The sequence below is a fragment of the Camellia sinensis genome, chromosome 11 (assembly GCF_055761805.1).
Source record: "Camellia sinensis isolate YWXY chromosome 11, ASM5576180v1, whole genome shotgun sequence".
Taxonomy (NCBI): Eukaryota; Viridiplantae; Streptophyta; class Magnoliopsida; order Ericales; family Theaceae; genus Camellia; species Camellia sinensis.
The window spans coordinates 132,664,565-132,736,653 of NC_138971.1; the positions used below are offsets into that span (position 1 = coordinate 132,664,565).

Genomic DNA, 72,089 nt, shown 5'->3' on the forward strand with positions numbered 1-72,089 from the left:
CAAACTAACATCAAACATCCCATTGGAATTTCTTTCCTTTCTTCAGAAGACCAAATAGTGGTTCACAAGTCAACGTTAATTTTGAAATAAACCATCTTATGAATTGCACTTTACCCAGAAAGCCTCGCATCTCCTTTTCAGTCCTTGGTGGTGGCATTTCTAGGATGGCCTTGATTTTGGAACGATCTAACTCGATGCCCCTCTGTGTGATCAAGAAACCCAGCATTTTTCCTGTTATTACGCCAAAAGTGCACTTCTGTGGATTTAGCCTCAACCAATATTCTCTGATCCATTGGAAGAATTTTTTCAAGGCAGTGTAGTGGCCCTTTCTTTCCTTGGACTTAACAATCATGTCGTCCACTTACACCTCAACCTCGTTGTGGATCATATCATGTAGAATTGTAGTTGCAGCCCGTTGATAGGTGGCCCCAGCATTCTTCAATCCAAACGGCACCACCCTGTAGCAGTAGGTTTTCTACGGCATGGTGAAGACAGTCTTCTCTCTGTCCTCAAGTGCCATCAAAATCTGGTTATACCCGAAAAATCCATCCATGACGGAGAGCAACGCATGGCCAGCAATGAAGTCTACTAACTCATCGATATGCGGTAGAGGAAAGTCGTCCTTTGGAGTAGCTTTGTTCAGATCTTTGAAATCGACACACGCCCGAATTCTGTCATTTTTCTTCAGCACTGGAACAATGTTGGCCAACCAAGTTGGATACTCAGATACTATCAAAAACCCTAAGTCTATCTGCTTGGTGACCTCTTCATTAATCTTCAAAGCCCAAGCCGGGTGTATTCTCCAAACTTCTGCTTGACTAGTCGTACCTCGGGGTCAAGAGGGATCCTATGCTGTATAATCTCAAGATTGATTTCAGGCATTTCTTCGTAGGACCATGCAAAAATATCTTTGAAATCTTTTATTAAAGCGACTAAGCCCTCATGTTCCTCCGAAGACAACGTGGACCCGATCTGGACCAAACGCGGATCCTTCTTAGTATCCACATTAATTGGAATGATTTCATCAACAAGGGGTTTTACAAACCTCTCCTCATCTCGATCAATCAAATGTTTCAAAACCAGAGGAATTCCTTCCTTATTGTTTTCACTAAAATTTTGAAAGTCATGATCAATGCAATATACAAGTGGCACAGAGAAGTACTCAAAACCTGCAGTGGCATTCTCATTCACAAAGTCCAGTCCATCCAGTTCCTCGGTTACAACTGACTCAAAAGAATATAAAAAAGACGACCTGGACAAAACTACAGCATCCGAGTTATCAACCCTAGGAATACCGGACTCCGACTCAGAGGAACTGGAATCTGATTTCGACTCCACAGACTCTCTGGAATCAGATTCCGGCTCACTACCTAACTCAGAACTACTGGACATGAAGCCCTCCTCCAGCTGCCAAGTGAGGGACGGTGCGTCAGATGCATCCAAGATAACACCGAAAGGGTCCACACCTGATTGGTCTCCGATCATGGAAACGGTTAGGTCATCTCCTGAGCTCTCCGGGTTGATCTGAGGATCCGAAAAGAGACATGCCAGTGCTGCTTCTATCTCAAGTTCACTGCTGTTGGACTCACTTTATGTGCTCTGTTCACCCTCAGCAGTTAATTTAGTTTGTTCCTCTGTGGCTTCACCCTCTTGTAACTATAAGTCGAAGAAAATCTCAAAGCCGGGAAGACGCCGCTTCTCGGAGTTCAACCATGGCTCAGGAAAGTAGCAAAATCGAAAGTCTTCCCCCTTCCAGACAAAGCGGTCGTTCAGAGTTCCCTGAATTGGCTTATGCACAAGCTCATAGTGCTTCTTATTTTGTTTTGCTCTGGCTCTTTAGGCCATTTCTTTCCCTTTCCTCGCCCAGTCCTCTTCGGTGGGCATATAGCCCAAGCCAAAGGCATGAGGGTTATATGGCACGTCAACCAATGCAGCGACACCTTTCCAGTCACTTTTACCTAATCCCATTCTAGGCATGTGCTGCAACTTATTCATGAAGTACACAGATTGGGCACTGACATAGAAGCCCTCATCGACAGCCAGGATATTCTGCACTACCCAGGCCTCAGCTAAGGTAAACCCTGAAATGAAAACATCCTCCTCGCTGTGCACAATCTCCAACACAGGTGTAGTAACCTCCAGCAGAGGATGTATAGAAGAATTCCTAAAGACTATGGCCACCCCTTTCCTATGGGGGTACTTCAACATTTGGTGGAGGGTGGAAGAGACAGCTCTTACTTGGTGTAGCCAGGGTCGCCCAAGCAATAAGTTGAAAGTGGTTGGAATGTCCAGGACATGAAACTCAATATCCTGTTACACGCATCCAACCTACACTTTGATCTGCACTATTCCCATCGCCTCTTTGCTTGTGTTGTCATAAGCCCGGATCACCTAGGTTGTAGGCACAAAATCGGCCGGTTTCAGGCCAACAGCATAAGCTATGCGGCATGGACAGACATTAATTGTTGACCCGATGTCGACTAGTACAACTGGCACCTACTTTTCCCAGCACTCTACAGATGTGTATAGAGGCTTGTTGTGTGCAGAGCCTTCTGGCGGTAATTCCTTATCGAAAAAGGTCAAAGTTGGTGCAACGCCTCCTAGGAAGACTAATCCCACCAGTTGTTCCGGGGTGGTGTCGATGGACAACTTTGCTTTATCCATCGCCGATAGTACAGCTTGTTTGTGCACGCGTGAAGCCATAAGCAACCCCCAGATAAATATGTCTGCTTGAATCTTCTTCAACTGCTTCAGCATAGCCTCTTCCTCTAACTGTTTTTCCCTCTGTTTCCTTACCTCTGTGTCCTTCCCGGATGCCTCGGGTTGGTCCAAATGCGAGGGTTTGAAATATCGGCCACTTTTTGTCATGTAGTCGACTTCTTCCACATACCCGGTATTGTCAGGAATACCTTCACCTCAATCTTCATCAATGTGGGCAAGACGCGAATTATCATCTTCCCACCACATTCCTCCAGTAACAAACAAGCAATTGTCCGGTTCCAGTCTAAGCGTTCCCTTAGAAAAAAATTCCCCACGGGGAGTTGAACTATTCCAGCTTTCTAATCACTTTCACTCATTTCCTGCCCAAATCGCTCCAGCTTGGCTTATTGCTTTGTATGTACAACACTAACCATGCCCAGTTCCTGAGCCATTTGTTTTGCACTGGTGTTCTTCGGCAGTTTACCCTTTCTATCAGCTATTCCGACCATTGCTACGGTTTCTACTTTTTGTTGTTCTAGCTTCGGTTGAACTCCCTCATCTACATCGAGCTCATCACTTAAATTATCAGTTGACCCATTTAGATCAAACCAGTTAATGTGCACGTCCCCTTGATCATGTTCATCAAAGAACTGCAAATTGTCCATATCCTCCTCCAGGTCGGCTAGATCATCTAATCCCTGGCTTAGTCCATCTTCTCGGACTACACTGACCTCCATCTCAATCGGTAGTACTACTTCTGGTTTTGCTTGATTGATTGGCAGAACATAGCAGCTCGGGTTGTACACCCCATCAAATGAGTCCTCAAAGCCCTCGGGCAACGGACTGGAATTTTCCACCAAGGCTGATCTCCCTTCATCTTCCACTGTCACCGCCATGGGTTCAGTTTTGATTGTTGACATGTTCATCATGCACGAGTTTGTGCTCTCAGGAATGAACAATGCCGACTTAGGTAGGTGGGAGAGAGTGATGTATGTACTAGGGTCGTAAAGGACGGCCAGTGTATGAATGAGATTTATTTGTCGGGGTGGAGGGGCTTGATTATGTGGTGAGAGAGGATTTGTAGTGAAGTTGGGTTTTTCAGGAGGTGTTATCACCTTATTGTCAATGAGATCTTGAATCTCATAACGTAATCTAAAACACTGATCAGTATCATGACCAAGCTGTTGGTGGAAAGCATAATATTTGGCCTGGTTATGTTCGGAGGGAGAGGATCAAGCAGTGGGCGTTGTTCTAACGGCTTAAGATGTCCCTTTTTGATCAGGACCCCTAGGGCTTTGGATAAGGACATATAAAGTAGGGTGAAGACCCTTTGGCCTCGGGCCTGATGGCTTGAGGTTTGTGAAGTTGTGTTGGATGTACTGGCAAAAGGGTTGGCAGTCTTGGGTGTGGTGGTGACCATGCTCACATCCGAAGGTCGCGCAGAGGTGCCACCAGTCGTGGCTGCATTGAAGCTGCGTGTAAAGGACCTTTTGGGCTGTTCCTTCTCATGGTCTATCAAACCCTGCTTCATTGCATCCTCAATTTGCACCCCTATTTCGTGGAACTCTGTGAAAGTAGACAAAAGCAAGACTATCATCTTCTGTAACAATCTTCCGTAACAATCTTCCTTGCAAGTTACGGACCACCATTTTGATCTGGTCTTTTTCAGATGGCCGGATAGTCATCATAGAGGCCTTGACCCTCCGTCAAGTCACAAAGTCTGAGAAACCTTCATTTGGCTCTTGACGGGTCGTTTCGAGATCACAAGTAGTGACCTCGATCTGGGTATTGTAGGAGTATTCTGCTATGAAGGCCTCGGCCATTTCCTTCCAGTTTCTCTTCACAGAGTCTTCAAGCTTGGCATACTAGATGGTCGCTATACCCGACAGGGTCCGGCCAAAAGAGTGACAACTTCTGTAGTCTGGTGAGACCCATTGGTTGTAAGATGTCAGAGAATAACCGTAGATGGACCATAAGATCCTCGAAACTATCAAACCGGTTTATATGCGGCATTTTGAATCTATTTGGCAAAGTCACCACCGAATCAATATTGTTGTCCTCAATATCAGGAATTGAATTTACGCCTTGTGCCCGTTTGAAGATTTTTTCGAGTTTGCTGACCTTTAATGCTGTAGGGCCAATCTCGAATTCAAACGGCGCCTCCGTCAGGCAAACTGGTGCCTTGGAAGTTTGGGATGGGATCGAATCAGCCTGAATGCCTGCATTTTCTTGGACATTGATTGTGACCCTGGGTGCTGGAATTCCTGTTGGGGGTGCATAGGATGCAGAGGCTACTGCCGATTGTGGTTGCTATTGCTGAAGCCTATCTATCACTTCTGTATAGCGGGCTGTGACTTCAGCTTGTCGAGCAACATCTAGTTGCATGTTCTCAATGGTCTGCTGGAGTTGGCGAAGCATATCTTCTATGTTAACTGGAGGACTTTGAACTACCGAAACTGGCGAATACTCTATATCTGGAGTAAAAGTAGATGATTGGACCTGACTGGGCACATGCTAAGCAAAAGGTGATTGCTGGATTGGTGAATTCTGTCTAATCCTCCTCCGTCTGGTAACCGGAGGGAGTGAAACAAGTACTGGCTGTCCCCTGACTAGATCCTCAGATCTGCAAATCCTTCTAACTCAGGTCCAAAGTGCTTGGGGGGTAACAGAATCGTCTAAAGCAATGGTGAAAGACTACCTTGAAAAAAGAAAATAAAGCAAAAAGAAACAAAAATCAGAAATCGCACAGCACCTTGGCTCAGACAGAAACAACACGCAGTTGCAATCATAAGCTAGAGAACTGTACTCAACACTGATTTCTGCCCCAAAACAGATACCCAGACTTGCAACTAATACATACATTCCTGCAGAGTTTCACTCTAAAAGAACATATCAAGCAAGTGAGAGCCAAAACACCCCTATGATGGGGTAGGGTTACCCTGTCCTAATTTCGTCAGGAGCTAGGGGTTCACTATGCAAAACAAACGGTTTCACACAATTCCAGTGTTCGGGTTACCAAACTGTCCTAGTTTGGAACAGTCTCTATGGTTTCCAATATGCAACTAGGTCGATTGGTCAAAAAGGGTACCTCAGCAAGACTACCTAATATACCTCTCACACGTAACACCGAGAAGTGAAAGGAGGATCAAATGGTACAGCGGTAGTCCACATCCAAAGGTATTGTTCCCATCGTGGCAGAGCCCGCAACTGGTCAGCCTTTTGGCAAGCTTTTCCAAGCAAGCCTCCGGCAAACTGCTTAGGAATAGCAGATGGCAAACACAGTGACTTAGGCACACCGATGCAAATGCAAATGCAAATACAAAGAAACACATAATTGTAGATAAAACAACATATCATGAGTTCAAGTCAAATTCTCTAATTCCCCAGCAGAGTCGCCAGAAACTGTGGACTCGCCTTTTTTCGCGCCCTACCTTTCAGAAAGGTTTGAAATGAAGGCCTCACAGTTTTGACTCTCGTGGTTCTGAGTCTAATCTCACAAGTGCAATGTGAAACTGATAAACGCCAAAGAGTCCAAATCCGGCACATCATTTTGGAAAATTGATTTTAAATCAAATAATGCCAAAATTGGACTGCTTTGCCAGATACAAAGTCGCCACCTAAATATTTTATTTTGGAGAAATTTAGGAAACCCTGACTCGTGCCAAAGACCACGTGTCTGTCATCACCAAAGTTGCCTCAACTCGGGAACTTAGGTACGAGAGGGGAAGGTCATGAATTGAGCACCCCCGCTCGCCCGATCAAAAGATCGGCCCCTACTAATCATGATATGTTCTTTTATAAACATAATGTGCTCTTATTCAGGTTATTAAGCTAGCTTTACTATGTGACGCATATAAGCAAGTACAGACTAGTTGCAAGACTTTGAACAATTTAATTCATGTTTGTTTGCGAAAATGGTTTGAATTTGCCACCTCGAGTGGGCTTAAAGATGCGATTTTGCCACCAAACATAGTGGGCTTAAAACATGATTTGCCACTCAACAAAGTGGGCTTAAAATGTATGTTGTTGAATTGTTCCAATTCAAACAATAAGCCTTCATCCACGGACATTCAAGCAGTTTAGCATTTAAGCACATAGCCTCATGGTAAGCATGCTAATCATGGCAATATGGCAATCACACTCATGCAAGTATGCTAAAGCATAAAAACTCACCGAGTACTCCAAGCCAAAACAGAAACTAGTTAGAAAGATGCATGGTCCTAACTATGCTAAGATGCCTAATGCAACACATGTAAAGAATGCAATTAATAGGCTCGGCTACTAATATGGCATAAGAATTGATTTGAACAACATGCGATTAAACACGTATTCAAAGAAGATATTAAAATAACAATGCAGTTTGAATGATGCGTCGAGCCTCGGTGCATGCAATACAAATGAATGGATGCAAGCATGCGATATGCCAATTAAAACATGTCCCTAATCTAACCATCAAAAGTAGGTAAATAAAATTAAGAAAGGCATAGGGTTGGAAAACATACACACACGCACGCATACTTATTACAACATTATACCCTCGCGAATGAGGGTCCGCATGAATAAGCTAACCAACTAGCTATGCTAATTAAGCTAACTAATTATTACAAACCGAATTAATTAACTACTTCTAGCTAATTAATTATTGCAAACTGAAAACCAATAACTAGTTAAACTAACTAATTATTGAAAACACTTAATTAGCTACAATTAATTAATTACAACACATGCTTGATCTAATGCTAATTAAACTAACTAGCTAATCCCAGGAAACGAGGAATGCATGCATGCTAGATCTTTCACCTGAAAAAGACACTGCTTTGCTGCTGCAAGCCTCTGTTTGCACATATGATCACCGAAAATTGTGACAACATCCAGAACACCTCTGCTCCACCTCAGGAACACACTGTACAAAAATCACTGATGGCCGACAAGGGGCCGGTCGGCTACCATTGGTGGCCGGTCGGCCACTGATGGTGGCTGTTAGCCACTGCTGATTCATACCTCCATGCTGCAACAGAGAGCAAAACAGTGTATTCTCATAGGTTATCTGTATTGTTTACCCTCCTTATCATCACACAAGCTCAAAGGAGAGAAACACTTGGCCCTCAAACCATCAATCAAGCAATTTCCATGCATGATGCTAAGGGACCAAGTTCGTACAAGTTCAATAAATACACAAACCAAGACCAAAAAGACCACCACCCTATCATGCATGATCAAGGGCAACGGTGACCTAGGAAAATGACACATTTCATCATCTTGAGTATGAAATGTTCCATTTTCCTTGTGTTCAAATTAACGTCCGATTTGAATATATGCAATGCAACACAAAGAATGCTTATCTTGCACACTTTTACTTGCCAATTTTGTTTACTCATTTTAATTACCAAACCATTCTTTAGTCAATTAGTCTGTTGGTGAGTGTCTTCTAAAGCAAAAGAAGTGTCAACCAACGGGTAGTTTAAAGCATGAGGGAAGCTTCATGCCGTTGGTAATGAACCCTCAAAAGAGGATTAAACCATTAAGCATGAGCCTCAACCTCAAGCTTAAACAACCCTAAGGTTGAAACAACCCTCAAAACAAATGAAAAAGTGAAGAAATGAGAGGTTGTAGAGATAGTATGTGCTGAAATTGAGCGATAAAAGCACTAAAAACATGCAACCAACTCACACCAATGAAGGTTAAAGCCTTAAAACGCGAAACTAGTGAAGGAATTAACACTATAACTATGCAAAACAAGACTCAAACAAGCTAAACAGCCCAAAACATAGCTAAAATAGGTTATTTCAGAAGCAAAAACATGCCGGACTTGAGCTAAGTTAAGCTAGAAAAACATGCTAACATGTGAAGCTAACTAGGCTTGCAAACAAAACATGAGGAGGGGAGGCTAACCCTTCCAATTTTGGACTTTAAAACAAGTTTTTGGCCACTGAAAATACTCTGAAATTTAGTGGTTAAAAGTCCCAAAAAAGTTGGTTTGAAAGTGATGAATGAAGAGCACAGAAGCTATACAAGTAAAGAAGCAAGAAGAGTGAACCACCCTTAACTAAAAAAAGCTCAAACCACCACTTTTAAGTTACTAAAAATAGAGCTTCTTATGGCTCAAAACCAGCCTCAAATCAGTTTAAAAAGATGAGAAAACAAGTATGCTAAACAAGTGAACAAAGCAAGTAAACTACCTTTTGAAGTAAAGAGCAACTCTAGGCACAAATCCAAACTAAAACCACTTGCAAGAGCTCAAAACAAGTCTCAAGGAACCTCAGCTCAAAAAGAAGTAACTTTGATCAAGGTAGTGTATGTGAAAGTGTAGAGAAAACTAACTACAAAGCACAAAATTGTAAAAGAGAGAGAGAGAGAGAGAAAGAAATCTAGAGAAAAATGGAGAATTTTGCTCCAAAATTGCTAACCTCCCAAAATGGGGGAGGAACCCCCATATGTATAGAAAAATACTCTTTGAGCTTAGAAACATCTCACCATACACACGTAGGGAGATGCAGCTCATTGTGCCAACAACTGGCACAGTTGTCAACAAATATCTGAAAAAAAGACATTGGTGGCCGGCCAGCCATACCTCTAGCTGACATCCATCATCTATGGCTGACAGCCTACGGTGGTGGCCAACGGGTCACCAAAAGTTCCAGGCAAGAAAAACCAAGGTTTTGGTCCAAAACAAGGCACAAAACAGATAAGGTTTCAAGGCTCAAAGGCCTCCACCGAGCACTTCGAGCACTCAAAATGAAGCATACAATCATAATCATCGATTGCACAGGCGATGACGCCCGATTCTTGAGGACGGTGAAAAATGGGGTGTCTACAGTTGCCCCTCTTTGACAGAACTCGAAAGTCATAAAATGATAGGAGTGAATATCAGAGCCCAGAGATGACCCATTTTTGACAAGGTCGAAAACTTGGACAAACAAACAAGCAAGACAAAAGCGGGTGAGCCCGCAGGCTGCCTACGTATCCCTTTGCAAAGAATCAAACCAGCATAGTTCTAGGGCAAAATACAAGTGATATGCATGATGCAAGAACATAACTTATGATCATGCAATGAGGCTGTAACGAAATATTTGAATGCAAATGCAATACAAGCAAACCGAAATAAGGTACAACAATCTCAATCATAAGAAGGAGTAGGCAAACACGCCACGCGTGGGAATTACAGAAGGAGCATTCACATCGGCCTTCAAGGAAAGTCAGGCGAGGAGAGTCAGTAAGAGGAGAGTCTCAGAAGATACCTCGTACCAAAGGAACTTATGTCAAAGAACATTGGCACATTCAGGAGAAGGAACTTTGCTTTGATACAGTAAATGAAGAGAAGTCCAAAAGGACACATAACGACACTGGGAGTAGTGTACTAAAGAGATTGAAATCTGTTGATAGCCAAGCCCCTGGTCAGAGTAAGGAGGATTTATAGGACTACCTCCAGAGGAAGAAGCAGAACGCCGAGGTCACATCACCCATCAAGCCGAGAACACCGTTCTCAGTAGAGCTGGATAAGTTTGAAGCCCCCAAAAGGTTCCATATGCCGAGGTTCCAGATATATGACGGTAAGTCAAATTTGAACTTTCACGTCAGCTTATACTTGAATTCAATGGCACTGTATATCGGGAATGAATTGTTGCTCTGCAAGGTGTTCCCCTCATCCTTTAGGAAAATCGCATCAAATTGGTTTCACAAGTTGCCAAAAGGAACTGTGAAGAGTTGGAAAAGCTTGGCCGAGATGTTTATGGCCAGGTTTGTTACAAACAAATTGTAGCCGTTAAGGGTAAATTCCCTGATGGCTCTAAAAATTGGCGAGGGTGAAAGCGTTAGGACTTATGCCAAAAGGTATTATGAGGTGTTCAACCGAATACCAGGATGTAACTAGGAGTTGGCGGTCGTGTCTTTTAAGAACAGTTTGGAGGATGACTGCATGCTTCGAAAGTCACTAGCAAAGACTTTTCCAAAGAGTATGGAGGACCTCATGGCAAGGATCAAAAAATATGCCAGAGCAGAAGAGGATACACCAGGAGCAAAGGCACCAAAGCAGGAAAAGAGAAACGGCTCGCCAAAGCGAGGCCGATGTAATACTGGATTTAATAGACAAGAAACAGGACTAAGGGCTGCACAGGCAGTCACCACTGTGTTCCGGGTCCCGGTTTATAAAGTTCTAGAAAGGATTAGGAACCAGCCGTATTACAGAGTGCCGGAGAGGATCCCTGGTGAATTTATGGGGAGAAGTCTAGGGAAGCACTGTGCTTACCACAATGAAGATGGACACCTGACGGAGGGTTGTAGAGCCCTAAAGGCACATTTGGAAGATCTGGTCAGACAAGGTCACTTAAGGGACCTAGTAAATGAGGCCAGAACGAGGGAAGAGCAGGCAAGACTGTCTCAGGCACCGGCAACACCACCTCCACCAGCACCACAACAATAAACAGATGGACCTCGAGTGATCAATATGATTCACTCGAGGGCCAATGAGAACGAGGTACGTGGGGACACTTAGAGGGTGAAGCACTTACAGCATGTGTATCAGGTCCAACAAAAAAGGCCTAGGACAGACGAGTGCTAGGGACCAATGGTGTCCTTTACTGAAACAGACCCAGATATAATGCAGCATCCACACAACGATGCTCTGATAGCAACCCTCAAGATTGGAGAATGCCAGGTAAGGCGCATTCTAATTGACTAGGGCAGCTCTTATGACATCATGTATGTCAAATGTTACAAAGAGCTCGGTCTTCACCAAGATGATTTGGAACAGTCCAACAACCTAATGGTCGGGTTTAATGGAACTCCGACCTGGCGCCTGGGAGCAATAAATTTGGAGGTGCAGGCAGGTACCAAGAAGGTAAGTATAGAGTTCACAGTAATTGATACCTCCTCTCCTTATAATGTTATCTTGGAAAGGCCATGGTTGCACGTAATAAGAGTTGTTCCCTCAACACTGCACCAGCTGTTGCGGTTCCCAATGAAGCATGGAATTGAGGAGGTCAGAGGGGATCAGGTGAGGCAAAGAATTATTTCATGGCAGCAATGAAATCCACCAGCAACATGCGAGAGACAGAAATAGTAGAAATTGAGGATGAGGACATGGAGGTCCTGGATGACGTCAGCAAAGAGCCGGCCAACAAAAACGATGAGGCCTTGAAGAAAATTCTGGTCCAATAAGGAGATGAAAACATTTTTTCTTTTTCTGCTCAAGCTTGGCCGAGGAGGAGGAGAAGGAGTTAGAGTCATTCTTGTGAGAAAACATAAAGGTGTTTGCCTGGACGCCCTATGAGATGTCTAGCATTGACCCCGAGGTCACATGCCATATGCTCAATGTAGACAGGTTGGCTAAACCTGTTATCCAACGAGCAAGGAGGCCGACGTTGATGCATGTTGAGGTGGCTGAGGTGGAAGTGGACAAACTGTTGGAAGCCAAAGCCATTCACGAGGTGAACTACCCTACTTGGTTATCTAACACTATGGTGATGAAAAAGAAGAATGGGAAGTGGAGGGTCTGTGTGGACTTCACCAGCCTGAATAAGGCTTGTCCCAAAGATAGTTTCCCACTGCCTAAGATTGACCAGTTAGTAGATATCACTTCAGGGTGTGTAAGGATGAGCTTCTTGGATGCTTACAATGGATACCACCAGATAGCGATGTACCCCTCTAATGAGGAGAATACTGCATTTATCACCCCAAAAGGGTTGTATTACTATAGAGTGACGCCTTTCGGGTTGAAAAACACAGGAGTAACCTACCAGAGGTTGGTGAACAAGATATTCAGATATCTGATTGGCAAAACAGTGGAAGTGTATATTGATCATATGGTCGTGAAGACCAAAGAACTTGAGAATCACCTAGCCGACTTAAAGGCAGTTTTTGACATCCTAAGGACATATCGACTTTCACTCAATGCTTCAAAATATGCATTTGGAGTCAGGTTTGGTAAGTTCCTAGGATATGTGGTTGCCAGAAAGGGCATCGAAGCAAGCCCGGATCAAATCAAAGCCATCATTGACTTGAAAAGCCCGACATCGGCTAAACAAGTACAGATGTTGACTGAAAGGGCCGCAGCCTTGAACAGGTTTATAAGCAGAAGGTCGGATAAGTGTAAACCATTTTTTAGCTTGTTAAAGAAGGCTACAGATTTTTTATGAACGGAAGGATGCGAAGTCGCCTTGGCTGACTTGAAAAAGTACCTGACAACAGCTCCAGTTCTTTCAAATCCAGTACCTGAGGAGGAACTGTTCTTATACTCGGCAGTTTTAGGGCACGCAGTGAATGTAGTGGTAATCATATAAGAGAAGAGAGAACAAATGGCAGTCACTTGGGACAGTATCCAGTATCAAGTCGCCTTGGATCTTGTCGGACAACTGTCCCAAGTGACTGGGCAAAGGAAGTTTCTGCTGGTAGCAACCGATTACTTCATGAAGTGGGTAGAGGTTGAACCCCTTGCAAAGATTCGAGAAATTTATGTGAAGAACTTCATATAGAAGAACATCATCACCAGGCTTAGGATCCCGAGGAAAATAATAGCAGATAATGATACACAATTTGATACTAAGCTAATCAAAAACATTTGTGCAAAGTACAAAATCAAGAACTACTATTCCACTCCAAGTTTCTCTCAGAGCAATGGTTAGGTAGAGGCATCCAATAAAACTATCTTGGATGGGATCAAGAATAGGCTAGAAGCAACAAAAGGGAAGTGGGTGGAAGAATTACCCAATGTGCTTTGGGCATATCAGACTACACCGAGAAGATCAACTGGAGAGTTTCCTTTTGCCATGGCTTATGGCACTGAAGCAGTCATCCCACTGGAAGTCGGTATCCCTGGGATCAAAACGCAAGGAGTCGAGAATTGGACTAATAAAGCAATCCTGGCCCGAGATCTGGACCTACTGGAGAAGAAAAATGAGAGAGCAACAATTTGGCTGGGGGCATACCAGCAATAACTTGTTAGGGCTTACGACAAGAAGGTCAACCCAAGAGAGTTTAAGGTTGGGGACCTCGTCCTAAGAAAGGTCATCGGCAACAAGAAGGATCCCAGGGAGGGAAAACTTGGCCCAAATTGGGAGGGGCCTTATAGAATTATCTAGGTCGTCGGCAATAGGGCATACTGGCTTAAAGACAGTGATGGCAAAGAGTTGCCAAGACCTTGGAACACTTGCAACTTAAAGTTCTTTTATCATTAGTCTTTTTTCTTTCAAAAGTTTATGTCATAATTTTATTTGCCGAAGCTATAATAAAATGCTAGTTTGATTTTAATGATTTTGATAATTGTGGGATAGAACTAACTAATCTTATGACAATGTTTCCGAATGAAACATAACGAGTAAGTTAGGCTTATTATATGACATAGTTGAATTATACTTGTATATAATAGAGTTGAACTAAGTTGGCGATGTTTCTAAACGAAACATGATGAATAACTTAAACTTATTATATGGCAGAGTTGAATTATACTTGCATATAATAGAGTTGAACTAAGTTGGCGTTGTTTCTAAACGAAACATGACGAATAACTTAGACTTATTATATGACAGAGTTGAATTATACTTGCATATAATAGAGTTGAACTAAGTTGGCAATATTTCTAAAGGAAACATGATGAATAACTTAGACTTATTATATGGCAGAGTTGAATTATACTTGCATATAATAGAGTTGAACTAAGTTGGCAATGTTTTTGAATGAAACATAACGAATAACTTAGACTTATTATATGACAAAGTTGAATTATACTTGCATATAATAGAGTTGAACTAAGTTGGCGATGTTTCTGAATGAAACATGACGAATAACTTAGACTCATTATATGGCAAAGTTGAATTATACTTGCATATAATGGAGTTGAACTAAGTTGAATTAACCTGGACTTGCCATATCGGCAGAATCAAACTTAGAATGAAACTAAGTTCAGTAACAGAGAAACCAAGGTTGAAACACCTCAGAAAGTCTTTGTTTGAATATGATTTCAGCGAAAGACCATAGACACATGCTTAATGTGAACTTAAATGGAACTTAGGTTCACATTAGGGGGGCAGGGAGCAGGAATGATAAATAAACTTAAGAGCTTGGGACTTGTTGAAATTTTCAATAAAATTTACAAGTTAAAATGGACTTAACCCTTGTTGAAAATTTAGAGAAATTTACAAGTTGGAGTTAGCCGAGGTAATTATGAATAAAGTATACGAGATACATATTACCCGAGGTGACCAACCACGTTGTCCAAGCTTGGAAAGGGTGAAGTCTTAATAGAAGATAGCATATGGAGGTAAAAAAAACTAAATAACACTTGTAAAAATATTTTGATATTTTTAAAGTGTTAGTTGAGGTATTCCAATGGTTGGCCGAGGAAAACAGTCAAGGTTTATATCCGAGGTATTATATCCCGGAGTTATATACAGTTAAGGTATACTTTGAGGAAATACAAAAATATTCTAAGTATGGAAGCATGAAAGGCATGAAAGAAAGCAGTAAACATGTATAGAAGAAAAGAAGGCATACATTCAACACTTGGAAGAAAATATAAGACTTGCATTCGGAAAAAGACAACTTGTTCAAGTACATAAGCTAGCACATTAGCCCAATAAAGCAAATACTGTTCAAAACAAAGGAAAAAGTACAAACAAAAAAAAGATTCTAAACAAACTGTTCTGCATCGGCGGTTGGTTATGTTTCGGCCTTAACAGACAGCTAGGAAAGCTTCTCGGTGGCCTTCTCGGCCTCGATCTCAGCGTCAATCTCTAGAAGAGTCTTGTCAAGGCTTTTCTCGGCGTTTTCAACCTCAGCGTCAGGCGTGTTCTTGGGGACCTCATCCTCGTCGTCCTGAGTCAAGTCTAGGACTTGCTCATTCAAAGTTGGGGACTTGGCCTCAACAACTTCAGTCTCCTCAACCTTGTCGACCTCAACTTCTTCATCCCCCTCAGCCTCATCCTCAAATTGGCTTGGGGCGGGAGGGAATGGCATGACAAGTCGGCTCTCGTTCTAAAGGGGCGAGTCGTCAGGGACAACCAACTCTTTCAAAACAACCATCCAACCAAGGTTGTAACCCTTGTTGCATGCCTATTTGACTTGCTTTTTATATTCGCCACGGACGTCGGCTGCCCCTTTAACATAGGCCTTCTCATCTGTCTCCTTGATCTCGGCTGCCTTGGTGGCAATCACCGCCTGCAGTTCTGTTTGGGCTTAGGCCTCCTTTTCTTTGGCTTCTTTTGCCTCGGCCTGAGAAACCTCGGCAACATTTTCCGCAGTCTCAGCGCAATCTTTAGCTTTCTTCAGGGCCAACTCAGTAGCCTTAGCCTGATCCAGAAGACCTCAGATACGAGCCTCGGCTTTATTTAGTGAAGTAAGGAGTTTAGCTGCCTCCTTTGTTTTTTGGGTCAGTTCTTTCTTGAACTCATCAGTCTTGACTGCAAGGGAATGACCCTGCTGGACAGCCTGTAAGAATACGAAGAAAATTCATTAAGTATGAAAACAGGAGTTGAAATTAAACTAAAAGTTACAAGTGTTGGCACTTACCAAGACACAATATTGCATCATCATCGCATAGTTTTCATATTCGGAAAGCTCGGCCATCAGATTGATGTCGGCTGGGAGCATAACGACGGTGGAAATGGCGGCATCGACTTCCAGACTGTCAAACATGCTATCTTTGGCTAGAAAAAGTCGGTCTCCGACCGTGACAGATGGAGTCCAGAGAGCATTGGCGCAGAAACCAGAGGGATCAGAAGACCCGCCGAACCTCGGCTTTTTGGATTGCGGTGGGTCAAACACCTCAGCCTCGGTAGGCCTCTTCCTGGCAGACGCAGACTTCTCTGTTTTAGCTAATTTTGAAATTAGCACTGTGTTCTCTGATTCCACCTCGGTGGCGCTAGGATTGGCCTTAGCCTTTTTGACCTTTTTTGCCTTGGATTTTGGCTAAGGTTGGGAAGGAGAGGAGGAATGGACCGACACCACATTGGGAATGTCGGCAAGCAAGTCATTTGGGATGATTTTTTCATAGCCCATTTCGTCGGCGGTGGAAGCAACTGTTACTCTGGTGCTGAAGTGTATTACCGGAAGAGCGATTGGGGGATTTGTTAGTTCGTAGGCCGATATCTCTGAATCTCGGCGTTTGCGGCTGCGAGTTCTGCCGGCAAGAGCAGAAATTGGAATTCGGCATTGGCATCGGCGTTGGCGCTGGGATGGAGGAATTAGTTGAGGGGCAGAAGTGGATGGCTGCTCAACTGGGTCAGAAGTAGAGGCCTAATCTGGCCTTGGAGATGAAGCTGTTAGAGGAGTTGAAGCAGATGGAGGAGTCATAGTACGCTTGGGAACGTCGGTCAGGGCCGACTTGTATGTGGGGATATAGTTGAGTAACAGGGGAGCTTTACAGAGGTCAATAGGCAGGCCCAGCAGCCTCTTCAAGTCTTTGCTGGGAAAGAAAGATTGACGGAAGTCCTTCGATGGTTGGGGAAGAGCTGCAAAAGGTAGAAACCAGACATTAGAACAAATAAAGAGAATAAAGTGGTAAAGTTTCAAACAGAGAAGTTGACACTTAGTTCTTACCCTCATCCTCTTTAAACACTGATCGGCGCAGAGGGAAGCGATGAAGATCATCATCTAAAGCAAATTCCCAGTTACCCGAGACAATTAGGTAATCATCTCCAGTACCCTTGTTGGAGTCTGGGAGGTCGGCTATGATTTTATAGGCTGTGGATCTCGGTTTGAGGTAGTAAATGTAGTCTTTTTCAGACTTTAGGCCACACATGGTATAACAAAATTGGATGTCGGTTAGTGTTATCCTAGCATTTTCTCGGCGAGCTAGAGCAATTATACAATTAATGACCCTATAGGAGTTAATGGCCAGCTGCATAGGGTTGAGTTTGTAGTAGTGGAGGATTTCCCTAAATAGGATGTCTAAGGGAAGCCGAAGTCCACACTCAATAAATGCTACCACAAGAAAGGGCATGGAGTCCCCAACTGGCATGATAGAGTCTTCCTCTCCAGCCAACCTGATTTGAACGTCGACTGGAATGGAAAACTCTTGCCTAAAGTACTCCAGCTTGGTAGGCGTGTCAACTCTTCACCTAAACATTCCCATGATATCGGCTTAGGGTGGATTGGTGCAAAATTCAGAAAAGAATATTTGGTATGGGTTTGAAAACCTCGGCTAAACCCTAGACTGGCACCAGAGCTAGGATTTTGAAGATCTAAAGGGATCTTGTTTTAGTTTTCCTAAAGAACAGGGTTCTAAATCAAATCCCAAACCTAAGTCTATATGGAAACAAGAATCAAAGGCAAGAATCTGAAAACAAAGCAAGACAAGCAAGAAAAGAACATGATTCAGAATCAAGGAAGTAACAGAGATTCAAGAACACTGAGTAGGTGTGTACAAATGTGCGAAAGTCAAAAGCAGTGACAAATTGTGAATGCAACAAATATATGAACAGTGACACAGAGATAGATTGAACAGCACAAATCGCAAACAAACATATTTGGCATTCTGAATGATGAAAAAAATAGAGTACACCTATACAAATACAAGTCTCACAACAATAGATGTGACGTGAAGCATATAAAAGGAAAGAAATCATTAAAAGATAGAAATTTAGGACTTACCAAATCGGGCGCCGAAAATGAGGATGCCGAAGTAAGGTTCGCCGGAGTCAGACGGACGTGAAAGTTTCGCCGAAAGTGCGGAATGGAGCACGGTTGCAGAAAGCTTTGAATGAATGAAAATAGAGGTTTTCATAGAGAGAGAGAACTTGAGACAAAGAGGGAAATCAAAGTTGTGAAGTGATAAGACGAAGAGAGAGAAAGAGGGTTTTCATTAAAAACTACAAAGGCGGCAAAAGGAAATGAATACGCATTGGATGACATGTCTGTCAGGCGGCATGCGCAAAAACGACGTGACTTGATGGCGCGTGTCAAGTACGAACCAATGAGAGAATGACGCATGGCAGAAACGATTGAGAAAACCATGCGTGACAGCTCATGCGCAGATAAAACTCTTGGAGTTCTTAATTTAATGAAGCAAAAACCTCAGCTATAGGAACGATCTCAATTAGAGAACTTGAGGAACTTGGCTCTCAGTTTTTGGTTCTTGGACATTGATAAAGATGGTTACTTGAATCCTAGGAAATTGAAACCGATGAGTCATGATCTCGGTCGCCCAGATGAATGGATTGTTAGCTGACGTGCTGTATGGATAGGCGATGTAGGTTTTGTTGCCTCAGATTGCCAAGGTAATAGAACCTATGGGGCAGTTGTGGGGAAGTATTTTGTGAATGACAGCACGTGGCTAAGGTGGCACTGGAGTGTCAGCCGAGATGCCACGTGACATGGCCATGTTGCAGAGATGAACTCTGCAAGGCTGAGATTATTTACGAAGATATCAGAATCTGAGATATTTGGATAAGGAACAAAAGTCCTAGAACAAGGGAGGGTCTTAGTTAGGATATGGATAAAGCTTAAAGAGAGTTTATCCTTATCTAGCCGAGAGTCCAAGATGAGCATTGAGCCTGAGTCCACTAAAGCAAGGCTTCTAAAGGGATCAGGTCACTGCTGGTTATAAAAGCGGGGCATCTTCATGGGTCTAAAGTAAGTTCTTTCTGGTGAGTTTAAGCACAATTTGTTATCTTTGAGAGATAATTATTTACTGACTTTAGCGTCGGAGCGCCCTTGGGTGGACAAACTTGTAGCTCAATTTTCTTCGCGCCCCATTTCGGAGAGCTCGAATTGGTCCTACAATTCAGACTCCTGTCATGGTTCTAAATCTAATCTCACAAAGTGCAATGTGAGATTGATAAACACCAAAGAATCCAATCTGGCAAATCATTTTGAAAAATAGATTTTGAATCAAATAATGCCAAAACTGGATTACTTTGCCAGATTACACAGTCGCCACCTAAATATTTTATTTTGGGGAAATTTAGGAAACCTTGACTCATGCCAAAGGCCACGTGTCCGTCATCACCAAAGTTGCATCGGCTCGGGGAACTTGGGTACGAGAAGGGAAGGTCCTGAAATGAGCACCCCCGCTCGCCCAATCAAAGATCGGCATCTATTAAGCATGATATGTTATTTTATAAACCTCATGTGTTCTTATCCGGTTATTAGCTAACTTTACTATGTGACGCACACACAATAAAATATAGACTAAGTCGCAAGACTTGGAACAAATCAACTCATGTTTGTTTTCGAAAATGATTTGAAATTGCCACCCTCAGGTGGGCTAAAACGCGGATTTGCCACCAAACATGGTGGGCTTAAAAACATGATTTGCCACTTCGCAAAGTGGGCTTAAAACTCTTATTCGTTGAATTGTCCCAATTCAAACAATCAAGCCTTCATCCACAGGCATTCATGCAGTTTAGCAAATAAGCACATAGCCTCATGGCAAGAATGTGAAACATGGCATTATGGCAAACACACTCATGCAAGTATGCTAAAGCAAAAAACTCACCAAGTATTCCAAGCCAAAACAAAAACTAGTTAGAAACAATGCATGATCCTAACTATGTAAAATGCCTAATGCAACACATGCGATATGAGATTAATAGGCTCGGCTACCTAATCATGGCATATGATATAATTTGATAACATGCTTTGAAATACGTATTCAAATAAGTATTAAAATATGATGCAATTTGAATGATGCGTCGAACCTCGGTGCATGCAAGACAAATGAATGGATGCAAACATACGAGCATAAGGTATGCTAATTGAAAATGTCCCTAATCTAACCATCAAAAGCGGGTAAATAAAAGGGAGAAAGACGTGGGGTTGGAAAACATGCACACACGGACGCACACTTATTACAACCTTGCACCCTCTCGAAGGAGGGTCCAAATTAGTAAGCTAAGCTACACTAAGCTAAGCTAATTAAGCTAATCTAATTAAACTAATTAGACTAATTATTACAAAACAAAATAAAGAAATGGCTAAACTAAGCTACTTAATTATTACAACACTTAACTAATTAGCAACTAGTTAATTAAATTACAAATTCATGCTAACTAAACATGCAAAGCACTAAACTACACTGCCTCAGCTTTGCTTTGGAAGGTAGAAGATGCGTGCACTCGGTTTTTGCCCCAAAAAGCCTTCCAATTTGCTCTTGAGAGGCCCTGTTTGCAGGGTTGACTACACTCCAGAACTTTCTGCTCCACCTTACCAAACCAATGCTGAGGACTGCACCAATGGCCTGCCGGCCATGAATGCTTGCTGCTGACCAAAAATGTGCCATGCCGGCCAAGGATGAAGCACTGCCGGCCATCAGTGAGCCACTGTCGGCCACTGGTGTGCTGAATCACCACATTGCAACAATGCACAAACAGAGGAAAATTGAGGGTTTTCCAAGGATATGTTTGTACTGTGTCCCTCCTTATTATATCAAAACATCAAAGGAGTGACACTCTTGGATCCAAAACCACCAATCAAGCATTTCCAATGCATGATGACCAAAGATCCGAGTTGTACACTTTTAATAAATGCACAAAAACAAGACTCTAGACCACTACCTTGTCATGAATGATCAAAGGCAATGGAGACAATGGAGATTGGCTCATTTCATCACTTTGAGTATGAAATGCTCTGTGGGAATTGAATTTTAAAAGAGGCATACTTTAACAGACAGGTATTGCCCGGCTCTGTCCAGAACCATCAGGATGCCGAATATAAAGGGTAGATGGGCCGAATAGGTACTGAGCTATGGAGCCGAGTAAATATGAACATAATGAGCGAAAAATGGACCTGGCCCCGAGGCCCAGAGAACGAGTATAAATAAAGGAATAGCAGATTGAGAAAGGTATGTGATAATTGTGGTATTTAACTTAGAATACAAGTAATCTAGAACGAGAGACTGACTTGTCCGTCGGAGTGCTAATTCCAGCACCCCCGACCGGAGTGTTTACTTCCTTTCAGGTGCCTATCGGTGGATCACGAGAGTCCCCCAAGATCAGAAGAGTATTTCCTAAAACCACTTTCCCACATGCTCCAATCTGCCTTGTGTTCAATATAACGTTTGATTGAACACATGCGATGCAAACACAACATGCTTATCTTGTTCATGTTTTACTTGTCATGTTTTATTTACTCATTTTATATTACCAAATCATTCTTTAACAAGTTAGTCCAAAGTGAGTGTCCTCTAATGAGAGAGGGGTCAACCAAGGGATGACTTAAAACATGAGAGAGATCATGCCGTTGGTTAGTAGAAACCCTCAAAAGAGGATTAAAACCATTAAGTATAAGTCTCAATCTCAAGTTTAAACACAACCCCAAGGCTAACCAACCCTCAAAGCAAACGAAAAAGTGAAGAAATAAGGGAGGTTGCAGATATTTTAGTACTGAAATGACATGCAACATGATACTACAACATGCAAGCAACTCATGCACAACATGTTCAAAAGCCAAAACACCAAACTAGTGAAGAGAACTACACTATAGGTGTAGGCGCGCCCTTGGGCTTCATGCTATAGTTCAAACTCAGATGTCACGGTTCTTAATCTGATCTCACAATGTGCGATGTGAGATTGATAAATCACCAAAGAGTCCAAATCCGGCAAATCGTTTTTGAAAACTGATTTTTAAGAAAGATGTGTCAAACATGGACTGCTTTGCCAGATACAGAGTCGCTATCTAAATATTTCATTTTGGGGGAATTTAGGAAACCCTGACTCGTGCCTAAGGCCACATGTCCGTCATCACCAAAGTTGCCTCAGCTCGGGAACTTGGGTACGATTGGGGAAGGTCATTTAATGAGCACCCCCGCTCGCCCGATCAAAGATCGGCCTGTACTAAACATGATATCTTGTTTGAAAACACATGTGCTCATATTCTAATTAATTAGCTAGAATTACTATGTGATGCGCACAGCAAAACAAGTATAGACTAGATCGCCTAATTTGGAACCAAGCCTCGCGTATCCGTTTGTTTGGAAAATGGTTTGAAGTTTGCTACTCGTAAGTAGGCTAAAATGCGGATTTCAATGAATTGTCCAAATTCAAGTAATCCAACCTTCACCCACAGGCATTCAGACAGTTATAGCAAATAAGCAGTTAGCCTCATAGCAAACATGCTAACATGGCAACATTAACACACATGCAGTATGCTAAAGCGTAAACACTCACATTGTACTCCGAGCCAAAACAAAGAACTAGTTAGAAATCAATGCATGATCCTAGTTCATGTTAAAATGGCTAATGCAACACATGCAAAAAATGCAATTAAGATAGGCTTGGTTATGCTAAGAATGTCATGTGAAATGCAACTTTGATACATGTATTCAAATAGAATTGAAATACAATGCAGTTAGTATGATGCGCCGAGCCCGGTGCATGCAATACAGATGAATAGATACACGCATGCGAACATAAGATATGCTAAATGAAATATGCCCTAAAACTAACCATCGTAAGTGGTTAAGTAAAAGGGAGAAAGAAATGGGGATTGGAAGACATGCATCGCACACACGCACGCTTATTACAACAATGTGCCCTCTCAAAGGAGGGACCGAATAAGAAGCTAACTAGCTAATCTAAGCTAATTAAACTAATTATTACAGAACGAATTGAATAGCTAACGCATTAACTAATAAAGTACAAACCAAAGCGTAAACTAGCTATCTAAGCATGGCAGCTAAAGAAAGCAGTAAAGCAGGAGGTTCTTGGAGGGAGAAGACTGGATGCATGCTCGGTCGCCTCATTCGGAAATCCAATGCAATGCCCCGATTTGCCTCTATTTTCATTTGTTTTCAGAAACCTACACCAAGCTCCAAAAAGATGAAAATCCACCTTGGGAATCCAGTGGGAGGGTGGCCGACCACTTTTGGTCCCTACAAACACCTGCCGACCACTTTTTGTTGTTGAAAACCAAGAAAAGTGGTCAGCCAGCTACTTTTTCTGGCTGGCCAACCAGTTGCTGCTGCCAGACTCCAATTTTCTGCAACAGAGAGCAAGAAAGGGCATGGCAATGTATTTGCAAGATATGTATGCACAACCACCCTCCCTATCATGTTATGAACTCAAGGGGGTGTGGTTCTCGAGCCTCGGGCCACCAATCGCGCATTTCCATGCATGATGGCCGAGAGGCGAAGTTGCATAATTCAATATGAAAATGAATGCACAAGTAAACGCATAAGGCCTAGAACTCTATCATGTATGATCAAGAGCGTCGGCGACCGGGAATAAAGGCACGTTTCATCACTTGTAGTATGAAACGCCCCTCATTTCTCGTGTTTGGACTAACATTTATTCCAAACACAATGCAAGCAAGCATGGCATACATAATGCGAACAAACTACATGGCATACTCAATACAAGGCATTCGTAAGGTTCTAAGCATAATGTAATGCATGCATGCACAATGCAATGCAACAAGGGCAACTTATGTAATATACTGAGCATGGCATGCTCAATGTAGTATACATGGTATACTCAATGCAATATACAATACGGCATACTCAATGCAATGAGGCAACATAGCATGCACAATGCAATGTAGGATGGCATACTCAATGCAATGAAACAATATGGCATACTCAATGCAATATACATGGCATAATCAATGGACTTAAACCAAAAAGGGGTAGACCTCGGTCATGCCCAAATCAGTGGCCATTGGTGATGAAATGAAGGCACATAAAGCAAGGCATGCATGCACAATGCATTGGCCATCAAAGAGGCCAAAGAGCACAACTCTCAAGAGTGCTCGATGAGTGACAAAAGTGGAAGTGTAACAACACTAAGTGCACTGAAATGATACCAAATCATTCAAACAACATAAGTAAAGCATGCTAGGGTCCTAAGGCACGAAAGCTAGCAAAGAGCAACTCAAAGGAGGCATGCAATACATGGCACAAATGCATGAACTAAGCATGGACAGAGCTCAAGTAGGTCAAAACAAGGACCTAAACATGCTGAGATGAGGGCTCGAAGGCCTAGGCATGCAAGCATGCAAGCCAAGGCCATAACAAGGCCATAATGCATAACACTTAAAGACATTCAAAGCATGAATGAAATGGGAACCAAAGCATGCTATAAGCTCTGAAATGTCATGTTAGATGATGCCAAATCATGTACACAACACAAATGAAGCATGCAATGGTGCTCAAAGCTTGAGGCAAGCAAGAGCATTTGTACTACAAGTATACAAAACATGAAGCATGTGACCAAGGCGACCCAAAACAGTCCTATTACATGTTAGAATGAGTCTAAAACATGCATGGAAGTAGGCCAAAATATGCTAGCATGAAGAGCATGAAGCATGGTGAATGCAAGGCAAATAAGGTGGATTACACTACACCTATTAAGATCAAGCATGGAATGACTTAAGAAACAAAAATCAGAGTTATATCATGGCATAATAATCCCAAATAAACACTAAAATGAGAGCGCGCAAGCAAAGGCATGAAGGCATACGCAATGGTTCATGTTAAGGCATAAAGGAGGAAACCCTCCAACGCATTGAATAAATGACAAATGTGAATGCATGGACATGAAACATGGACTGAAATCACATAATAAATGATGCCAAATCATTCAAATAGTCCAAGTAAAGCATGCTAGTGGGCTTGGTGTACAAAGCTAACAAGCTAGATTGAACTATAGCTATACAAAGCAAGGCATGCATGGTTAAAACAACCAAAATCAGGGCTAAAGCATGCTAAAACATGGACAAAATCTTCATGAACTTAAGCCAAAAGCACGCTAGAATGACATGTCACAGCATGATGCATGTTAGGCTATTTCATGGAAATGCACTACAAGTGCATGGAGCATGCAAAGGCTAACCAAAACAAACCTAAACAGAGGTATGACATGGTAAAACAAGCCCAAGAACATGCTGAAATGGACACAACATAAGCTAGAAATACATGCTACTTCATGAAGCATACAAAGCTAATGTGTGTGATTTACACTACAAGTGCATTAGGCATGCAAGAGCCAACCCAACCAAACCAACCCAAAAAAGATCTAAGGCATGTTAAAATGACACCAAAAACCTACTGAGATGGCCCCAAAACAAGCTAGAAACACATGCTCAAACATGAGGCATACAAGACTAGATTGGGTGATTTACACTACAAGTGCATTAACCATGCATGGAGTGACCAATACAAGTAAAAAAAGTGGTATGCCTCAACAAAATAACCACAAATACATGCTAAGAACAAGCTAACACAAGCTTAGTAAAGGTGCTCAAACATGAGGCATATTAAGGCATGTATTGAAGATGTAAGGAGAGGGAATGGCCCTCTCCTTCTTAGGACCTTAAAACACCATCCCCACCACTAAAATCCCTCTAGATTTCAGTGGTGAGAAGGCCAATACAAGGTGGTCCCGAAGCTCACAAAAAAGGCTAAAAAATAAGGCCAAACAAGGCCTAAGAGGGGATAAACAATCCCAAACACAAAAGTGATCTTAAAAAAACTTTGTAAGCGTGCAAAAACAGAACTTTTATCAATTATGAGCTAAGCTTAAAACAGCATGCAAGATAGGCTAAAATCTTAAGCGAGAAAGGGGAATTTAAAGGTCAAAAGCTCACCCTTGAAGACCCTCTTTATAATTGCAACTCCAGCAGGTAGCTCAAGACAACCCAAGAACACCAAAAACAACCCCTTGGCACCTCAGTAGCAAAAGGATGTTTTTTGAGTGTGTGTTTGTGTGTTAAACTAAGACAAATCTACACTTTTGAAGCACAAAAATGAAGAACCAAGCAAGATAGATACAAAACTATATGTATCTCTCTAAGGGCCATTTTCTGAACCTAGAGGAGGGAGGAGGAGCCTCCCTCTTATAGAAGAGGAAAGCCAAAGCTTCTTGGAGAAGCTAAGCTTGAATGCCATCCCTCCATGCACGTGTATGGATGATGGCTCAAATGCTCTCCAGCTGTGCCAGATGTCCTAATAATATCTCCAAAAAGGTGTCAAAAAGCAGTCGACCACTTAAAGTGGTCAGCCTGCTAGTAAAAGTGGTCGGCCGACCACTTTAGGTGGTCAACCAGAGCAAAAACTGGTCGGCCATAGGTGGGAGAGGTCAACACACTAAATGCAAGGTGGTGGTGTGGTGGTCGATCAGAAAAGATGGTCCAAAGACTAAGAAAGCCAGTTATCTGACAAAAAAACTAGCTGGAAAAAGGAAAAGTGGTCGGTCAGGAGAAATACTAGTCTCCCACCCTTGTACCACCTTCCAAACAAGGAAAGCAAGGTTTGTACCAAAAACAAACCAAAGCGGATGCAAGACGAGAAATCGAGGGGCAAAGCACACGGCTAAAAGCCCCGAAAACTAGCTGACAAGCACCAGAAGTGGTATGCAACCACAAAAGTGGTCTCCCGGCCCACAGTGTTCCTCTAGGCAGAGGCAACAAGGTGTGGTTCAAAAACCATGCAAAACGGAGAATGTTAAGCGGTCCCGAGACAAGGCGTGCAACCAAAGGCTCCAAAAATCGAAAACTAGTCTCCAAACAGGAAAAGTGGCCTACGACCACGAAAAGTAGTCTACGACCACAGAGAGATGGTCTACAAGACCACTCCCTCCCTCTGAGAAGGGTGTAGGAGAGGGTTCAAGAAAAGAGTTAGAAAATTCAAAGATCTTCGAAGATCCTTGAAGAACAACTTCGAATTCTCTAGAATATGATGAGAGGCTTAGATTCTTCAATAATCTCAACTTAGGAACACAACAACAAAGGAGATGATGGAGATAAGAGATTGGGTGAAGAAGAAGGCAAAATGGCTAGAGAATAGAATAATGGCAAGGCTCTCCCAGGGATCTCCCACTTTCACTCTCAAGGTTGATAATGGAGAAGGGAAATTAGTTCTTTCCCAAGAGTTAAAAATCTCCAAAATCCATCCCTTGTAAAGCTATGGGTGGGTGCTATTTATAGGCACCTCATGATGTAGGATGGAGCCCATGTGCAAGGCACATGGGGGATATTCTCTCTAACCACCTTGTCCGAGGAGGTGACCTCTCCGAGGAGGTGACTTCTCCGAGGATGAGAAAACCCCGAAGAGGAGATCAATCCCTCGGCGAACCCTTCTTCTTAGCCACACCTAACCAATGATCCCCAATCATCCCAAAGGGTCAGGGGTAGTCCCAGAGGACGTCCTGCCGCAAAATATTGTCGAGTCTCATGGACCCCCCGGGGTCGTGCCACCTCGACCCGAGTATAGGCTAGTTTAACCGAAGAGTGAATTTATCTCCACTCACCGTCCTCAGGATTGGGTCCTTTGTTCGGACTCCATTACGCCCATGGTTCTGGTACGTAGATCCCGGAAAGCTCCGAGCCCGCAAGTGTTCTGGGACTCATTAACGGAGCGACTTCTAGATTGCGTTTGAATCCGTTCGAAGCCAAGTGCTTCGGACCTCTAGGTTCGTGGATCCGAACCCTTTCGAGTCCGAGTGCCTCGGATCTCTAGGCTTGCTCAATACCTTTTCGAATCCGGGCCCGAGTAAGTCTCTAAGTTCGTGGATCCGAACCCTTTCGAGGCTTAAAGCGATTCAGCCCGTTTGATGGCAATAAATCTGGGCCCACCGATTCTTGGACTTGCAATAAATTCGGGCCCACCAATCTTGGGCTATTGGGCCTAAATAATTTAGTGGGCTCAAATTAGCCCCTCTTACATTTGCCCCTTGCGTGTATGAGAAATTGTAATTTTCTCGGACATGCATAATTTCACCTTGTCAACCATGCTTCGCATTATGTCTTCAGAAATATTTGGTCTTGACAAAGTCTAAGGATAAAGTTGAGGATTCACCGTAATTTACAGATAAAATCAACAAGTAATATTAAAATAATAAAAATAAATAAATAAATATCTTTTTTTTTTTTTTTTTTTTTGCGCCATGTTTGGCCAACATATACACCTTCATGCTTTTGATCTCACGAAGAAAAACAAATCAAAATCTGAATATTTAAAGATCCACTCACCAAAAGAATTAAATTTCTCTTTCCCGGAAATGGTCAAACCCATATATTTATTTTTTTCTTTTGGTCTTATCTTGTACCTTTGCTTGGGCCACACAGCTTTTCTTTATCATTTTGATTCAAATGCCTTTTGAAGCCAAATAAACCCATTAAAGAAAATTCTTGCTGAAAGTCCAACCTCAATTCCTTAATTCCTTTAATCAACTTACATAAATTCAATTTGGCAGATTCCCAGAATATTCGGAGATCTATTGTGTATATCTGAAGGACCACCAATCACAAGACCACCAATCAAGAGGCAAAGAGCTTGTGCTTATCCCCTTTTTTTTATTCTGAAATGTAACCAACCAGCAAAACTTTTACTTTTTTATTCTGAGAGGTCTAACATCCAAACCCATTTTCGTTTCTCACACTAAATTATTGAAGACCACTGTTTCTCCCTTTTTTGCAATTGGAAACCCATAAAATGCGTGGCACTTTCTATATATATAAATATATATATATATATATATATATATTTTGTGGAATATGTGAGGGACCACCGTAACCAAACTTTTTGCTCCAAAACAAACTTTATCTTCTCCAACAACCTGAGGGTCATCATATATATTTATATATACAGCCCTAGCGCTAGCATATTTGTAGCCATAATAATCAAACTTTTATGCTCCAAACAAAGGATAAAAGAAAACCTTGGCCCTATTCTCTTTCTGTCAAACTCTTTTTTCAGCCCATTATCTCTAACAAAGGAGACGAAGTCTGAATCTGTCTCTGAGTGCATTGCCAACCTGTCCCAGCCTCGGCTGCTGCAGATGTCGCGATCCAAGCTGCTACCGACCTCTCTTTGCTGCAACTTTGCCTCCGGCATCGGCTGCCCAGCACCACCCACACACGTCGCCCGCTCAACGCGTCGTGTGTGGTCTTGCTTAGCGCAGTCCCAGCGATACTTTTCAGAGCTTGGACCACACAGATTTCGGTTTTTCTCGCAAACCCACTGGTTCTAATGGTGATTAATCAATGCCGACCACGTCGCCGACTCAACGCGGCGTCGGTCTGCCTAATTCCTTTCTCACCCACTGTTCGTGCAAGCTACACGTGCCGCTGCCGACCCGTTCTGACTGCTTTGGTCCATTTTGGTGCATGCTTCGGTCTATTTCTTCCTTCCACAGTGCTTACTCTGCCCATTTCTTTTATTTCTTCTACACTGCTTCAGATGTAAACTGTTTTTTGCCAAAACCCTCTTCTCATTCTTCTTATATTTTTGGATCTATTTAACTGGCTCTGATTATATACATTGGCACTTTTATTGATGGACTGGATATAGATAAATCTTCAAAACTGGGCTGTTGAATTTCACTGTTGATTTTGCAAGATAAAGAAAAAAACCATGACATTGCACACCTCCTGATATTTATAACTTGAGCCCGTGGCTTGATAATTTTGATACAAGTAGAACTATTGAAAAATATTGAGCATTCACCGGTTGTCTCATGTGAATTTATTCATCGTCATCCTCATGAATATTGGAATAGTTACTGTTGAACTCTTGTTGCTGAATAATTGATTATTTGTAGAAAATAAGCCCTTGTGTGTTGCTTGTTGCTTTGACAGTCGAACTTGTGAGCTTGTCGTTACACATACTATTGTTGATGTTGTCCCATTATGATAATGCCTGAATCATGATCTGAAATTGATATGGTTTGTCTCATTTGTTGGCTTTGCTATTTCAGGCAAATGAATTCTTGATTGAAATCCACGACCTCGGGGCCCTTGGAACCCGCACTAATGAGAGCAAGGGCTGTTCCTCGGAAGTCCGAACAGAAGCAAGACTGTCCCTCGGGAGTTCGAAAGTAGCACACACCCTACTTTGGAAAGAAAGATTCCTCTGGAAGATAACCGAGTCTACCAAGCTTACACCAACAGAAGTAAAGACTGTCTCTCAGAAGTCCGAGCAGAAGTAAGGCTGTCCTTTAAAAGTCCGAGCAGAAACGAGGCTGTCCCTCGGAAGTCCGAGTGGATGTGCACTTCTACTTCGGCAGCTAATGGAAGCAAAGGCTATCCCTTGGGAGTTCGAGTAAGAGTCCACTCTACTTTGAAAAGAAAGATCCTCGGAGCTCGTATTGATGAAATCAAGGGCTGTTCTTCGGACCCGCACTAATAAGAGCATGAGTTGTCCCTCGGAAGGCTCTCCCTCAGAAGTCCTGTTCCAGCTCTGATCACTGTTGACTTCAACGGTTCCAACGCACACCACACACGTTCGCCCTCTCAACGCAACGTGTGTGGTTGCTGACTCTTCTGTGGTACCAGCGTTGCTTCCGGCTTCAATTTGTCCGATGCCAACCACGCACGTTCGCCCACTCAACGCAACGTGTGTGGTCCTGCCAAGCCTAGCCCAGTCTTGTTGATTACAGTCTGTAAAGCCTCTCTGATTTCAGCTTATATTTCCAACATCGGCCTCGGATATCACCCCTCTTAACTGTGGCTTTCTCTTCCTCTTGTATATACATATATTTTGTGGTAGTTTTGTATATACATATATCAGAACTTATGATTCCAATGACACACATTCTTCTTTTAACAGGTGAGAGACTGAAGCCGTGTGTACGTTGATTACTATTACAGGGCCAAATTCAATCTGCTATTGAAGCCGTGTGTACATTGTTGGTTTCAACCCGCTGCTACTTCATCGCCAATCACTGTTGGCTTCTCTCTGCTGGTACTCCGCCATTGGCTTCAACTACTCCAACGCAGACCACGTACGTTGCCCCACTCAACGTGACGTGTGTGGTTGCCGACTTCCTCTGCGACATCCCTGTTGTCTTCATCTTCAACCATCCAGTGCTGACCACGCCGTTACCCATTCAACGTAACGTGCGTGGTTGCTCACTCTGTTGACTTCGGATTGTCCAACACCACTCACACGCGTCGCCCTCTCAACGCGTCGTGTGTGGTTCGGACTAGCACGGTTCAGCTTCAGTTTCCACTATCATTCATCTCTTTCTTGATCATTGCTGCCTTAATTCTGCTTCCTCAAATCTGTGGGTAAGTATATATATATATATAAATATATTTACAACTTGGTACAAACTTTTTTTTTTTTTTAATTGCTTTCTTGCCCCTTTCGATAAAAATGTTTTATCTAGGACAATGCAATGAAATGATAAAATTTTTGTTGTTTGGCTATTTTGGCATTGTTTTCTCATTCTACTTGATAAAATATTTATTTCGAATGATATAATGGAAAGAACAATCATACGCACATGTTTATAAAAGCTGAAATATTCTCATTAGTTCTTCAACTTTCTTGACAAAAGTATAATAGATTCACTGCAAGTGATGGGATAAAACGTACACCATAGAGAAAACCAGCTTCTTCATAACGTAAGGGAAATACAACTTTTAGACAAAGTAAGAAAATGAATTTCAACATAGATGAGTCCAACTATGGGTAGTAATGCTTGATAAACTTTGCATTGAGCGGGCCAGTTCGGAAGCCATCTTCAACCCTTACAAGCTTGTAGTACCCGCTTGAGCTCGCCTGGACCACCTTGTAGGGCCCTTCCCATTTTGGAGAAAACTTGGGCAAAGGTTGTCCTCGCATGATTGGGTCTACAATCTTCCATACTAGATCACCTTCTTTGAACTTCCTTGGTACCACAGTTTGGTTATAGGCTCGGGCGATGGACTCATGATACCTTTCCATGACTTTTGCAGCTCTGTCATGCTTTTCCTCTAATGCTTCCAATCTGGTGCGAGGCTCCAATACCATACCCGAGGCGAGAGCCATTCGAGCAGATGGCGTTTCCAACTCTATAGGTAACACTGCCTCGGACCCATACACAAGGGAGTAAGGAGTTGCTTGAGTTGGCTTTCTCTTTGAAGTGTGATACGCCCATAGGGCTACTATCAACTGGTCGGGCCAAGTCCCCCCGAACTCATCCATCATCTTGCTCAGAATCCTTATCAGTGTCTTGTTTGTGACTTCCGCTTGCCCGTTCCCTTTTGGATAATAGGGTGTGGATTTGTGATGCTTCACTTGGTAAGTCTCTAGGAGGCTCTTCACATATTTGTTTATGAAGGGAGTGCCGTTATCCGAGAGGATGGTGTTTGGTACTCCAAACCAGCAAATGATATTCTCCTTGATGAAGTTCGCGACTGCAGGCCCCGTAGCGTTCTTCAGAGGAATTGCTTCGACCCACTTTGTACTCAATTCTGTGGCTGCGAGAATCCACTTGTACCCCTTAGAAGATGTGGAGATGGGCCCTATCAGATCAAAAGCCCAGGTATGGAACGGCCATGGCGTTCGGATACTATGTAGGTCTACGGCTGGAGCATGGATCAAATTTCCGTGTTTCTGACAAGTCTGGCACCTCTTCACGTGATGGGATGCATCTGACTCCATGGTCGGCCAGTAATACCCAAGGTGTATAAGCTGCTCGAACAGCCAAGCCCCTCCTTGATGTTCAATCTCGTGAGCTCTTCCGAGGACTAGATCTGACTCCTCCTTGGAGAGACACCTCAGGGGAGTGCCCTCAATACTTCTTCTGTAAAGCTTGTCCTGATCAAGAAAGTACCGCCTCGCTCTCCTCTTGAGGTGTGCAATGTCCCTCGGGCTCTCAGGCAGTGTTCCCTCTTTGAGATAGTCAATGTAGACTTGCCTCCAGTCAGGGGTATCAATTTCAAAGCAACTCTCATCCTCCCGGATGTATGACTGACACTTGGGGCATTCCTTCTGTAATTGATTCGAGTCCTTCTCCATCTCGGGCCAATAATAACCTTGTCTTTGGATTCTTCTGTATAGACTGATATCCCCATCCCCGCAAGACTTTTCATGGATCTGTTGTAGTCGGAAGCTCGCTTCTTGTTGGCCAACACACCGGGCTAGGAATCCGGTACCCCCTCGGAAGTAAAGTTCACCTTGAATAATTGTGAATTGGGCAAGCTTGGCCATAGTCAGTTTTCCAACTTTGCTTCTGAGTTGTTCGAGGACTTCACCTCTCCAGTCCTCCGGAAGGTCTTTGTCTTCGGGTATTATTGAAGGTTCTGTTCTCTTCTTGATAACAATTGTTTCCTCTTCCTCTGGAATGTCAACTCTTGCCCCTAATGTTGCGAGGGCATCTGAAAACTTGTTGTCGGAGCGAGGCACATGCTCTATTTCGACCTTCTGAAATTTGTCAAGAAGCCTTTGGACTGTTGTTCGATATGTGGCCAAGGCAGGCTCCTTTAAGACGAACTGTCCTGAAACTTGCTTCACTATCAGCTTTGAGTCCCCCCGGATCTGAATCTTCTTGATACTGTGCTTATCAGCTGCTATCAAGCCTAAAATAAGAGCCTCATACTCGGCTTCGTTATTCGAACAATGGAAATCCAGTTTATAAGACAAATATAACTTTTCCCCACTTTTGCTTATAAGGACTACCCCGGTTCCTCCTTTTCCTCCGGCTGCTGCTCCGTCAAAGCTCAATGTCCAAAAGCTTTCCTCGGAAGCCATAGCTGCATGCACCTCTCCTCTTAATTCTTCATTCACTGGTTCATAGTCACCACTTGGAAATTGAGCAAGGAGATCAGCTAAGGCTTGGCTTTTGATTGCCTTGGGAGCTACACATGTGATTTCGAATTCACCCAGTGCTAACAACCATCTTGCCACCTTCCCGGTTAGAGCAGGCTTGCTAAGGAGGTATCGGATTGGATCACTTCTAGTAACAATCTGAATCTGATGTGCTAAGAAGTAATGTCTGAGCTTTTGGGCAGTGAATACCAAAGCTAAACAATGTCTCTCTACCGGAGTATATCGAACTTCTGCTCCTCGAATCTTCCGGCTGATATAATACACCGGGCATTCTACTCCATCTACATCTTGGACCAATAATGCCCCTATGGACTTGGGGGTTGAAGTTAAGTACAACATTAGAGGCACCCCAGGCTGCGGGGCTATCATGGTCTGAGGCGAGGTCAAGGCCGCCTTGATTCTCTCGAAGGCCTTCTGGTGCTCCTGGTTCCACTCGAACTTGGCATCTCCTTTTAACAATGAACCGAAAGGGGCAGAGATCTCTGCAAGTGCTGGGATAAACCTCCGAATATAAGACACCTTCCCGAGGAACTTCTTTAACTCCTTCTGAGAATACGGGGGAGGCATTGCTCTGATAGATTCGACCTTGTCTTCATCTGCCTCGATACCATGCCTATGTACAAGAAACCCGAGGAACTTCCCGGCCGTCACCCCGAAAGCACATTTGAGAGGATTCATCCTCATTTTGAATTTCTGGCACCTCTTGAATACCTTCTCAAGGTCTCGGAGATGGTCTTCTTCTTTCTTGGATTTCACCACTAGATCATCAACATAATCTTCCACCTCATGATGGATCATGTCATGAAAGATTACAGTCATAGCCCTTTGGTAAGTTGCACCGGCATTCTTGAGTCTGAAAGGCATGACTGTATAGAAGAAGTTTCCGAGAGGTGTTCTAAAAGCAGTCTTTTCTGCGTCCTCTTCAGCCATCTTAATCTGATTGTATCCACTGAATCCATCCATGAATGAGAACATCTGGTGTCCCGAGGTAGTATCCACGAGGGTGTCGATGTGAGGAAGAGGGAATTCATCCTTCGGGCAAGATTTGTTCAAATCTCGAAAGTCTACACATACTCTGATTTGGCCATTCTTCTTCTTTACTGGCACGATGTTTGCTAACCACGTGGGGTACTGTATTGGCCGGATGAAACCAGCCTGTTGAAGTTTTTCAATCTCCTCCTTAATCTTCTCTTCGAGATCTGGATGATATTTTCGAGCAGCTTGCTTAATTGGCTTGGAGTTTGGAAACACATCAAGATAGTGGGAGACTAGGTCAGGATCTAGTCCGGGCATTTCCTTATATGACCAAGCAAACACATCTGAGTATCGGCCTATCAACTTTAACAACTGTTCCCGCTTCTCTGGGCTAAGGCTTGAAATTACGAATACCGGCCTCGGTGCATCTTGTCCATCACTCAGATCTATTTCAATAAGTTGTTCGGGCTGAGGCTTCGGCCCATCTTGCATACATTCTGGAGCCACTTCAGGCTTTATTACTATATCATTGTCAGGAGGCTCTTCATTTGACTCGGAGTCGGTGACTGAAGAAACCGACTCCCCACACCTTCATGAATAGTACACCATCTTGCCTCCTTCTCGAACTTTCATCACCTTCCGAGGAATAGGCGGACTTTCTGGTCTAGACATTGCCCGCTTACTTGACTCTGCCATCGGCTCCTTGTCATCTTTGATATCCTCCCAATGAGGAATTTTGACCCCTCGAGGCTTATAGGTGGTGGAAACTTCTTCGACAGCCAGTTCGGTGAAGTAGATGGCATCAGAATAATGAGCTTCATGGATCTCGAAAGGCCTTTCTGTAGCCTGAATTGTCACCGTCTTCTTTCCCCATTTAGCCTTAACACACTGATGATAACTTGATGGTACAGCCCCATATCTATGCATCCAGGTCCTCCCTAGAATGATGTGATAATTTTCCTCAGAATCGATAATATGGAACTTGGTGGCCGAGCGAATCTCTCCGACGGCTAAATCAACTGTTACGCATCCGATAGTAACTCTTCTTTCTCCACCGAAGCCAGTGATGACTATCGGCTGCTTCACAATGCGTTCTTCAGAGATTCCGGCCTTTTCTAGAGTAGCGCGAGTCATAATGTTGATAGAGGCTCCACTATCTAGAAAGGCCCTTTTGAACTCAACCCCGTTAATAAAAGCAGTCACATAAAGCGGGCGATTGTGAGAAAAAGGATACTTCCGATCAAACTCGGAGAAAGTAATGGCACTAGATTGCTCTTTTGCCTTCCTCGGGATAGATCCCTCAGTCGACATGCATTCCTCATGGTGTGCCTCGGCTATATTAATGATGGACTTGGTGATTTCTGTTCTTGCCTCCCTGGAAAGTCCAAGCTGGTCAAAGAACTGCTTGAACTTTACACAGTCTTGCAAGGTTTTGGCATAGTGATCCGGATCTTTTTCCACTCTTGGAGGCTCGTAGTTAACCATCTCCTCGGTCTCTTCAAAATAAGATGCCACATAAACATGGTGTTCTCCTCTTCTGTAGTACTCTGCTCCTCCTTCTGGATCAAAGGGATCTTCGCTATGAGTCATAAATGTTCTGCCCTCTGGATCGAGAGCACTTCCATAGTAAACTTGCTCACCCTCTGGCTCGAGGATGTCGTCCAGATAACAATCATCGTCATCAAGATTGGCGATAGCCTCGATCATCGGGCCTTCATAAGCTATCATAGCAACATTCTTGCCCTTGTCTCGGTGTTGAGGATATGGTTGTTCTCGGATGTCTTGAGTCCCTTGCTTTTTGAACCTCAACTCGTCTGCCTCGACTTTATCTCTGAAGATTTTCCTGAGAGTCCAACACTTCTCTGTCGGATGTTTCAATGTACGGTGGTAGACACAGAATTCAGGGCTCTCACGGTCCTTTTTTGATGGCATTTCTTCAACATAAGGCAATTTTAGCTCTCCGTCAGCCGCCCATTCCTTAACTAGAGCTTTCACTTCCTCGATTCCACATGGATAAGAAACATTCCCCTTTTCACCATTATATTGCTTTCTCTTTTGGCCTCTATGACCTCCTCCTTGTGAATTTCGGGTATCTGGGGCAGAGGCAGCAGCAACAATAGGTCCACGAGACGATTTGAAACTAGTCTTGTAACTGGCCTTAAATCCGGACTCCTGAGCCTGAGGAATGCTAATGTTCCGAGCTGCTTCCATTAATGCCGAGAAGGTGGGTAGCTTGTGATTAACTAGAAACATTTTGTACCTGTTCAATGCCCCTTCTAGACAGATTTGAACCAGATAACTCTCCTCAACTGCTTCATGACAATCTACGGCCTTGTCCTGAAACCTTTTGACATAGTCAAGGATGTCTTCACTTTCTTGTTGCTTCTCTTTACACAATGTAAGTGTGGTCACCTTCTCCGCCACTTGAAAGAACTTAGAGTGGAATTTGTTAACCATTTCCTCCCAACTTCGGACAGAGTTTGGGGCCAAATTAACATACCAACTATATGCTCGGTCGGTGAGGGACTTAGAGAATTCTCTCAGTCGGAGGACGTGGTTTGAACCATGAATACCCAGAGTCTCGATGAATCGCACAACATGTTCTCGGGCATTTCCTTGTTTGCCGTCGAACTTGATGAACTTCGGCACTGTATACCCCTCAGGGTATGGATAGCTCAGCATCTCAATGGGGTAAGGCAGCTTGATTTCTGGATCAGGCAAAGAGGGTAAGGTCCTCTTGCCCCGTTCGAGATTGAACATGGCCTGCACATCGGCGAGAGTGAGAAACTGCTGAGGGAGAGAGTTTGATGGTGGTATTCCCGGGACTTGGCTTATGGACCCGAAGACTGAACTAGGGGCGACTTGGCCATTCTGGTGCTGCGAATTCATCATTGGTGAGGACATTTGACGATATTGGCCATCAGCGCCTATAGACAAGCCAGTTGGTGACGGGACATTGAATTGAGGCCCGTAAAGTCCACCGTACGGCGCTGCTATACCGGGTTGTGCTTGCAGATTTGTTGTCGGCACCAAAGAAGGCCCGCTTGGTGCTTGGGTAACATTTACTGGTGGCGTAACAAGATTGGGCAGAGCTCCCTTTTGCGCCATCATGCTCCTTATGTTTTCCTGGACACCAACAGTCGCCGGAGCACCATTCATTACACCAGAAACTCCCCCAGTCACCATTGGATCTTGGCTTGGCACGCCATGGAGCCCGGGCATGGGCAAACTGCCGCCGCCCACTGTGGTTTGAGCATGTGTTACTGTGGCCGTGTTGCCATGAGCCATAGGCTGATTGGGGCCTACTTCTCCTTGGATTTGATTTTGCGCTCCGGCGGGAATAACTCCACCACCAGTTTGATTTCCGTTTGGCGCCGGTGCAAAGTTGGAACTCATCACCAACATGGTGTGAGTGAGATTCTGAAGAGTGGTAAGAATCTCTTGCTGAGTATTCTGAAGTCCTTGAATGGCTTCAAGCAAAAGTGGTTGATCTGGAGCAATGGTTCTGTCATCACCACCATTAGAGGATCCTTGTTGGTGAACTTCATCTTCTCCCGCCATCCTTGTTGGAGTTGTGTGGATTCTAGACCTCGTTGAGACCATTAACCAATCCGCCTCCCCAGCAGAGTCGCCAAAATGTAGGAGAGGGTTCAAGAAAAGAGTTAGAAAATTCAAAGATCTTCGAAGATCCTTGAAGAACAACTTCGAATTCTCTAGAATATGATGAGAGGCTTAGATTCTTCAATAATCTCAACTTAGGAACACAACAACAAAGGAGATGATGGAGATAAGAGATTGGGTGAAGAAGAAGGCAAAATGGCTAGAGAATAGAATAATGGCAAGGCTCTCCCAGGGATCTCCCACTTTCACTCTCAAGGTTGATAATGGAGAAGGGAAATTAGTTCTTTCCCAAGAGTTAAAAATCTCCAAAATCCATCCCTTGTAAAGCTATGGGTGGGTGCTATTTATAGGCACCTCATGATGTAGGATGGAGCCCATGTGCAAGGCACATGGGGGATATTCTCTCTAACCACCTTGTCCGAGGAGGTGACCTCTCCGAGGAGGTGACTTCTCCGAGGATGAGAAAACCCCGAAGAGGAGATCAATCCCTCGGCGAACCCTTCTTCTTAGCCACACCTAACCAATGATCCCCAATCATCCCAAAGGGTCAGGGGTAGTCCCAGAGGACGTCCTGCCGCAAAATATTGCCGAGTCTCATGGACCCCCCGGGGTCGTGCCACCTCGACCCGAGTATAGGCTAGTTTAACCGAAGAGTGAATTTATCTCCACTCACCGTCCTCAGGATTGGGTCCTTTGTTCGAACTCCATTACGCCCATGGTTCTGGTACGTAGATCCCGGAAAGCTCTGAGCCCGCAAGTGTTCTGGGACTCATTAACGGAGCGACTTCTAGATTGCGTTTGAATCCGTTCGAAGCCAAGTGCTTCGGACCTCTAGGTTCGTGGATCCAAACCCTTTCGAGTCCGAGTGCCTCGGATCTCTAGGCTTGCTCAATACCTTTTCGAATCCGGGCCCAAGTAAGTCTCTAAGTTCGTGGATCCGAACCCTTTCGAGGCTTAGAGCGATTCAGCCCGTTTGATGGCAATAAATCTGGGCCCACCGATTCTTGGACTTGCAATAAATTCGGGCCCACCAATCTTGGGCTATTGGGCCTAAATAATTTAGTGGGCTCAAATTAGCACCTCTTACAAAGGGAAAACAAGACTTGGTCCACAAACCGAGCCAAAGCACAAAGAGTTCAGAGGCCCGGAGGCAAGGCTCTTAGCCAAAACTCCGAAACCACTAAACGAGCACAACATGCACCATCACTGAGCGCTCAATCAATGACGTCTGAGTCTTAAGGTCGGTCAAAAATGGGATGTCTACAATAGGCATGCAATACAAAGCTCAAAAAGGACAAACAGTCCAAAACAGTCCTAAAACATGCTTAAAGTAAGCTAAAAATAGCTAGAATAAAAAGGCAACACATAGCACAAACTAGACTATTAAACACAATTGCACTACAAGCATACAAAGTAAGCCTCAAGTGGCCAAACTAGCTCAAAACAGAGCTAAAGCTAGTCAAAAAAGTAGCAAAAACATGCTGAGATCAAGTCACAAAATAGTAGAAAAACATGCTCACATGTTAGTCTATCTACACTTACAAACAAGATACAAGGAGAGGAGGCTACCCCCTCCTATTTTGGACCTCAAAACATAGTTTTTACCACTGAAAATTCCCTGGAATTCAGTGGTTAAAAGAACCAAAAAAGTTGTTTTAGAAAGCTTTGAAAGATGGCACAATAACTTAGCAAGCAAGCTACAAGAATGGTGGAACACCCCTAACTCCAATCAAACCTCAAACCACTATTTTAAACCATAAAAAAGCAGAGATTTTAGAGGTTAAAACCAGCCTCAAAACAGCATGCAAAGGTGGCCAAACAAGTATTTAAATTAGGCTTAAAATACAAGTATTCTACCTCTTTAAAGACAAGATGCTATTTAGGCAACAAAGGCAAGTCAAACCAAGCCAATATCCTTTTCTAGAGCTCAAATAGGACCTCAAGAAATCTCAACACAATGATGATCAAGTTTGATCAAGGGCTCACATGCAAAAGTGTAAAGAATTTAGGCATTAAGGCATAAAATATCAAGAGAGAGAGGATCATAGAGAGAGAGAGGTTTTAGAGAGAGAGGCTCCCAAACTTTTTTCCAACCTCCAAATATGAGAGATAGGTCATCTATATATAGAAAACCATGAGCTTTGGTTGAAAATGTCCATTAATGGACAGCTGGAGCAATTTGGAAACAGCTGGAGTTAAATATCTGCAAAAAATCTGATTTTTGATAGCAATGGCCGGCTGGCCATCATTGATGGCCGGCACAGGTCCATTCTTGGCCGGCAAGGATCACTCTTGGATGGCACATGGCCAGAAAAGCCCATCCATGGCCAGCAACCTCCACCTCTAGTTGGCCAGAAAAATCTGCTTCATATGGACTCCTTTGCAGGTCATTCTTGAGCCTAAATTGAAGCCCTTGAAGTCTTATTTCCAATGGTGGAATCCTCACATCAAAATTCCAAGTGTGCAAAAAGTTATGCTTATTTTAGTGAAGACTGCTCAGTTTTGGTTTAACCAGATTCATGTCTAACTTCTCATCTGCTAGTTTTCTTCTCTCCTCTCCTCTTCTCTTCAACTCCAAACCCCTAAATAAGGTGTTTTAAAGATTTTTTCAAAGAGTTCACCTCTCTTTCATTCATTTCCACTTTGTCCTTGCTCGGTTTACCGAAAAGCGCAACATTTAATGAAATGCGGACCTCGGAACATCTTGGTCAAAAGAGAGGGTTTGGTCCAAAAAGAGAGGGTTTTAAGGTCTAAAATCTTGGTCAAAAGGCTTTGGTCCAAAAAGAGGTGTGAGGCTTGGGATTTGACGCTCTCATTGTCAAAGAAATCGAACCTTTGCATAGCATAGCCTGCACTATCAAGTAAGCAATCAGTGGCGCCCAAGTCTTAAGGACGGTTAAAAATGGGATGTCTACAGAACCACTGTTGGATTCTTATTTTTCCGTGACAAGTTGTTCGGGCTTAATCTATTCTGCCGGTGCTCTCCAGCTGAGTTCCTCGTTCGGTTGTGTGGTCGGAAATCAACACCCACACATGTTTATTGAGTATTCTATAGATTTATTTGAATTTTAGAGTTGTATAAGTAATTTATTTATAATTTTAATTACGAGATATACATTCTGAAAAATTCTAGCAGATTGAGGAGGAATCAAAAATATAATCTCTTAAATTGTTTATTTGGACTAAAATTTAATATTGTGCTAGTCTAATCTTGTAAATTAAAAATCCATGCATGTATGTGATTATGGTTTATTTCTTTTGTATCTATATTATTATTTCATACCATGGTTTTAATTAATTATTTATTTAAATTTTGTACATTGATTTATTAATGTGTGGCATGTGTAATATTTTATATTGGGAATTTTAATAAGTTGGTAATTATTGGTGATTGAAATTTTAATTATTCGTGATTAATATAAAAACTAATTGAAATGATTAACGGTATATATAAAGTTAACGATCGAGGGTTAATACCGGTAGTTCAGGATGAGTCCTGGTTTTTAATAATTCTTATATAATTGTGTCACAAAACCTTAAGATGACACGGGACTTATTTGAACCATTTTCAGTATTTGGTTTTGGAATAAGGGTGGATGTGCGAGTGGCACACAGGGAGGTTACATAACCCTGGCAGACCATTCCCTTGGGGCAGACCACAGATGCCATGGCTTGGGTATATAACTCTGTGTGGGCATCCTCAGTAATTCTTGAATATTTGACCAAGGGGGGGTTTCCAAATTAACCGTGGTTATGGCTTAGCAATTCGTAAGAAAATCTCTTTGTTGAGATTTTGAGTGTCACATAAACTATTAAAATTGTCGAAATTATTATAATGGTTGTTATATTTATCATGCTATTAATTTTTTATTATTATTTTAATTATCATGGTCTGATTATTTTCTCTTAAAAAGAATGCTACGTTGATTATGTTTTCTTTCTGTGTTGCAAAACTCATGGCATATGTTTTGTTGTCCTGGCATTTTATGCCAAATTATGACGAGGAAGGGACTGAAGCTGAAATTGGAACCGCTGCTAATATAGAACCGTGGCTAACTTGAAATCAAGAATTTAGCAAAATAAAATTTTATTATCTTTTGTATTAGTAATTACGAATGTTATAAAGTTGTTGTAATATTGTATGCGAACTCGTAATTTTGTTTTGTTGTTAAGCTTTGACTATGTGACAATTTAAATTTTCCTAATTAGTTGTTAAAATTTTATTTGTTATTTAAATTTTATGATGTTCCAAAAAAAAAATTGGGGCTTCATATTTTGTGTGCCTCTTTTCGGTCGTCTAGCAGTCTGCCCTCTCTGAGGAACACAACTATGGTGTCCATCTAGCTAGGACCCATTTCCACGCACATTGCTTCGTACTCTATTATCAGAGGCTCTACACTTGGTCCTGTCAAATAATCAACCACGATTGTCCTTGGTTCTCCTGACTTTATTGCACTAGCCAGGTTTGCGAAGGCGTCAGCGTGGCTATTATCATCTCGGCTAACCTACTGTAGCCGACAATCTTGGAACAGTGCTAGCAGCCCAACAACCTCTTTGACATAGGCTATTATCCTTTCATCTCGGGCTGCATACTCCCCTGTGGATTGATTTATAATAAGTTGGGAGTCACAAAAGACCACCATCTCATCGGCTTCCATTGCTGCTGCTAGCCTTAGTCCAACAATCAGTGCCTCGTGCTATGCTTCGTTGTTTGGGGCCTTGAATCCCAAACGGATTGATTGCTCTATCATTCGCCCCTCTGGCGATACCAGAACCACTCCTGCCCCCGCTCCTTGATGGTTTGGACTTCCATAAACAAACAGGCCGAAGGAATCGCCGATGTAGATGTCGCAGGATTTTGGTTTCTCTTCCTTCTTCTGCGTTGCTGGGGTGGGGTTCTTTGGCCCCGGTTGAGTTTCTTCCTACTCTCCCAGACATCCAAAGTCGCGGCTCACCGGAGCCCGCCTTGGGATTGTGCCAGGAGTGAACTCGACCACAAAGTCGGCCAAAACCTAGCCCTTAATTGCTGTTCTAGGCCGGAATTCCAAGTCATATTAGCCCAGTACCACTGCCTATCTAGCTATTCTACCTATTAAATCTCTATGCTGCAACAGGGACTTCAAGGGATACTCAGTTAGCACCACAATCTTGTGGGCTTGGAAGTAGCAATTCAACTTTTTGGAAGCCATTACGAGGGCTAGTGTTAACATCTCCAAGGGTAGGCAGTTGGTTTTTGCACTTGTTAGGGTTTTACTCACATAGTATACAGCCTTTTATTCTCCCCCCTCTTCTCGGATTACCACTACACTCACTGTTTGGTCTGAAACTACCAAGTATAGGAACAACTCCTCTCCAAGCATTGGATTTGACAGAACTGGAGCTGTTGTCAAGTACCTTTTCAGGTCGGCCAAGGCGACTTCGCACTCTTCTGTCCACAAGAAATCTACGGCCTTCTTCAACAATTGAAAAAATGGTTTACATTTATCAGAACTTCGGCTGATAAATCTATTCATGGCTGCTGCCTTGCCGGTTAAAATTTGGACCTGCTTAGCCGATATTGGACTCTTTAAATCAATAATGGCCTTGATTTGATCTAGGCTTGCCTCAATGCCCCTTCTAGTGACCAGGTACCTTAAGAACTTACCAGACCGGACTCCAAATGCACATTTTGAAGCATTGAGTAGGAGCCGATATGTTCTTAGGATATCAAAAATTGCCTTCAAATCGGCCAGATGCTTCTCAGGTTCCTTAGTCTTCACGACCATTTCATCAATGTAGACTTCTACTGTCTTCCTAATTAGATGGTTAAACATCTTGGTCACTAACCACTGGTAGGTTGCTCCCGCATTTTTTAACCCAAAAGGCATTATTCTGTAACAATAAAGTTCTTTCGGGGTGATAAATGCAGTCTTCTCTTTATTTGGGACATACATTGCTATATGATGGTAGCCTCTGTATGCGTCCAAGAAACTCATCCTCACATGCCCTAAAATGACATCTACTAACTGATCAATCTTACGTAGTAGGTGTCTTTGGGGCAAGCTTTATTTAGGCTGGTGAAGTCCATGGAGACCCTCCACTTGCCGTTCTTCTTTTTCACAACTACTGTGTTGGACAGCCAGGCTGGGTAGTTCACCTCCTGAATAGCCTTGGCTTCCAACAACTTGTGCACTTCCTCCTTAACTGCTTCCACATATACTAATGTCGGCCTCCTTACCCGCTGGATGACAGGTTTAGCCGACCTATCTACATTGAGCCTATAGCAAGTGACCTCGAGGTCGATGCCTGGCATCTCATTGGGCGTCCAGGCAAACACTTCTATGTTCGCTTGTAAGAAAGCTTCTTAACTCCCTTTCCTCCTCCTCAGCTAAGCCTGAGCCGAGAAAGAAGAAGCGCTCTCCATCATCTTCCTGGACCAAAATCTTCTTCAAAGCCTCCCCACTCTTGTCGGCTGGTTTTTTGCCGACATCATCTAGGACCTCCATGCCCTCGTCTTCAATTTCATCTGTCTCTGCTTCCCGCACATTGTAGGTGGACTTTATTGCTGCCATGAAGTAATTTTTTACTTACACCTGATCCCCTCTTACCTCCTCAATGCCATGCTCTGTTAGGAACCGCAACAGCTGGTGCAGCGTTGAAGGAACAACCCTCATTGCGTGCAACCACGGTCTTTCCAAAATAATATTGTAAAGGGAGGGGGTATCAATTATTGTAAACTCTATGCTTACTTTCTTAGTGTCTGTCTGCACCTCCAAATTCATAGCTCCTAAAGGCCACGTCGGCGTTCCGTCGAATCCCACCATCGGACTGTTGGATTGTTCCAGGTCATCTAGGTGAAGGCCAAGCTCCTTGTAACATCTAACATACATGATGTTACAAGAACTACCTTGATCAACTAGTATGCGCCTCACTTGGCACTCTCCAATCTTCAGCGTTATCACCAGGGCATCGATGTGCAGATGTTGCACCATATCTAGGTCTGCCTCAGTAAAAGAAACCACTGGCCCCTGGTACTCATTTGTCCTAGGCTTCTTTTGCTGGTCCTGGTTCACATGTTGTAGATGTCTTACTCTATGAGTTTCCCCACGTACATCATTCTTATTGACCTTCGAGTGAATCACATTGATCACCTGAGGTCCATCAGCTTGTTGCGGTGGCGGTGGTGGTAGCGGTGGCAGTGGTGGTGCTGCCGATGCCTGGGATAGCCTTGCTTGCTCTTTTCTCATTCTGGCCTCATCTACTAGGTCTCTTAGGTGACCCTGTCTGACCAGATCCTCCAAATGTGTCTTCAGAGCCCTACATCCTTGAGTCAAGTACCCATCCTCATTATGGTACGTACAATGCTTCCCAAGGCTTCTTCTCATAAACTCGCCTGGGATTAGTGCTCTATAATACAATTGGTTCCTGATCCTTTCTAGAACTTTGTAGACTGGGATCCTGAATACAATGGTGATTGCCTGTGCAGCCCTCAACCTTCTTTCCTGCCTGTTAAAGCCAGTGTTACCTCGACCTCGCTTTGGTGAGCCGTTTCTCTTCTCCTGCCTTGGTGCCTTCGTTCCCGATGTATCCTCTTCTACCCTGGCGTACTTCTCGATCTGTGCCATGAGCTCCTCTATACTCTTTGGTAAAGTTTTTTGCAAGTGATTTTCGAAGCGGACATTCATCCTCCAGGCCATTTTTTAAAGATGCGACCGCCAGCTCCTGGTTACATGCCGGTATTCGATTGAACACCTCATAATACCTTTTGGCATAAGCCCTGAGGCTTTCACCCTCACTAATGTTCAGAGCCAGCAGAGAGTCTACCCTCAGTGGCTGCAACTTGTTTGTAACAAACCTGGCCACAAACATCTTGGCCAGGCCTTCCCAACTTTTCACAATTTTTTTCGACAACTTATGAAACTAATCCGACGCGATCTCTCCAAAGGACGAGGGGAACACCTTGCACAACAACTGCTCATTTCTGCTGTATAAAGCCATTGAATTTAAATATAAGCTGACATGAAAGTTTGAATCAAACTTGCCGTCATAAATCTGGAACCTCAGCATATGGAACCTCTTTGGGGCCTCAAACCTACCAACTCCACTGAGAACGGCATTCTCGGCTTGACCGGGGATGTGACCTTGGCGTTGAGTCGCTTCCTCTGGAGGTAGTTTCTTAGACCTTCCTTTGTTCGACCGAGAGCTCAGCTATCAACAGATTTCAGCCTTTTTGGCATGCTACTTCCGGTATCATTGTGTGTCCTTGGACTTTTCTTCATTCATTGTATCAAAACACAGGCCCTTTCCCTGGACATGCCAAGGTTCTCTGACATAAGTTCCCTCGGTCCGAGGCGTCTTCTACGACTCACCTCTCACTGACTCATCTCCCCTGACATCCCATGAAGGCCGATGTGAGCACTCCATTTCCTTTCCATGCTGCGAGACTACCGAGATTGTTCCTTGTCCCCCCTTTCTAGGCGTCAGTCTTTGCCATTGGTACCAGCGTGTCCTACAACGAGAACGGTGGTTGCATCAACTTGTTCTACTTCATGAAGTTGACAACTGACTGTAGGTCTGCCAACTTGTTCGCCATCCCTTTCATCTCGCCGTCCCTCCTCATGCATCTATCCTTCCATACGCAGAGGTCACTTTCGTTGTAGTACTCATCTCGACCAACTTTCTTCGGGGCATTCCACTCTTTGCTGACGTCCTTCTCCCCAGGATTCGGATCCTGTGTTTCTTCATTACGATTTTCTTTCCCAACATTAGGATCTCTATGTTCATAACTCTCATTGTTAATGTCATCCCCAATCTTTCCTTCTTATCTATCGTTGGCCATCCATTCTCCTTAAGTTCTCACAGAATACGCCAAATTGTGGATGTTGATTTTTGACCACACAACCAAACAGAAAACTCAGCTAGAGAGCACCGGCCGAATAAATTAAACCCAACAATCTGCACCAGAAGATGAGAATCTGGCGGTGGTTCGTCCACCTGGGGACACTCTGACGATCAAGTCAATAATCAATATCTCTCACAGATAGCAAATTGTGCTTAAACTCACAAGAAAAGGCTTCCCTCAGACCCACGAGGGTGCCTTGCTTTTATAACCAGCAATGACCTAATCCCATTAGAAGCCTCACTTCAATGGACTTAGGCTCAATGTTCATCCTGGACCTTCATCTAGATAGAGATAAAACTCTCCTTGAGCCTTATCCTTATCCAAACTGAGATCCTTCCCTATTCTAGGACTCTGGTCCCTTATCTACTTATCTCGGATTCCGACATCTTCATAGATAACATCGACCTAACCAATATCACCTTGGCAGCGTGACCATGCCATGTGGCACCTCACCTTGGCAGTGTGACCAAGCCACATGGCACCTCGACTGACACTTCGGCGTCACATTTGCCACGTGTTGTCATTCACAATATACTTCCCCACAATATTATTCTTAAAAAAACTATTAAAATTATGTGATAGTGACATCTTTGAAATTAATATCATTTTAAAAAGCCTAGGCTAAAAGGCTTTTTTGGGAAAGGCTTTTTGACTTTTTTAACTTTTTTTATAAGAGAAGAGTGTAATGATTATGGGTTGGATGTGATGTTTTGTTTGTTGTGGCTAAAATAGCCTATTTTATCTTTTGTGACAAAAATAACCTCAAACCTCCTTGCCAAACGGAGAAATCACTTAAGCGGTCACTATGGCCTACTACAAAAATTTAAAATTTTTTATTGTCAACGGCCCTAACCTTTTAAAGATTTAATTAAATAAAGTTTTATTTTTATATTTAACCTAAAACTTCCAAAAATCTTGAGCCACCGTTAAATAAATCCCAATATAATCATATCATTCTACATATAAATTTTATATTTTTTTTAAAAAAAGGGTTTGTCGTTGTTATTAAACTACATGTTTTAAGAAATAAAATAGCATGTAGTAACTAGATCATAACGTATATCAAAATCTGTTACTCACCTTGACACTGAAGTGCCCTTTACATGATTACTTGGGCAACTATCCAAGATCCCCTCTCCATTGTGTATATATATATATATATATTATATTATAAGTTGTCATTAAGATAAAAAAAATATTAAAATATTTAGAATATTAATTATTTCCACGCATGCATAAATATTTGAAGAATTTACGTATAAATTTTAATAGATGAACTTATTATCTAATAATTTTATAATAATTAATGGTATTTTTTATTAAATACTATTAAAAAACGTTACTAATTGTTAATTTTTAGCGACAGTTTAAAAATTATCACAAAAAATGTCACTAATTATAAGTTTTAATAACAGTTTAAAAAAATCATCAACTTTCAATGACAGTTTAAAAAATTAGTTACAGAAAATTATTACTAATTATAAGTTTTGGGGGCAATTTATAAAAATGGTGACAAAAAAAATTATTAATTGTCAATTTTTAGTGACATATGCAAAAAAATATCACAAAAAATTATTTTTAGTGACGATTTTCTACGTATTTTGAATAGAATTTGATGAGATTAAGTCCAATTATTACAAGTTATCACTAGTTTACCTAAGGTCTTGTTTGTTGTAATCTAAAAAAAATCAAAAGTCACTATCTTATTTAAGTCACATCATTTTATTTAAGTCAAATTATCTCTCTATCACATCACTTCAAATCCATCTCATACTCAAATCATATTTCATAAAAAATAAAAAAATATACTTATTCAGATCATCTTAAACCAACCTTTTATATTTTTACATAATTTTAGATTGCTTCGTTAGCCCGGCAACAAAACTCGGAACCACTTTTACTCATGTTTCCTAATCATAACATTAGCACTTTCTTACTTTATCTCACACCAAATTATTTGTACACCACAATGCGTGATGTCAAAGATTTTTAAATTATTACTATTAAATTTATTCATATTGACGTAATCATGATTGAATATTAGTAAATTAATTTTTAAATATAACACGTCATTAAATTTAAATTTAAGAGCCATGTTTAAAATTAAAATAAAAATTCTTATACAGGTGTTTGGGATTGACCTTTTCATGACATTTTTGTTGACTTTTTTTTATTCCGTATTTAGTGATTTTTTTAAATTTCATACAATTATACATTTTTTTAGTTCTATTCAATTAGACTGATAAGAAAATTTAAAAAATTGAAAAAGGTCAAGAATTGACAAAGAAAAAAAAAAAGCTTTTTGACTTTTTTTTTTGTGTTTGGTGATTTTTTTTTTAGAATTTTCAATTTTTCTTTTTCTTTTTTTAACTTTTCAAATTGTTCTTCACAAGACGAATTCAAAAGGTAAAAAATTTTAACAATTTTTTTTTAAAAAAAAATCACTTACGATAATTTTTTTTTTTTTAAATTATAACCTTTTCAATTTGATGTCAAACACTATAAATTATAAATGTGACTGTTCAGTGGGGACTGTATGATCAAAATGGCTGAGAGTTTAGTGATAGGATATTGCGTCGTAGCTCAAAATTTTGGAGGCTCGAGTAGCTTGAATGTTAAAACGATGTCGTTTTGGCCTCTCTTTTTTTCCCTCTCTTTTCTCTCTGAAACAAAGAGGCGAGAGAAGAAAGAGGGGGAATAGAGAGAAGATGGAGGAAAAGAGAAGAAGAAAAGAAGAGAAGGGGAACAGAGAGAGAGAGATATATACACAGATCTATGTGTGTATACACACAGATGAGAGTCGTGATGGGCGATGGTGATGGCGGCGCCGGTGGGTGGGGGTGTTTGCGACGATGATGGCGATGCGTGACAGGCAACGATGATGGTGGTGCTAGTGGGTGGAGGGTTTGCGACGGTGATGGCAGCGCCAGTGCGTGGAAGTTTTGGCTCTCTCTCTCTCTGTTCCCCCTCTCTCTTTTCTCTTTCTTCTCTCTTCCCCCCTCTTTTCTCATTCTCTCTTCTTCCTCCTCTCTTTCTTTTCTCCTTCTTCTTTCTATTTCAGAGAGAAAACAGAAAGAAAAGTCAAGAAGGAAGAAGAAAAGAAGAAAAAAAAAAAGTGTCCAAACGATATCGTTTTGGTACCTCGAGCCACAAGTTATTCGAGCTACCTAGCGGGATTGTTAATGTTAATAATAAGATCATTATTATATTTTTTTTGAGACAAAGATGATAAATTGAATATGTTATGATTATCGAATCGATTTAATTTTTTTATAAATAATATACACAAAGACTTTACCATATGAACAATTAGAATCACTGAAATGATAACCGTGATGAATTCCACAAATTTAAACAATACTCTCCTATGGATGCCTAAAGAGATATTTAAAATGAATGGAAAAAAAAGAATTGAAAAAAAAAGAAGAAAGTAGACGAGTGACAGTGGCAGAAAATCTTGGCGTGTTCATTTTTGCACATGCAAGCATTTATATAAGGTTTGTTTTATTCCCTAACCATTCTTGGTGAAGGAAGAGCTGTACAATTTGAATACAGTCACTCACTTGGAGTACTGATCAGCCATGGTGAAGGACACCATAACCTTACCATAAGCACAAACTGGGTTGGCTATAATATGGAGAAGTCAAAGTCGCCAATAATATTATTCCAAAAATAAAAATAAATTATTTTTAGAGACAAACACGACAAATTGAATAAGTTATAATTATCATATCGATTTAATTTTTTTATATAGATAATATACATTAATGGCAATTCAAAATGAATGATTCAAATCATCAGAACGTGATATGTGATAGTCCCTATAAGATTGAAGAGAAGCCCAACTCATACAGATAATAGTAAGAAAAATGAATCATTAATAGTAAAAAATACACGATTCTCAAATTTATATATTCAGTGAGATTGTTTATGTTTATGGCGAGTTTCATTACATTGAAAGCATATATTGAAAGAAGAAAATAATAAAAAAGTGTGATAAAAAATGGGTGTAAAAAATTAAATTTGTAGTGTAAATAGAAGTTCTCAATATACGTTGAGATTTACATTAGTAAATTACTACAATACACTTAGTTTAATATCTAATAATTTCCGTCTAGCTAAAAAAAATATCTAATAGTTTCCAGCAAGGATCAACTGTCCAACTCCAACCTATTTGTTTCCTATTCCAGCTTTGCTTTCCGAAAATTTATTTGGTGCGTTTGAAGCGTTAGGCCTTCATGTTTTTTATTAATCATTATTTATTGTATCTTTTTATATTTTTTAATCACTTAATATAAAATTCTAAATTTTACCTCCTTTTCTAATCAAAACACTCCTGGAACACTGTTGTGATCGTACTCCATAAACACCGAATAAATACTCTTTCTTTCCTACCTTTTATTTCCATTGCGTGGGACCAGAAAGATGAATGTTGGTGCTAATATCTCAATCGCCTTCAAGTCTTTCATGTGACATTTTACCAACTAACAATGTTTAGGTACAGTTCACCCAAAAAAATTAAGAAATATAAAAAAATAAATAATAATAATAATACAGTAGCAATTTGAGTTGTTACATATCATGAGATAATTTTTTAACCTCGAGTGGTACTGCTAGAAAGAAATGATATAACAAATAAGAAAATAAATATTGATGAGCAATAAAAATGAAAAAGATATAAAATACAAGATAAAAACGTAAAACAATGATATATATATATATATATATGAATGTTTTGATGTGTTACTTATTTATCATATTTAACAAATTAAATTATATATCGATATACATTTGAAATTTATTTATTCAATATGATTGAGGTGGAACTGAGAGAAATGGGATGGAAGAAGAAAATACTATTCGCCCTTTATTTTATTGTTGGGGCGGGAAAACTTACACGCCCCTAATAAACATTTATTAAATAAAGGTGTCATAGTTGTTAGGTGTGTGTTTAGAATAAATTTGTAAATACACAAAGCAATAACACAATTGGACACAATATATATATATATATATAATTAAACGAAATTATATGTATGTAGATATACATTTGAAATTTATTTATTCAATATAATCGGGATGGGAATGAGGGAAACAGGGTAGGAGAAGAAAATGCCGCTCTCTCTTCGTTTTCTTATTCCGGCAGGAAAACCTACACACCCCTAATCAATAGCTATTAACTAAAGGGGTCATAGTTGTTAGGTGTATGTTTAGAATAAATTTGTAAATACAAAAATCGATAAACAATTGGACACAATAAATATATATATATATATATATATATCTATATAATAAGGGAGAAGGGATTTTGAAAATATGTAAAATATATAAGAGATACATTTTATTTTAAAGGCTTAGATCAATTATGATGCAAATCAATGGTTGAGATTGTTTCAATTCCCGCCCAAACACTCGGTGCTCTCTCCCACCTACCCCCGTCTCCTCCCCATTCCATCGCTACCTCTCTCCTTCCCTTTCACCCGATCTCTGCCTCTCCCCCACTCCCCCCTTTCGCAAAGACGCTACCTCTCTCCTTCTCTCTCACCCGATCTCTGCCTCTCCCCCTTTCCCCCTCACCCTCCCACTCGCTGCCTCTCCCCCTCCACCCGATCTCTGCCTCTCGCTACTTTTCTGAACCCCGATTGGAGCTCTCCGGTAGAGCTACTTCAGAGCTACACCAAACCCGAGTCTTCTATCTGTGCAAGGTAATATTTCTGTCTCTATTCCCCTCTTTCAATTGATCTACTGTTAATTTCTGAGTTCTGAGGTCGTTTATCAGATCCCTATTTTTCTACTATTTTCTGTATAAAATCTGGATAGACAAGTTCTGTATAAAATCTACTATTTTCTGTATAAAATCTGTAATTTATGATTTCGGTAATGGACTCACAGAATTAACAGGGGATAGAATACACAGTGCCCGCTTGAGTCTCAATCTTGGTGGAAACTCAGATTTTAAGTTTTGATTAGGAATTGAGTTGTTCACTGGGTATAACCTACGCACTGGATGGCTGTTGTGTTATCACTGGAGTAAGGATAAATGGCTTCTAACATATAATTCTTAGGGTATGCCCCCAGGGTCAACTCAACAGTGTCCTCCATAGCTATGTGCCCATATTCAATATATGTCTATGATTTTGGTTGTGCTATTTGATTTTAGCTATGAAATTAAAAAATTGTAATTTATTGGAAAGCCATTAGATTTTTTATTTTGATTTTTTTACTTCTATATTTATTGTAATTATGTTATATCTTCAATTCATTGTCTGCTTGCTTTCTATAGAAGGTTTAAGGAACACTCTTAATCTGACCGACCGAATAAAATCAAAATGAAAAAGTGTTATAAGAATCAGTTTCCTTCTCTGTTAATTACTAAATATATTTTTCCTCATGTCATTACTTTTTTCTAGAATGTCCATTTACCTTTTAATGACATTGCTTTTGGTTTATTAGGTGGCTGGGCACTTCACTTATGGAGTAATGGCACTCTTTGCAGCCACATTTTTGTTTTGGAACCTTTTTGGTGCTCTTCATCAAGGAAATCCTGTTTCATTGGCACTGCAGCTGTCTTGCAGTGTTCTGGTATGATAATCAGAAGTTATATTAGAACTCATGATAATCAGTGTGTCCAACGCTATGTAAATTTAGTTAATATACGAGCACTGTTTTGAGTTTGGTTGGGATTTGATTTATTGTTCAAGATTGAAGACCATGCTATTTTGTATCTCTCATTTTTTGTGTTCTTATCATTATGCTCCAGTGGTGTCCTTATAAGCCTATCCTACTTTTTCGAGGCAGTAGTTAAACTTTAATTTCTGATTGCAGGTTGTTGCTAAAGGCACTGTAGAATTATTTAAAATCCCAGATAGAATTAACTCATATTCAAAATCAAATCCCAAGCATATTCAAAATCCCAAACAATATATTCAAGATTGAATTAACCTAGATAGAATTATTGGGATTTAGAATTAAAAACTAAACACCATATCAAAACTTCACAATTTCCCATATAGACTAAAATCATAATCATAATTCTTTATTTGTTTATTTATTTTTAAATTGATGAGGGGCCGGTATTGTGATTTATGGGTGGAAAACTGAATTTAGGAAAGTGAGTAATCATTTAGTTTGTTGATCTGACATCACAGTAATTTATAATCTGCAAGATATCTGAGAAATTATTGAGAGGAGTTAGAATTCCATAGAGAAATTGATGGATTCGCAAAAATTCTGATTTATATCGCTTGGGAGAACAGGAAAGTAGGTACTTGCAATTTGTACATGTTTGAAATGATTTGGCAATTCTAGACATAAGAGAGAATTTTTTATGATGGAGATTAATTTAACTGATTAAATCTCTTATCGTTGATTGGAAAATTAGTGCATTATTGAATTAAAATTGGCGTTGAGGTCGGGTTGCCGAGGCTACAGACGCTTCCTGAAGGTATGTGTATATCAGATTTCTGAATGGAGTGATGATACTGTTCTGAATTTATATTCTTAGTAGCCTATGAGGAAAATGTGCAGTGAAACATGTTTCATTCAAATAATTAAATTGAAATTTCTAATGATATAGCTATGATTGAGCATTTCTATAATTCAATATTATGCTGCATTGAATTCTTATAAATGTTCCATTTTATGTGTTGTGGAAATAAAATAAAATAAAATAAAATAAATTGAAAATGTGTAGTATGTAAGTGGGCTGACAAGTGCTGGTTTATGTGATCGTTGGATCATGAATGTTCTGTATATGTGAAGTTAGGATCAGGCTTAGTTGGATATAATTGAATTGAGTGCATGTTCATTTTTGGTGTTTGGAAAGAATAGTTATAACCATTATTCTCTTTGATCTCTATTGATACAACATTGCCTGCTGTGATGTTGAAACTTTGTTTAAAATCAGGGATAATGCTGTTGAAAAGTAGCAGACATGAGTACAATACAGTTAAGTTGTCCCTTCTAAACCTTATCGGACGAGGGTGCTTGATAGGATTGACGAGGAGTTAGGATGTAGAAGCAATGAAACTTATAAACAAAAATCGGGCTGTGATTTTTGATTTTCTAATATGGGAAATTGGGTATTCATAAAAATGAAAACTTTGACAAATACTTTTATTGGTAATAGAAAGGGCCACAACTTGCTTGCAATGGGAACCCTTTGTTTGATTGGTCTTTTTATGTAGCAACTCTAGAGTAGTTTGCCTGCAATGAATATCTGGTATTCAACTTGCTATGTCTCTGTGGATTTTGCATTTTCCTTTTCTTTTTTGGCAGTCAGATTGCTTTTTCACCTTAACAATGGCAATCTTCTGTTTTAGGAAAACCTGCTGGCCATGTGGGTTCAACCAAAAGAACTGGGCAATCTTCTTTTTTTTTTTAATTTTCTTGATTAGTGGTTGATTAGTGCCTTTTTTTTTTTATATCCACTGACTTCTTTGTTTGCTGCAACGTTGTCATCTAATTGTGATGATATAATAGATTTTACTTGCAAGAGTGATTGTGTTTTTCATGTTGAAAAATTGTCACTCACTATGGAGGGTTGAAACAGTGATTGTATTTTATTTTATCTTTTGGTCAGAGTGATTGTTATTAATTGCTACTTATTGTCTGTTGATAGGAATCATAGATGAAGGGAAAGATATGTATCAGATTAGATAATGGGAAAGACCAAGAAAATTTGAGATAATTGAAATTTTTTTAGACTAAGACATTGAAAATTTGTTTTTGCATTGCCTCTTTCTAGCATGCTTATTAGTAGCTGATTGGTGTACTTGGTTTAGTGTGTAGTATTTTGTTTTTATTTATTTATTTATTTTTAGGGAGGGGGGAGGGGGTTTTTAATGCAGTTACCCTAGCAAGAGTGCTTGGTTTGTTTTTCTATATGCTCATAGAAATTATTTTTGTGATTTTTGGCACTCATAGTTGTGGGTTGTGATGTCACATTTGTTTGGTTACTTATTGGTAATTGTAAAGAAGTAACCTCACTGTAAATAGATGGAGGCTTACCTTCCCTTGCATTGTAAAAGGGAAAGGTGAGATAAATGGATAAAAAATTTAGCTTATATTTCATTGACATTTCCCTTAGCATTTTTTTTTTATTTATTTAAAATTCCTATCCAAATCTATGATCTATACTAATTTGGAACCTATGATTTTGTTTTTGTTGTTTTATAGGTGTAACCTATGTTATTTGGTTTGGTTTGATTTGATTTGGGTCTGAAATAATATTTGATCTTCATAAAATGGGTTTTGATTTTAGAAATGTATTTTTATTTTTAGTTTGATTTATGAAATGGATTTAATTCCTTAATGGAAAATGAGTGTTGATTTTTTATGATTTTGAAAAAGTTTTTGAAATGGGTGTTGAAATAAGGTTCACATCACCACCTCCGCTCTGTGACTGTCCACCACTATTGAAAAAGAAGATCGAACAAAGAAAATTTTATCGTTATGTTTTAATAATTTTATTTTGATTTATATTTTAATCTCATTATTAATTACACTGTGCCTTCAGGCACGGGCATACACTAGTATATATAATAAGGCAAGAGACTTTTTAAAAGTGTACACCTTAACAAATTTTGTTAAATATTATTTATTTAGGAAAATTCTAAAGATACATAAAATTCATGTATATGCATATATATATATATATATATATATATATATATAACTTGATAAGAATGATATGACAATATCATTATTGTAAATAAATTTATCTTTAATGATATTTTGTTTTGAAATGAAAGGTCTATAATAAGCCACATTATAATGGCTTATTTTGAGAAGATGGTAAAAAGTGATTTTTTGACTTTTAACTAAGTTTTTGGCTTTTTTAGACAAATAATTTAGAAAGTTGATAAAAAGTTGCTTTTGACTTTTTTTATTAATATTAATTTATGATGTCAAATCACAATAAAATGACCAAACTACCCCCATTTATTTAAAATATTTACAACTTCACCCATGTAACACATTTTAACCCATGAGGGGGTAGAATTATAATTTCACCATTGGCTAAAAACCAACTTCCCAAATTAAAAAAATGACAAAAAAAAACTAACTTTTAACTTTTGCTACAAACCTAAAAAGGTGGCTAAAAACCATGTTGTCAAAACGCCCCTATGTATGAAAATTATATATAACTTTTTATTTTTATTTTTATAGCATTAATCGTTTATAAATAATACTATATGCACCAATTTGTATACAATTAGTGTACTAACAGATGAGACATAATTTTAGAAGTTTTGGGTATTTCTAATTTGTATAATAAGTGAAGTCAGTAATAATGTCATAACATATGTTGATACACTAATTAGTATACCAATAAATACATGCAGTACCACCGATCATTTATTTATGTATATTCTATCTTTGATTCTATAATTAATTTGTGTATTTATGACATATTTATAGCACTCCAAGCATTGTTTGTGACCTAGTATATGGTATCAAGCATTTTTGAAGTATTCCTTGTAAACTACACTACTTTAATGTGATAGTGCCATATGAGCTGTGCTACGTAGCTCGAAAAGAGCTGTTCCTGAATCCCCCGAATCCAAAAACGACGTCGTTTCGTTGTTTTGAATTTTTTATTTTTTATTTTTTCAATCAGAAAAGAAAGGAGAAAGAAGAAGAGAAGAAGAAGACAGCTGCGGCGGGAGACAGAGAGATCGGAGGCGGAGGCAGAGCTGGAGGCGACGGCGATCGAAGGCGGCGTTGCGATCAGCTGCGGCGGGGCTGCGACCAGCTGCTGCGACGATCGGCCGATCGATCGGCGGCGGCGGAGGCGAAGGACGGGCCCTCTCTCTCTCTTTCTCTCTTTCTCTTTCTCTTCTCTTCCTCTCTTTCGGGCTGTTCGGGGTGGAAAAATTGGGGGGGGGGAAATCATTTTTGAGTACCATATATGCTAAACCTCTTTTATCTTTTTTTTTCTTTTTTTTTTCTTTTTTTTGGGAACAGACTTAACCTTTTTAAATTGATCTAGTAAAAAATAAAGTGAATCCTCTAATCCCATTAATTTGCACCCCAAATTTACCAAATTTAGAAATCAACTGATGAATCTTAGATTTGTAATTAAAAAAGAAAAAAAAAAGGGAAAAGAAAAAAAGAAAAGAGATTGTTATTGCCGACCATTTTATGCAAAGTGAGAGTGGAGTGCAACCCATTATTTACTTTATTCAAATTTGTTTAGTTAAAAATCATTTTTGAACTAATAGTGCTTTTAAAAAAATATTAATCAAAAACTCCCACAAAAAGACACCCCCACCACACCAGTCCCGTGGGTTGTTTTTGCTTAGATAGGAAAGCAGTGTTGAGTTGAGTTTTCTTCCCTGGCTGGCTGTATTCTACCGACGCTTGTCTTTATTATATTTATTAAAAAATATTTATATATATAAAATATATAATTTATTTATTATTAAATATAATAATATTATAATTTAAAAATATTACACTAACATTCATTTTATTTCTTTATTTCTTGTCTTACATATTTTTACTTTGATAATTCATAAATTATTATTTATAATACACATCATCGCTTATTTTTATCAGCATGATTTTTTCTTAAAATTACGAAAAAAACTCATTTTCGTCTTATCTCCTCGACTACACAAACATATTGTCATTCATAGCCTCTAACAAAGGAAAAATCCCCCTCCCCCAGGCTCTGTTTGGTTGTGAATTGAAAATGTAATTCTACAGGTGTGTTTCAGTATAATATTTGATTGAGTGTTTGGAATCAATTTTCAAAATCTCTGCCGAGAGCTCTGTGCATCAGCAGTTTTTTTTGTGATTTTTTTGCCTCAGGGAAGACCGCCCGGATGTCCATGGGGTCTTCCACCCGGACGTCCCTAGGGACATCCGCCTGGATGTCCTCTGCTGTACAGATTTTTTTTTTTTTTTTTTTTTTGCAATTCATTTATATAATCGGGAAAAATATTTTCTGAAAATTTTTAAATTTTTTATGTGCTTTAAAATAATTTTGAATTGTATGTTTAGTTATGAGTTGTAAATTTTTGTATCACATATCAAATGTCACATCTACAATTCTCCACTCAAATCAAACCTCTTTTCCAAAATTATTTTCAAAACTCTTTACCAAACAAATTTTCTATACTCAAATCATAATTCTACAACACACAAACTCAAAATACAACTCATACTCTCAAATCACATTTACAAAACACAACCAAACGCAGGCAAAAACACTCTACTGATAACAGCCTTAAGGATGGCAATAAGAAACAAAAAAATATTAGAATATTTATAATTTTAATATATTTTGTACATATTTTTTAACACTAACAACTTAAAATTGGTTTAATATTGGATTAAACTTTTCTCATATTCACATTTCAATACGAGAGAACTTGAGGGACCTGTGGAATCCATCATAAGCCTTATTTCGATTATCTGAACCGTTTATTTTTTTAAATTTATTGAGTAGAATATTCATGTAAAAAATTAAGATAATCGGATATAATAACTATATGTTTGCATAAAATTTGTATTACAAAAAATAGATAGTTCTTATTAAAATTATATTTATCGTCCGTTTTGTTAAAACAAATATAATTCAAACATATAGTTATCGATGTCCATCATCTTTATTTTTTACATGAATATTCTACGCAACGAGTTCAAAAAAATGAATGGTTCAAATCACTGAAGTTGGTTCTAAAATGAACTTACCAAATTTAAACACTCTCTCAACTTAAAATGATAATCCTTCAAGAATTTCCTAAATAAAATTCAACTTAAAATAAAACCAACCTATCACGATTACCCCCCTCCCCCCCTAGACTTTTTCAAAATAAATTACTAATTACTAACAATCTTTTTTTTTTTTAATGGATAATAAAGTCTCATTTGTCAATTATATATTTTAGTCAAAAAGTAAAAACATTATTATAAGTTATCACATCATCTTATTTACTTTTATACACATTTCTTTTATAAAAAATCAAAAAATTACAAAAATAACATATTCTCAAACAAAACTTAAATAATACAGAAAAATTATTTAGCAAAATATATAAGCTGGCTGAATTTTCTATTTCATAAATAAATTAACACACCTAACAAAGTCAATGAAGTGATGTAATTCATCATCGCCAACCCAAAAACTAACATTTAAAAAATAAAAATCAAATGATAAACAACGAATTAATTTCACACCTATCCCTCTCCCCATTTCATTAATGGCATATTTTATGAATTTTGTAATCTAATTATTAAATATGAATCAATTGTAAAATACAACAAAATGAAAACGTAAAATACCAAACTTATCCGTCTCCCTCTCCCTCATGTCTGCTCTTTTTCTACTTTCTTTATCTCTTCTCTCACCTCTTCTCTCTCTCTCTCTCTCTCTCTCCACGATGGCTTCTCTATTCAGGGACCTTTCACTCGGCCAATCCAGGAGAGAGACCATGACGGGCACCACCAGCTCACGCTTCACCGCCGCCGCCACCTCCGCCGCCGCCGCCACCACCACTACCACCGTCAACGCCTTTCTTCCCTCCCCATTCGGAGACCTAACACCGACACTCTCCGCCGCCGACCTCCGTGACACCGCCTACGAGATCTTCGTCGCCGCCAGCCGCACCACCTCCGGCAAACCCCTTACTTACATTTCCACCAACTCCGCCGCCGCCGCCGACCGATCTCCGTCTCCTTCGCCGTCGTCTCTAGCGAGCTCGCCTTCGATGCAGCGATCGATCACTTCTACTGCGGCTAGCAAGGTCAAGAAGGCGTTGGGGCTCCGATCTAGTTTAAATTCGGGTTTGGGATCCGGGTCGAAGAGGAGTGAGGGTAGTCCGTCGTCGTCGGGAGGGAAGGGGAAGAGACCGGTGACAGTTGGTGAGCTAATGAGGGTTCAGATGAGGGTTTCGGAGACTGTGGAATCCAGAATTCGGAGGGCTTTGTTGAGAATTGCGGCTGGGCAGGTGACACTGCTCAATTAGGGTTTATATATTGTGTATACACACACACTAATCACTAAATGGTTTGCAATTTTGATGATGATGTGTTGTTTGAATTATTAACTTAGTATTTTTTGTAAAAAATTTATTGTTCCATTGGTGTTTAACAAGAAATGGTGTTGATTATGATGTGATTTAGATCACTATAGATGTTGCAACTCTTTGTTTGTTTGTTGTTGATATATATATATATATATATATATATATTTTGGGGTGCTCTTTTGGGTTTATGAATTGGTTAGGGAAATTTTGGCATTGCTTAATGCTTTAGTTTTTGGGGGGTTTATGATTTGGTTTACAACGGGTATGAATTACTGGTTTTGAGATACTGGATTATTTGTAAATTTTCCTTGTGAATTCGATCACTTGTTGGTAATGTATCTTGGTTTTTCGTTCTCAAGTTGGCTTCTGAATTTTTTTTTGTTTCCTGATTAACTTAGGAAGGCCTAAAGTTTCAAAAAAAAAATTGTTTATTCAGTGAATTAATTTATTTCTTGACCTTAACTGATAGAAATGTACAAAAATGGGATGAATTCCCAATTTTTTTCTTCTTCTGAATTTCTCTTAATTTTAGCTAAATTGGTCAATGCAAGGGTGAATTTTTACTGGGTTGTTCTTATATTTCTATTCATGGTGCTTGTCTGGACCTGTGTTTGGCTGGCTCTTCTTGTTTTTATATCCATCTAACAAATTGAGTGTTGACCGTACATATTACTATTATATTCAGCAGTAATTTTGTTTGATTCCAGTTCCTTTTTTTTTTTAATGTAATTTGATTCCTGTACTGAATCATAACATTAAAATATTATACGTTCCTTTAACTCTTTCTGCACTGTTGGTTTGTGGGAATTTTGGATTTGGGTTCTTTCTTGTTATGAATAAACTGGCCAACCTCTCTCTTCTGGTCCATGACTTGGATTGCATATTTCTGGAATTTAAACTTAATTTTAGTAGTGGCTTATGAAAATCTTCATAATTAATTCATTTTGGAATGCTCTCCATGGATTTTTTGTTTTAAAAGAGTTTTACTTGAGCTTTTTGTTTTTTGTTTTGGTAGGTTGGAAGGAAAATTGAGTCAATGGTTCTTCCACTAGAGCTACTACAGCAGTTCAAATCATCAGATTTTACTGATCAAGAGGAATATGAAGCATGGCAGAAGAGAAACCTGAAAATTCTCGAGGCTGGACTACTGTTACATCCTAAGATACCACTAGATAAGTCCAATACTAATTCACAACGGCTTCAGAAAATCATTCATGGGGCCTTAGGTAGGCCTATAGAAACTGGGAGGAACAATGAGTCAATGCAAATTCTTCGTAGTGCTGTAACATCTCTTGCTTCTAGATCATCTGATGGATCTCTTGTGGAGTCATGCCATTGGGCAGATGGGTTCCCATTGAATCTCCGACTCTATGAAATGCTTCTAGAAGCATTATTTGATGCTAGTGATGAAATTTCTATTTTGGAGGAAGTCGATGAGCTTATGGAACTCATAAAGAAAACTTGGGTTATCCTTGGAATTAATCAAATGCTTCATAACATTTGCTTTTCATGGGTTCTGTTTAACCGTTTTGTTGCGACTGGCCAAGTTGAAAATGATCTGCTATATGCTGCTGATAGTCAGCTAGCAGAAGTTGCAAAAGATGCAAAGACAACAAAAGATCCAGCATACTCTAAAATCTTGAGTTCTACATTGAGTTCAATATTAGGCTGGGCGGAGAAAAGGCTCCTGGCATACCATGACACTTTTGACAGTGTAAATATTGATTCGATGCAGAGCATCATCTCTCTGGGTGTATCAGCAGCCAAAATCTTAGTTGAAGACATATCTAACGAATATCGCAGGAAGAGGAAAGGTGAAGTTGATGTGGCTCGCAACAGGATTGACACTTATATCAGGTCGTCCATTCGTACTGCGTTTGCTCAGGCAAGTCCTTACTATCTACTACAGCACCTCTTTCTCTCTCTCTAAATAAGAAAAGGCAAAATGTTATCATTGAAGGTTCATCTATCATGGTCAATGTCCCTACTATGCATGTAGTGTGCCTGAGAATGCAAGCTGTGTTTCATTAAATGATAGCGGAACTTGAGGGACACATGATGGAAGATGTTGGACTGCAGTCAACAAACCACAAAAATTGAAATCAAAGAGATGGGTTGCCTATATATGTAATTTTCATTATTTTGTATGTATTTAGATTTTTACTTTGCATGTAGAATGCTTGGTGCTGGGGATATACAGTATGGTCTACAATAAACTTACATATACACATAACCTGCAAAAAATTTCTATTATAACAATTATGAAATGAACTTGAGGAATTTTTTTCCTCCATCCATGGGAACATGATGACTAAATCGATTCTGGGCTTGTTGCTAGTTTATTCATTATCAATTGACATTCACATATGTGAGCAGGCAATTTGTTTGTGTTTTGTCTTAGCTTTAACTCTGTCCAACCTCAACTTTTTTGATGTTAGCAGATAATGAGGCTGAGCTCTTGCTTTCCCTATCTTAAAAGCCACTGGTTGGGTTATTGTCTTCAGCTAAAAAGAATCCCATGAGGATACTAGAAGTTTTTGATGTAGTGTCCACTATTTTTTGTTGATGTTCATGGTTCATTATTTTACAGTAGATTTAACAACCTTTATAATACTTCCTTGAATTTCATCATAGTAAACATTACATAATCCTCCTTTTGTCCTCTAAAATTGATGCTCTTAAAATCAACAAATCTATGATGACTAACAAGTAAAATGATAGTGACTTAAAGATGGTGAGCATAGGTGCTAATTTGATTTGCTGTATTTGAATGTGTCGTTAGGAATGAAAGCAAATTAGTTAAGCGCTCTTTGTGGATGATGGCGTATAGGATGGTTGGGACAAGGTGATTTGTGAAGACGGTAGGTGCTCAGCTTGCAATGGACCGCTAAAGGCGGAGGAGAGTCAAGGGCAGCCCTAGAAGAGAGAGAAGATGGCAGTGGAGAAAGCTTTGAACTTACGGCCAAGAGAAGTGTCGTGTTGTTGGTATGTTTTCCATGCATAGGGATGATCTCTTTTCATAGGGATATTGGGCTATTAAGGTCAATTGAAGGAGACAAGTGGCATGAGCCCCTTGGTATGATAACTGGGAATCTCCTACCATAAGATCCCTGTTTTGAGATCTCTTCTGTCTTGTGATCTACTGTCCTGGGATTTTTAGAATCTTCTAACCTTCGCCTAACACGAGATCTCAACATGTTAAGGCATCTTCAGAGATGTCAAACATATCAAAGTCATTGGTTGGTCAACAGTTCTCTCTCTAAGGCTGGTCAAGGGAGGACCACCCTTGACAATTTATTGACTCAAGCACCAAATCACAATCCTTCAATGAAGCCTGTGCGGAGATCCTAGGCTTTACTCCCAATATGGGTAACTTCTTCGGAGACTAAGTGTTAGGTATCTTCAGAGACTAAGTGAGGCGATCTAGGCCTCAGCTTTGGGCATTTTAGACATTAAGGAGATGTGGGTACATTTATATTTATGTTATTGCACGAGGCTGACACATGGTGCCATATCACCATGAGATGCCGATGTGGAGATGACATGGCCATATACGTAGAAGTGAATGTCTGTAGACACACCCTTCAAATGTTTTCTATTGTATGTATATAATACTTCAGGTTTTAGCTTAGCATAAATAATAATAATAATATTTTGAAGATCCAATGTCATTTCATTGTGTATGGATGATAATTTTGTTACTTAATAATTAATAATTAAAAAAAAAATCCTCATGACATTAATTATTAAAATTGAAAAGTATAAACAAATAAGCATAAATACTAGTAATAGTAATCCATTAGTAATACGGAAGTAAAGTAGGAGCGTTCATAAGTTTGATATAGTACATATGATTGCAAAAGAAGTTCATTGCCTTCAAAATTATGCATGCTTTTTGTTTATTTTTTGGGTGCTGAAAATTGTGCAACCAATAGACATCTTCTTTCATTGAAAATCATAGAAGACTTCATTTTACTTTCTTTTTTTTTTTTGATCGGCGAAAGTTAGTTCATTGCCTTCAAAATTATGCATGCTTTTTGTTTATTTTTTGCATGCTGAAAATTGTGCAACCAAGAGACATCTTCTTTCATTGAAAATCATAGACAACTTCATTTTACTCTTCTTTTTTTTTTTTTTTGATTGGCGAAAGTCAGTTGTGGCGAAAGTCAGTTGTTAGTTGTTAATTCTATTAATTCATAAATTTTATTCTTCCAAGATTATCAAGTATTAGAGGGTCTATTGTATTGAGGTGGTTTCTGTAAGGTACTTGCCATATCAAGTGAGACATAGTTTCAGTTCCCATTACATATTTGCTGGTTTGTGAATGCTTAGTTAAGTAATTATAAGATCAACAGTCTATTATTGTTGAAATTGTGAGTAAAGAAGAGTTTGATCTGTCAAATTGCAGAGAATGGAGAAGGCAGATTCAAGCAGAAGAGCATCAAGGAACCAGCCAAATCCTCTCCCTGTCCTTGCCATTCTTGCAAAGGATGTTGGTGAGCTGGCAGCTAATGAGAAGGATGTATTCAGCCCCATACTGAAGAAATGGCATCCTTTGGCTGCAGGAGTGGCTGTTGCCACCCTTCATGTTTGCTATGGGAATGAGCTGAAGCAATTCATTTCGGGTATAATGGAGTTGACACCAGATGCTATACAAGTGTTGAGAGCTGCAGATAAGTTGGAGAAAGATCTTGTTCAAATTGCAGTTGAAGATTCAGTGGACAGTGATGATGGAGGAAAGGCAATAATACGTGAAATGCCTCCTTTTGAAGCTGAAGCTGCAATAGCCAATCTGGTTAAAGTTTGGATTAAGACGAGAGTGGACAGACTGAAGGAGTGGGTTGACAGGAATCTCCAACAAGAGGTATATCATACTCACACTCACTATACATAATATTAGAATCTGAAAATAGGACCTATTATTTAAAATGCTATTGGTAGAGCTCAGTGCTCAAATTATATGTAATGTTATGTTTCATAAACGAAAGAAAGTAAAATTTTCAATGTGTACAAATTCTATGTTTCTGTCTGTAACTGGTTGGCATCCAATAGGAATAAGATTCCATTATACATTATTTATCTAAAAAAAAAAAAAAAAGGATTCCATTATCCATGCCTAGAAACAAAAATTAGGTTCTTTCTTTGACCTTCTTTCTCAGGTGCTTTGCTTTTCCTCTGTGTTTTAATGTCAGTTGCATAATATCATCTTCTATGGCTTCCTTTCCTTTATTCAATGAATTGTTTGCTTTGTCAAGAAAAAGAGGGAACTTCATTATTCTGTAATTCTGTGTTTTAATGCCAATTGCATAATTGTTTGTTTTTTAATGTCCAAAAAATGAAGAATCTTCATATAACGAAATCTAGGTTCAATGAACAGTTCTTTTGGGTCACCAAAGGGGTTGTTTTGGGTGTGCTGTGTTGTTGTGGCTATTAACCGGAGTAAATCCATTGTGATATAGCTGTGTTTGTTACCTTATTTATTTATTTATTTATTTCCTATCATCAAACAGCCACAATGTTGCCTTTGCCTCTGCATTTTTGTAGGCCTGGAATCCACAAGCAAGTCAAGAAGGATATGCTCCATCTGCTGTTGAAGTTCTGCGAATTATAGACGAAACCTTGGATGCGTACTTTAAGCTGCCAATACCAATGCATCCAGCATTGCTTCCTGACTTGATGGTTGGTCTTGACAGATGTCTTCAATACTACATAACCAAGGCAAAATCTGGCTGTGGTAAATATTTGCAATGTTTACAAAATGTCTGTATATAGCTGAACGTTTCAATTCAGCATCTATGATATCCATTATTTGTTGATTTGATATGTAGGATCAAGGAACACATTTATTCCGACTATGCCAGCATTAACCAGATGTACAGTAGGAACAAAATTTCAGGGTGTTTGGAAGAAGAAAGAAAAGGCTCTAATCTCTCAGAGGAGGAATGGTCAGGTTGCAACAATGAACGGAGATAACTCCTTTGGGATAGCACAATTATGTGTTCGTATAAACACTTTGCACCGACTCCGGACAGAGTTAGACGTTGTGGAGAAGAGAATTATCACCCATTTGCGAAACTCCGAATCTGCTCACACAGAAGACTTTTCAAATGGGTTGGGTAAAAAATTCGAGCTAGCTCCAGCGGCCTGTCTTGAAGGGGTTCAACAACTCTCCGAGGCTGTGGGTTACAAAATCATCTTTCATAATCTGAGTCATGTGCTTTGGGATGGTTTGTATGTTGGAGAGCCATCTTCTTCTAGGATTGAACCTTTCCTTCAAGAGCTTGAGCAGAACTTGACGTTCATATCAGACACGGTGCATGAAAGAGTTCATACAAGGGTTATTGCCGACATAATGAAGGCTTCCTATGATGGATTCTTGTTGGTTTTGCTTGCGGGAGGTCCATCTAGAGCTTTTACCCGGCAAGACTCCCGAATAATAGAGGATGATTTTAAGTCCCTTAAAGATCTATTTTGGGCGAATGGGGATGGACTGCCAACTGATTTGATTAATAAGTTCTCAACTACAGTGAGGGATGTTCTTCCTCTTTTCCAAACTGATACAGAGAACCTTATAGAGCGATTTAGGCGATTGGCTTTGGAAACATATGGCTCGTCAGCCAAATCTAGACTTCCACTACCACCAACCTCAGGGCAGTGGAACCCAACTGAGCCAAACACGCTCATGCGTGTCCTGTGTTACCGGAACGATGAAGCCGCTTCAAAGTTCCTCAAAAAGGCCTACAATTTGCCTAAGAAACTGTAGTAAACTTTTGAGACGCAACAACGAAAGCAAACAGCTCCTTGTGAGGATTGCTTCTGGCAGAACATTCCTTGTGGTATTCAGCTGGCCTAGTGTCTTGTCAGGACATGGAAGGCAAGGGAAGGCAGGGCTTACCTTATGATGTGGCATATTATATTGTATAGTGTATTTCGGAGTCACCTAGGTTTGTCAACTCCGGCAGGTAGTTCACAAAAGATTCAAAAGTTTTTTATACTTCTTCCAAAGGCTCAAGGAAAGGTGGGTCAAGATTACGATTCATTGCTATTCATTTTCATCATCGGTAGAGAGAGTATTAGATCCAGTTTAATGCTATTCGCTTTCGTTTCCTGCTTGCATTATCGTTTATTTATTTGACCTTGAAGGCTCTCGATTTTCTGTTTGTTTCTGTTGTTTTTCCTTTTCTTGATTTTCTTGTTTGCTTGGTATATATCGGTATTATGTACTGCATTAGTGTTCCTTGCTATCGGATCGGAGGGGTTTATGTTGATTCAAGTACTGTTATTCATTATTAGCATGTATTATAGGTAAGACTTTGATAATTGAATTGAGATTTGAAATATTTTTTGATATTTAGAAGTCGTTTGGTTCCTTTAATTTTATTTTCATCTTTTATATTCTTTTTATGTGAATGATAATTCATGCTACGAGCATACCCATTAGATTCAGTTAAGTATAGATATTATAATGAAGTTGAATGAATTATAATCCTGATGATGATGATCAAATATAACATATAATCAATATAATATGAGTCCCAAAGTAGGAGAGAAAATTTCAATAAATATATAGAGAATAAGATCCATACACAAGTGTGAAGTTTCAGATCAATGAGAGATACAAGAGTTCTAGTTAATTGAATTAGTCTCCGTTGCTTAGCCATAACCAAATTTTTAGCTATGCTATTGACTTTGCACTTGACAACATTGGTAACTCTCATCTTTACCATCAAGTAACATTCATCATCTACACCCTCATTTAGAACTTCGTATTGATCAATATACCAAAAGGAGTCGACTGTTGCACCCCATATCCAAGTCTTTTTGCACAACTCAATGTGCTAAGCTTGTGCCAAAATGACACCCATGAAAATGACTGAAAAGTTTCTAATAAATTTTCAAATTTACTCATCATACCAGTTTTACTCAAAACAGTGACAAACAAATGTTTAAATTACACACGGTCTCCAACTCAAATGGATTTCTTTACATGTTCGACCACTTGAACATACAATCCACAGAGTCTCTACCTGATTGCTATTTGCTACAGTCGTAATTCCCAAACTCATTGTCAGATGCTCATGGCACACGCCTAACCTTTCAGGTACAAATAAAAATTACGCCTCAACAAAATAGCACATAAATTAGTTGCCACTGACTGAAACCTCAAACAGGCGCCTCGGGCCAATTCTGCATATTTATATGTTCTCTTTTCATCTACTTCATCATGTATTTCTGCATCGTTTGCAATGCATTAGAGAATATTACAACATAAATCACAAAGTAACAGAAGAAGTGGTTAAAGAGCAGAGCTTCTCTCCCGGTCATGGCACATTCTATCATCCTGCCCACCATTTCTCATTTTCTTGGCAAAGATAGATTCACCCCGTTGTACCAAAATGTGGGAACAGAGATCTACCAGCAAATGAGGGTGGAAAAAAATAAGAGAACAAATAATTATACTACTCAATGGTGCAGTGATGACAGAGAGGCAAGAAAACCAACTACGCATTGACATCTGCTGAATTCCATGGCAAGCAAAGCATCATTCTTCGAGGATGGCACGTCCTAGATTAGTCGCAAGAGCTAGCCTGACAGAACTCAAAGCCTGAGATGGCAAGTCTGCTTCAATGAAGTCTGGTCGCAGCCTTGCCATGGACAACTCTTGCAGCTTATTTAACAAAAGGTTAGTCTGAGAGACATTCAGTAGAGGACGATCCTGCCAATTCAATAATTTTAACTGCACAGAAACCAGGAGGAAAGTTAACAAAAGATTTCGGCAAAAAAAAAAAAAAAACACAAAAGAAAAGAAAAGGTGAAAGACTTGGAACCAGAACCCACTTAAATAATAAGTCATTTACATAAGGGAAAAATAACTGGGAGAGACCCAGAGGTTGCTTGCAAAAATTAACCCAAATTTTCCATTGTAATCTCATACTAGTACAATAATGACAATTGAATGGGACTTGGAAAATCTCTTGCTTTTACCCAAGACCCAATCAAGAATATCACCAAGGAAGAGATTACCGAGTCATATAGAAGAGGCAGCCAAAACCGTTGAGGTGTGGATGGATTTTTCATAAGCTGCAGAATTATAAGAAGAGGAACTCATCATTATCTACAACATTACCGATGGAAAAGTCAAACTCCCCAAATGTAGAACAAAAGATACGGTAAATCCTTTCATGGAAAATTGTATGATCTAATCCCTACATACCCTTTGCGCTGCTGAACAGATTCATATGTTATTGAATTCAAGCTGGATAGTGTGTTACAGTGACAAAATTGTACTCCTATTATACAGCAATACATTACTTTCTGAATCTACATTATGTTAGAATATCCGCAGAACATACCGATATAAGGGATTCAACGGCTTTCTGAGCGGCATCAGTAGCAATTCCATCATGAACCTGCTGAAGGGATCTTTTGAAATCCCTATACCTGTGGAGCATCCAAGATTAGAATTGAGAATAAACTATACATATATTGAAGATGATGATCGTTAAAAACATGCATTGACTGAACCAAAGCAAACAGATAGTTGAGTACATACTTGTGCAGAAACTCGAGACCTCCAGCAGTCCTCGACTCAGAACCCAACAATTCAATTAATCCTTCCCATTGCTGTTCCGGCCAAAAAATAAAATCAATTTCCAAAGTCGGGCACCAAGGGTGAATTAATTTAGTGAATCATCCAATATATATAACTGCATGCAAATGAACCTCGATTGCAATCCTATCAGCTGCTTGACCCAACATGAAAAAATAAAGCATTAATTACCTTGAGACTTTCATCAGAGATAGACTTTCCAACAAAATTGAACAACTGCTGAGCAATTCTGTTTAAACAAACTTCATCCTGAGCTTGCTGAAGCCAGAAGACTCCAGAACCTTTCTTTCCATGCTTCCAGTGATGCACTCCAGCAATCTATTCAAGAGAAATACCACGTTTTTAAAGAATAATATCCAAGCCTGAAAACATTTTCTCTTCCAAACTTTAACTCACTAGTTTACATGTGTTTATATATATTAAACAAATGCCCACCAAATTTCACTCAATTTGTTCCTCTATAAAGATTAAAACATAAGATGTTTGCCTTTGCATTCAGAGGAGAAAGATGACAACTTGCAGTATAACATACCTTCATTATCTTTGAACTAACACTGTCTAGTTCATATAGACGGCAAATCTCTATGTTCTGCTTAAAACAAACGAAGCTTCAGATTTGACCAGAAATATGCATATCAATGCAGATGCTATCAACTTCGAGAAAAAAGTAATTTAACAAAAAAAATAATAATAATAATAACATAATATAAAAGAAACCTGATACCAAAAAGATAAATGTAACCACCTTGAGGAGTAATTGATTATGCTGCACAGGTTGCTTGTACAACAAAATCTCCAACACGCCCA

The 72,089-nt window shown here is 40.1% G+C and overlaps 3 protein-coding genes and 1 long non-coding RNA gene across 4 annotated transcripts in view; 2 read left to right on the top strand and 2 right to left on the bottom strand.

Annotated features, from left to right (window-relative positions):
* The first annotated feature begins 28,494 nt into the window (after nucleotides 1-28,494).
* Nucleotides 28,495-31,152, top strand: LOC145803246 (uncharacterized). Its single transcript, XR_014345372.1, has 2 exons — nucleotides 28,495-29,738; nucleotides 30,321-31,152. It is a non-coding gene; the product is annotated as an uncharacterized LOC145803246 (long non-coding RNA).
* Nucleotides 31,153-45,321: 14,169 nt separating this feature from the next.
* LOC114260634 (uncharacterized) lies at nucleotides 45,322-46,431 on the bottom strand. The gene has a single exon (XM_028200787.2). The coding sequence runs from the start codon at nucleotides 46,429-46,431 to the stop codon at nucleotides 45,322-45,324; it is 1,110 nt and encodes a 369-aa protein (XP_028056588.2).
* A 14,455-nt stretch (nucleotides 46,432-60,886) lies between these two features.
* On the top strand, nucleotides 60,887-69,029 carry LOC114260622 (protein unc-13 homolog). The gene is made up of 5 exons (XM_028200771.2): nucleotides 60,887-61,594; nucleotides 62,688-63,557; nucleotides 66,081-66,536; nucleotides 67,217-67,406; nucleotides 67,501-69,029. Exons 1-5 carry the CDS (start codon nucleotides 60,956-60,958, stop codon nucleotides 68,433-68,435), a joined length of 3,090 nt encoding a protein of 1,029 aa, XP_028056572.2. The 5' UTR covers nucleotides 60,887-60,955; the 3' UTR covers nucleotides 68,436-69,029.
* A 524-nt stretch (nucleotides 69,030-69,553) lies between these two features.
* Nucleotides 69,554-72,089, bottom strand: part of LOC114260621 (nuclear pore complex Nup85-like protein) — an 8,932-nt gene continuing 6,396 nt past the window's right edge. The window contains exons 12-18 of the mRNA XM_028200769.2: nucleotides 72,028-72,089; nucleotides 71,815-71,871; nucleotides 71,454-71,600; nucleotides 71,226-71,296; nucleotides 71,026-71,113; nucleotides 70,697-70,753; nucleotides 69,554-70,409 (exon numbers count right to left, since the gene is read on the bottom strand). The exon at nucleotides 72,028-72,089 is cut by the window's right edge and continues 40 nt beyond it. Of these exons, the coding sequence (XP_028056570.2) occupies nucleotides 70,215-70,409; nucleotides 70,697-70,753; nucleotides 71,026-71,113; nucleotides 71,226-71,296; nucleotides 71,454-71,600; nucleotides 71,815-71,871; nucleotides 72,028-72,089 (677 nt within the window). The 3' untranslated portion in view covers nucleotides 69,554-70,214. The remainder of the gene's footprint in view (nucleotides 70,410-70,696; nucleotides 70,754-71,025; nucleotides 71,114-71,225; nucleotides 71,297-71,453; nucleotides 71,601-71,814; nucleotides 71,872-72,027) is intronic.

Excerpts from the sequence above, each read along its gene's own strand:
- LOC114260634 (XM_028200787.2), bottom strand. The coding sequence starts at position 46,431 with ATGGCCTGGAGGATGAATGTCCGCTTCGAAAATCACTTGCAAAAAACT.
- LOC114260622 (XM_028200771.2), top strand. The coding sequence starts at position 60,956 with ATGTCTGCTCTTTTTCTACTTTCTTTATCTCTTCTCTCACCTCTTCTC. Across the intron at positions 61,595-62,687 it reads TGAGAATTGCGGCTGGGCAG|GTTGGAAGGAAAATTGAGTC; the intron begins GTGACACTGCTC and ends TTGTTTTGGTAG. Across the intron at positions 67,407-67,500 it reads CAAGGCAAAATCTGGCTGTG|GATCAAGGAACACATTTATT; the intron begins GTAAATATTTGC and ends TTTGATATGTAG.